This window comes from Aricia agestis, chromosome 11 (genome assembly GCF_905147365.1).
Source record: "Aricia agestis chromosome 11, ilAriAges1.1, whole genome shotgun sequence".
Lineage (NCBI taxonomy): Eukaryota > Metazoa > Arthropoda > Insecta > Lepidoptera > Lycaenidae > Aricia > Aricia agestis.
The window spans coordinates 7,502,361-7,574,449 of record NC_056416.1 but is presented as its reverse complement, the minus strand read 5'-3'; the positions used below and the strand labels follow the sequence as shown (position 1 = coordinate 7,574,449).

The following is a 72,089-nucleotide window of genomic DNA, read 5'->3' as shown; positions in this document are numbered from 1 at the left end:
TATAAATGTAACATTGTAAATCGCTGTTAATCGCAATAAGTTGACCGGTACAGACATAATAACTGGACATTGTAGTCCACTACTTAATTGTGGAACAGTGTTAGTGTAGTGAAAGCAGAGAGGTTGCATAGTGAGGTAACTTCTAGCGTTTACTTAGTTCCGGTCTCATATTGTTTGTTTTTACGAGAGACCAAAATATATCAAAGTCGTTCATAAAATTTATTTAAAGTTTTATACACTCATACGAATCTATCTTATTCTTAAGATTACAATACTGATAAAAGTATTTATAAATATTAAACTTAAATGTGAGCAAAATTAACAACTTTAATTTTGCTCACATTTAAGTTTAATATTTTAATATTTTAGTTTTGTAGATCAAGGTCGAATAAGTTACGGCTATGCCACACGACGCGGTGCGGCACCGCTTCGGTGTCCGTCTCACCGGACTACCGGCCACACGGTGAGTGCGGCACCGCAACCTTTTTGCAGTACCTACTGTAGCAGCGACGAACTCGAGCTCCCCGCGTCCCCGCCTCATCTCGATTTAAGCGGCACCGGATGCGCCGTGTGCCATACCATCCGTTTTTATATGTAGGACACCGGAGCGGCACCGGTCAGGCGCCGTACCGCCGCCGCACCGCATCGTGTGGCATGGTCAGCCGCCAATCTACCGCAGTGCACGGAGAGACTACGCACGTGTGTCAAGCTTCGCTTTATAAGAAAATATATGTAACTGTGTCCACTGCAACCCACGGACACGCTACGCACGAATTGACTCACGTTACACGTAGCTTGCTCGAATATGGTGCACACGTAGCTCAACGCTGGCCACGCTACGCATGTTGTGCACGCACGGGATACACGAAAGCGTATACATAGTATTCAAAACTGTGCTGCGCTACAGTTGTACATAGTCGTGGCCATGTGCATAGCGTGTGCTGCAGTGGAAACGTTGACCCACGTAACGGTAGTCAAACTAATAAATCCGTGCGCCGCGTGGCCGTGCACAGCGTGCGCCGCAGTGGAATGGCGGCTTAAAGCCATCGAATAAGAAGTCGCAAAAGTGTAAACATATTTTGTACTTATTTGACTTGTGTAACATATTGAAACTGGTACACAAAATGAGGTATTAAAATTATATAAGGATAAAAATAAAAATTGTATTTTGTGAATATCAGCTCACAACGTTAAAGTTTTTTAAGAATATGACGGGTACCAACTAGAATAGAGGGATGGTTTTAGAAGTATGTGTTTTTTGGAAAGTTGTAAAATATAATATTTGTTATGTTTCGATGTCAGTAGCTGTAGTTCAATGTACATAATATATAAATATGAGACTTACTAGTGATTTACCGTAGATTGTATATAAAATGTGCTTTTAGTTATACTGTCTACCAAAATACAACTTAAGTTGTGTTATCAGTGTTACTTGTGTAAAAATAAAGGATTAGAAATATTTGGAATTTTTATTTATTCTTATAATAATATGTTACAAGAGTTGGCAGACTTGTGTTAAAACTACAGAAATATAAAATACTAGATGACGCCCGCAACTCCGTTGAGCCAAACTTAATTTATCGCGGCGGGAACCGTACATTTTTCTGGATAAAAAGTATCCTATGAATAGGTAACAGACAAACAGACCGACACACTTTCGCATTTATAATATTAGTATGGATGTAGGTAACAGTATCATGGTATCATCATCGTGAAATTTCTCAAAATACTTTTGACGTCTTATAGCTTGTCAAAAAAGTACACAATTTTGAAATCACATAAAAAATATGAAAACCTTGTAAAATCGAGATAAAAATGTGCAAGCTAATAATATTTAAAGTGTGTAAGCGTTCTCTGTGGAAATACAAAGAGGAAAAACCACCTTTTGAGCGTTATTACGTTTAGAAAATTTTGTACTGTGCATCTACTCTTTCTTGATAGAGTGTTTTAATTAGGTATGTTAATTAATAAGTCTTTAAATAACTATTTTAAACTCCTACCTTAGAATAAGATGCCCATTTTGTTGCTGGTCTTAACCACTTAACTGAGCAGAGTGATGGACTTATCCATCACTCTGCTCAGGATGACAGAAAGTTCGTGTTAACTGTTGTATGTAGATTAATAGCCCTAAAATGCACTGTTGAAATAACAAGCAGCATAATCAAGTGACGCAGAGTTTTATGACAACTCCTATAATATGTTAATTTGTTTTCAAATTCGCATTTTTTTAAAGTCTGTATGACAAAAAAATCCTTGTTTTCCATGCCCATTAAGGCGCTTTGCAGACGAAGGGGCGGGACGCACGGGCCGGTTAGTTTCGCCGCGAACGATAGCACAAAGGGAATCCTATATTACCAACGCACCTTTGGACAAACAGACCGTGCCGCAGGTGCCCGGCGGGCACTGGTGGCGCATGTCCGCGGCTGCCCGCCGTGGATCACACAAACCAGTTTCACATAATATTATAATTACGGTGCACGCGGCGCGGGCAGCCGCAGACACCGACGGGCGTACGCAGTCGTCCGTAAAAACATCTTTATTGCCAGTGCATTAGTGTGATGTCGTCCAGTCTGATGGACTCGTGTGACGCCAGAATGGCCGTCTAACTGTAGTGTTCCAGGCAAATACATCTTAAACAAACGTGGAGGACGTCGCAGTTACGAGCTTATATTTAACGACGTGGAAGATTTGTTTTATGGAAGGAGTCGGGTGATTACGGATTTAACTATTAGATTTGTTCGTTATTGCCGGAGCAATTGCTGCTCGCTATAAAAGTAAGCAGTAAGTAGATTTAACATTGTTAGAAGACTGGGATAGGAGTTGCTATTATTGAACGCGGGACATGGTCGATTCAAACTGCAAAATCGCGAGGCGATGGGATGTATTTTCAAATGAGCCATTCAAATTTGGAACAGGCCGAGCAGTAAGCAGCAAGTTTGTTAATTCTGGGCCTAAGCTCATACAAAATGAAGTAATATTATAGCTACACCAATTCGATTAGTTTCATGAATTACTAATGCACTAATAGTATCACCACTCTATAATTAAGCCCTCACAAAATGCACTCGTATTAACTCTATCCTCATCCAATGAAATTAGCCATTTGAATGGAAATAACGTTAAATTGGCTAAACGGTAACAGAGATGTAACGCGAATTGCCGCTTGATGGGCGATTTGCTCAAGCAAATTCAAAGACAATTATTTATCATCCTAATCCGGAATCCGGATAATTGGCTAGCAAAGTATTAAAATTTTTCATTGTAATACCTTATTTGTTTCATTTTCTGATCATTACTTATTTCTTTAAAATAAAATAGTATACGGAAAATCACTACAAGAACAACCATATTATGTCATGCATACATTTACACTTGGAGTGATTATTTTTTAATAACAGATATTAAGTATCGACAGATTTTCATGATTTCATAATTTTCAATTAATTTTCCCTAGTTTTAATAGGCAAAAAAGCAGGAAATAAAACTTAAGCCGTAACCACAAGCAATGTTGGATCAAGAAAATAAATGTTTACTTACAGTACCTATTGAATGAGAGTTTGAAATATTTTGTAAAAATAAAATTGAAAAACCAACGACGAGATAAACTGGAATCTTTTCAATTTATACGCCGCGGGATTATATTAAGTCGGCGTTTACAAACAGTTTCCAAGACCAAGGTATAAAATAATTTCAGAAATGGGAGATGCAATACTGAAGATACATACAATATTTAAAAGAAAATAGTCCTGATCGATATCCAAGTATTAAAAGAGTTTTTTATATTATGGCAAATCTCTGTAAACTTAACTCGAAGATTAATGATTAGTGAAAGATATTTTATACACAACTGATCTTTAAACTTTTTTCATTACAATTAATCAGTTAATTTCGTTCGAATAATTTAAACTCAAAACTCTTTTCAATGCGAATTTAAGATGAATAACCTTTTCAGTGATTATTTTAATTATAAAGAACTCCGCTGGAAGCCCAGCGAAGTTTCTGACAGTTTCTTAAAGTTAACTCATTCAAATGCACTAGAATTTTGAATCGAACTTGAAAAAGAGGATCCAAGAAAATTGATAAAAGTATTACGTAGTTTTATTGAGTTGTGACGAGGAGTGCAAATACTTATGAAATGCTGCGTCACAACTCACAAAGCTCAGAGACGGAGATTGAGCACTGAAAGGATTAGTAGATCACGAGTCACTGTTACTATCAAAGAGCTATATAACTATCAAGCCAGCTCTGCAGTTTGAGATTTTAAAGTAAATTATAATAGAGCAGTAGTAGTAAAAGTGATTTTTTAAAGACAAGCAGGCCGCGGGGTTAGCGAAAACCGAAAGTAAAATCAAATAGCGGAAGTAAACGATAAAAGTGACGACCTGTATTTTATAAAAACTAAAAATGCTTCGTTAACAGGGATAATATACCTTTATAAATTTTTATTTCTTTATATATTCAAACATGGAAGGAAAAACAAGGACTCAGAGAAGCTGTAGTTATAGTAATGTAGGTAAATGGGTAATTTTTGTCCCTTTAAATGTGCTCTTATCTTTGTAGAGAAATGAAAACACAAATCTTCATAGACGTTATCGCGATGCATTTAAAGCGTTTTGCCTCTCAGCTGGATTTTGTATTGTAATCTTATGTATCTTTGTTACGAATGTTTGTGTAATAAGACCGGTACGTTACCATACTGTGATCGTACGAGAAGAAGGATAATAGCTATTAGTCACTGTTATTATATATTCATTGTATGCTAAGCCACATAGGGATTTTTGTCAAAGTTCCAAATACCTCTAGCGATATCCTATTTATCCCAATTGCTTGTTGTTTGTACTAAAACAAAACAAAGTAGTACATTAAAATTGTGTGATGTTGAAGTAACATTCTAAAACCAATACAGAATAACATAATATGATCCACGAAAATAATATACTTACTTAGTTGGAGTAGATTTGAGTCAAATACATATTATTAATAATTTCTTTAAACTTAAACTAAATACCACATTCTAATGTGAAGGCAGCCTTATTCTCGCTCACATAAAGTAGAAATAAAGATTTTTTACCAAAAAGGATACCACACAAGTATAGTATAAAGTTCCTTGTAAGTTGTAAACCTTAGTTGACTTTACAATATATTTTACTATATTTCTCGAGAACCCCTAGTCTGGAGTTCCCAACCTTATCTCAACAATAATATTATTTAATAATGCGGGCTGAAACTCGCCTTTTCACAAAATATTTTTTATGTTAAAATTATGCAAGGTCATAATTGACCGTCAATTCGTCCCTCCGGATTTGTGACCGAGCCCATTTGGAATTTAATGTTTACATTTTATCCAGTCATTTATGATATTCAACATCCCTGTTTGATACAGTGACCTGTCAAGGTAAATAATAATATGAACTCTAATATTATACGTCAAAATTAATCAATTAGTATTTCTCTTTATGTGCGACATTTAGATACTAATAAAATGCTTAATATACAGTATACTATTAATTATACAGTAGGTATTAAAGGCTAGGCTAGTATTAAATGAATATTGAAAATTGTGTCTGAAATTGTTACAGAAGTAAATATAAGTACTTTAATAAACATCTGTGCCATATTTTATGAAATAAAAATTGTACCAAAGTATTATAATACTTTGGCACAGAACTACACAATAATATCTGCTGCAATAAACATTTATAACGAAAATGTATTTTTATTTAAAATATAAAAGACTCGGATTTTGTCTCTCTCGAATATTATATTAAAGAAAGTTTGCATGTTACACTGATGTAGAGTAAAAAATAATATATTCTGAGATCTGAAAACCATCAACTGTATCATGAGTCAAGACGATCACACGATTCGACACATTCGCAGGCTGCGTAATTGCGTATGCTGCGCAACCCGCGAATCAGCAGTAAACGAAGCGTTACCAAAACATCCGAAACCATGATCGGTTTGGCCGACTAGTCGGCCGATTAGTCGGCTTCTTTGCAACCGACTAATCGGCTAGTCGGCCAAAGTCATGATCAGCACATCTCTTTTTTTTTAATTTTTTATCTCACTTTTTTTGGTAAAAAGGGGGGCCCCGTGAGAGTTTCTTACGCCGGTTCTTCTCGCCAGGATAGTTCCTGAACCGGTGGTAGGCACCGTAGCTTATATCAACGTTCTGAAAGTATTTTCTTAAAATCTACTCAGAAATAAAACTTTTTTTTTATTTACTTAATTATTTATTCTAGTTAGTATCTTTAATCTTATGTGACGTTTCTAATATGCTAGATCAAGACAACTTGACTCCGTAAAATTAAAAATATGGTATAGGTATAGGTTTAAGGCCTTTCGTACAATTTCTCTCGCCATCCGAGGATAAATGTAAAGCTGGGAAGATATCGGTATGAGATGAAATATAAGTAGTATCTATAAGTCATGCAGCCTACGGATAATAAAAACTAAGGAATCGTAACTCCTATACTATTACCGTTTTAAATTTGGTTCCTTTTGATCTGTCATGTAACGTCAGCCTAGTACCGCTCAAGGTCACCTAAATATTGCAAATGTATTGAAATGTGTACCTGAGGTACACTTTTTTGACAAATATTGTGGAGCATGTTTTTTGACGGAGTTACTTTTCCTTAGTTTTTATTATTCGTAGCATGCAGCACTGTTTGATCTAGAGGGTCAAACAGTGCTGCATGACTTATAGATATATACGATACGACTGATACGAGGGCCCGACGATTGTCGCAGTACGCTGGCTTCATAAAACCTTTTCCGGGTAACATAATATTATATTATAATTTACTGTTACCGACTTCCAAAAAGGAGGAGGTTATATGTTCGGCTGTATGTATCTTTTTTTTTTGTATGTTCAACGATAACTCAGCCGTTTGTGATCCGATTTTCAAAATTCTTTTTGTGTTCTATAGGGTTTAACTCGAATTTGGTACCATGTTCATAAAAGTGGTAATCTGATTATGGGATCCTGGAGGAATCGAGGGGACTCCTTGAAATTTGTATGGAAACATATAGTGATTTTAATCTTTTCTGAAGCATTCCGGGTAACATAATATTATATTATAATTTACTGTCATGAAGCATTCAGGAACAATTAATTTTCATGGCTACTTTAAACATATTTTTTTATAAATAATCGGCCAAGTGCGAGTCGGACTCACGCACGAAGGGTTCCGTACCGTTATAGAGGAAAAATAGGCAGAAATCTGTATTTGTTGTTATAGTGGCAACAGAAATACGTCTGTCTGTCAAAATTTTAGAAGTCTAGCTATAGCGGTTTTTGAGTCTGTCTCTAGGCTGTAGCCTGGAGACAGACGGACGGACGGACGGACAGACGGACAGACATCGAAGTCTTAGTAATAGGGTCCCGTTTTCACCCTTTGGGTACGGAACCCTAAAAAAGAACATAAATAATGGCCGTTTTATTTTTACTACTAATGGTTAATATTACATGGAGCTTGATGTTGCCTGCCAACTAATTTAAAGTGTAGTTTAAAGCGTAGCACGCGACAATATGTGTTGGGAAATGTCCCGGAAAAAAAGAACTAATTTTCTACGAAATGTACTCAATTTCATCTAAAATAACATATAATTTAATACAAGCGTACATACCAATTATTTTATAGCTACAATTAAAAAAAACTATTTATATCATTTACCGTAGCGTCCAAATTCTCTAGCAAATAAGAGCTTTCAATGTTAACCAAATCCCAATGTCGTGTAAATAAATCTTCACATTTTTGGAATTCACTTCACTCTTTTATGAATTTTCGTATAAAATCAGAAAGGATTTACTATTTCGGCTTGCGAGAGCTCCCACAAGCAAACGCCTAGGTATTCAGATTTATCCGAGCTCAAATATGGAGGTGCAAATAAAATATTCGTAGTAAATATGAGAGTATTAAACTCGTTGTGTATTTACGTGAACCGAAACAAAATTTACTCGCAAATATTACATTAGGTACTGTATAAGTATGTAAAATGCAGATTCCTGTGTCTATAGTGTATAAAAGGTACTAAAGGTATTCATAAACGATCTTGAAAATTAATTTAGTCGCACAATTTACGTACAAGTCAGAAAAAATTACCTACTGGTATGATTATTACAAAATACAAATAGTACAAGAAATTGTGTTGTAAGTGTAACGTTTTGTCTAATTTCATTACACACCTATTATTATTCCGACATACTCGTAGGTACCTGTTTTAATTTAGCCAAATTGATAAAATACATAATTATTTGAACGACTTCAAAACATATAATACAAAAATAACATAACTTTGGGTACAAAAATGTGGACCCAAGTATTTCTTTTAAGCCGATTTCATTATTCCAGCCCATTAGTCCTTATAGCTACGAACAAAAAATTCAAACGAACTTCGTGTGAGTTTCTACCTGAATACAAATCAAATGTTTTGCACAGCATCCTCAAACTGATCAGAAACTTCCTTTCATTCCGAAATTCTTTCAATTCTTCAAAATATAATATTATGACACATTAAACTTTGGTACTCGAATGGGTTTTTTGAATGACGGGAGAAAATACGATAGGTAATATTTTAATTTTCACTAGCAGCCCGCCCCGGCTTCGCACGTGGACATTGATTTTTAAATAATTTTTTACCGACTTCCAAAAAGGAGGAGGTTATACGTTCGGCTGTATGTATCTTTTTTTTTGTATGTTCAACGATAACTCAGCCGTTTGTGATCCGATTTTCAAAATTCTTTTTGTGTTCTATAGGGTTCAACTCGAATTTGGTACCATGTTCATAAAAGTGGTGATCTGATGATGGGATCCTGGAGGAATCGAGGGGACTCCTTGAAATTTGTATGGAAACATATAGTGATTTCAATCTTTTCTGAAGCATTCGAGGTAAATGCTACCAAAAAGTAAGATTTCGCATCAGGTTATACCCTGGATCCGAAGGTACACAACAGAACTTTTGAATCCTTATAGATACGGGTTCGGGGATTTCGGTGTTGTTTAAAGAACTGAAAGCATAAGCCAACACATCAATTTATTTTATCATCATCATCAAATCATAATTATGCCATGGGTACCATCACATTATGACCCAATTATTGATGCTTTTCGTGATATTTTGCATCGAAGCAGATGTTTTTGATGATTATTTCGCTGTTTGTGGACCGATTTTCAAAATTCTTATGTTGTTGTATAGGATATAATCTTGATTTTGTATAATAATTACGAAAGTGGTGAGCTGATGATGGGATCTATGAGCAATCGAGGGAAATCCTTGAAATTTGTCAAAAGACTTATAGTGGTTAAAATGTTGTTTCTAGTAACTTAAACATATGTTACGAATAAGAGAAAGTTCATACAAAGGTGTCTCTTAGTCCAAAGGCATTGAACAGAACTCCTGAACCTTTAAAGATAAAAGTTTTTAAATTGCAGCATCGCTTAGATAACTGCAAGCATTTACCACAATTTCGCTTACAGTAACACAATGTGAATAGTTAACATTCGTAGTGGTTATTTACGCATAAAGCCTTATCTTGTAGATAACTAAAAAGAGTGAAATTATTACCAGTCCCAAAAGCTTCAGATATTCTGACATTGACTGAACTCACGATAAAATTAGCTGGTACCGACTTCAAAGCAATGAAGACTGTAGTATGTACAGAAATAGTTGAGATTTAGACGAATTCTGAAAAAGGCACTATTAAAGAAGTTATTTAATACTTTTTATTTCATATTATTATTGTTTTTACCTTGGAAGTCGGTTTTAATTTTTTGTTAAAAATAATAATTTTCAATCTTTTTTCTCTCATTAAATAATAATAGGTTATTTAATGAGAGAAAAAAGATATATATAGTTCCCTTTTTTCTCTCATTAAATAATTATAGGCTATAGCCTATGTTCAGTAGAAATAGTGTAGATTTAAAAATATGCATTAATTATACTTCCATCGGCATCGTGGGTATCGCAGACATCGTGGGTATCGCAGACACAATAGATCTTCAATAATTGTTATGCTGGCAGCCGGCTGCCGCTATTGGATAGAAATTAATTATAATAGCAATCAAAAATAATAGTCATTCAAAACGTAATGAATTAATGAAGCACTATAATATTATCCCATCAATGAAGCGGCACCCGGCTGTCGCATAACTATTATATTATAAATCTATTGTGTCTGCGATTCCCATGATCGAGGTAATAATAATTAATATTTACGTGGACTCTCCGGGCGAGCACACCCGCGCGGCGCGCAGTGCAGCAGAAATCGTAATATTTTAATTTCGCCATAACATTAAAACCAAACGTCCAATTTTAATCATTCAAAGACCAAATATTATCTACATTAACTGTACTTAGTAATGAAATAATTTATTTTGATAAGAATTAATGCCATGAGTAAAGGCATTTAAATGTAGTCCAAAAACATTTCAAGATTTTTTAATAAAAAAATGGTTATTGTGCCTCACTCAACAAAGATAGGTATAGTGTGTCGCGGACTTTTTTGTAGATATTTAAAAGATCTACAATTACTTAGAAAATTTTATGGTTCTATATTTTATAGTTTAGGCAGCGTACGCGAAAAAAGTAACATTTCTGGTTGATTTTTTACACCTTGCATCCGAAAATCCCAAATATCTTACGGAACCCTATTTTTTTCCATAATAAAATTTAGCCTATGTTCAGCAGAATTAATGTAGGATTCTAATGGTAAAAGAATCTTTCAAATCGGTCCAGTAGTTTCGGAGCCTATTCAAGACAAACAAACAATCAAATCTTTCCTCTTTATAATAGTAGTGTAGATAAAGATTTAAACTATAAACAACAATCGACATTTGTATGAATATTTTGAAACTATAGTCTCGTGGGTTTGAAAATGCTACTTCCCTTTGATCCAGAAAAAAAATATTCTGAAGTTTCTGTACCAAATTTCTTCCAAGTTAGCTCAGCGGTTGAGCATGAGCAATGGAGTACACCATGGGTAACAAACAGAAATACATACTTACACTTGATTGTACGCTTTTATAATTTTGGACGTGGCGGTAATATCGTGGACGTCCGCGGTAAAACGAAATATATGAAGACGCTTTTAAATTTCCGTCGACGATAACTTTTTAACGGGCACGTTAGAGCCTAGAGGACAATATCACGACGCACAAAGCGTCCGCGGTGCGTAAAATCAAAAGGGCATACGCATACGTTTTATTGTGGAAGTCGGCGTCCATAATAACGTGACGTCCGGAATTATAAAAGTAAGCGCATATAATATTTACGCAAAGTGCATTGAGTAAATATTATATTGGGCGTGTAACGTGTTGATATGCAATAAATACAACTCTACATTCTATAAAATATTCCAATCGAATAAAATAAACGATCAGCGTAACTGTGTTTATCTGAAAATAATTAAGAGGATTCCACACCGCCGTTTTTCCATACAAACGCTGTCCCCTGTTTCCTCCCTGGATAATGCCGGTAGAGTTATGATTTTTTTCCTGAATATCTATGGCCACTATAAGCATGTCCCTATGTTTTCTTTTTTTTTCATAATTTAATTATTAAAAAAGATAAGAACGTCCAAAAACCCAAAAAAATGGCCAGATTTTCCTCTGTGTTCAAACACCCAGAAAACAAAACTGGCTGAAATATATAAAAAAATAAAACATAGGAACACAGCTCAAGCCTTGCTTTAATTCTTAATGAAAAAATTACTTAAATCGGTTAAGTTTTGGAGAAGGAATCAGCGGACAACGAATCGAAGATTTTCTGTTATTTTATTAGAACTTTTGTCGTGTTGTCTTTATCGCGCTCTGCGGTGGGAGACTTGAGATTGGTGAGACAGCAATACATTTTTAAATACCTATTTTCAATTTCTCTCGCCCCTGGTGTATCCTCTTAACTCAACAGTCATTGAAAACGTTTATCTTCGTAACTTGATATAATGTGTGCTTATATTTGAGAGAAATAATTGTTTGCGTGAAAGATTAGCCTTACTTTCATTTAGGCTAGTCTGGGCTACATACGAAGAGATATTAATGTAGTTATAGTCATTATGGATTTAAAAATCGTGCTAAATTGGAAATTTGAATTATTTAACACTAGATGATGCCCGCAACTCCGTTGCGCCAATATTCGTTTATTGCGTGGGAACCGTACATTTTTTCGGGATAAAAAGTGTCCTATGTGCTTTCCCAGGACTTAAACTAGCTCCATACAAAATTTCAGCAAAATTGGTTCAGCGGTTTAATCGTGGAGAGGTAACAGACAGACAGACAGACAGACGGACTGACAGACAGACACACTTTCGCATTTATAATATTAGTATGGATTAGTATGGATGTAGTTTAATAAAAATACTAGCTATTTGACCGAGATTTGCTCGGTATTCGATAAAACACGAATAAAATGACATTTTCTAAATATGATTCCTAGCTAGATCGATTTATCGCCCCCGAAACCCCCTAAATTTCATGAAAATCGTTGGAGCCAATTCCGATGTATGTAGAAATACAAGAATCGCTCGTTTAAAGATATAAGCATATACATATACTGAAAAAATTGACCAAGTGCGAGTCAGACTCGCGCATGAAGGGTTCCGTAGTCTGTACTGTTATAGAGCGAAAGCAGGGAAAAAATAGTTATTTTTATATGGGAGCCCCCCTTAATTATTTATTTTATTCTAATTTTATTATTAAATATTAAAGAACACATATAATTGAGGATTTTGTGAAAATTTCAAGTGTCTACATGTTGTCATTATGGATTACGAGCCAAAAAGGCTAAAAAAATCACGTTTGTTGTATGGGAGCCTCCCTTAAATATTAACTTTATTTTGTTTTTAGTATTTTTTATTAAGCGGCACCAGAAATACATAACCTGTGAAAATTTCAAAAGTCCAGCTATAGCGGTTCTTGAGATACAGCCTGGAGACAGGCAGACAGACAAACAGACGGACAGACAGACGGACAGACAGATGGACAGACAGACGGACAGACAGACGGACAGACAGACGGACAGACAGACGGACAGACATTGAAGTCTCAGTAATAAGGTCCCGCTTTACCCTTTGGGTACGGAACCCTAAAAATCAAATTCGCAAAAAGCTAGGTAAGGGGCAATGGAAATGACGAGTTTGAGTAGAAAGCAATAAAGACGAAGCAAATATGAAAATCACATTGCGAGTTATTGTATTTACCTTTCCGGGTCAAAGCGGACTGCAGAGACATGTTTCAATGTGATTGTCAAACTAATTGCCAATCTCTGCGACCTTGTTAGCTGGATGAGGCTGTATCAGCGAGGCACATCCAGAGTTATGACAAAATGAAAATCGCTTAGGAATTTTTAGGTAATACGACAACGGCTTTATTGGGCTCGATTAATATGCGACACACCGCGAGATCACAAGCGATACGTAAATATGACAGCGTGACCGCGCCGCTACTTAAAAAATCATTACATAGTGTTACGGACCCACGACATATAGTGCCATCTAGCGCCAAACCAGCGAAACTTGTCGAGTGAACACAGACAACATGAATCCCCTACTCGATAATAGATGGCGTTACGTGCGCGAGAACATGCTCGAACTTTGTAGAAACATTCCACACTTGTTTACTTGTTTACGCAAATCGGGTAAGGAACTTTCTGGAACTCGTCTCGCCCATATAAATAGCCGCAGGTAGACGGGCAAGTAATTCAGTTCGATACGAGCTATCATCAAGGCGACTTCGAAGTGAGAAAAAGTGATGAAAAAGTGATTCTAGTGGAACCTACGACTTGGCTACGACCTAGGACAGTGATAGTGATTAGTATTTAGACCTAGTGCTTAGTGTTTGGACTTAGTGCTTAATGTTGGACTTAGTACTAGTGAATAAAGTCTTTAAGAGAGTCAGCAGGTCTTTCTCTTCAAATCCTTCGAACCCTTGCACGTAACAATACTATTTCTTGTGATCTTGTGGTGTAGCGGCTAAGCCGCTTGTTGGCACGGACGCATAATATTATAATTCCAGCAGAGCTTGAGGGTATATTGCGTCTGTTTCGTACTATTACTAGAGCTTACAGCTTAGTAGTTAGAGCTTAATTTAACTTTGCAGATGGCATCCTTTTGACAAATGTACATTGGTAATACGTAATAGGAGCGTAATATGAGTGTGGTACCACTTAAAGCTTGTTTGATTTCATCTATTTTTGGAGGATCAATCTTTCGGTGTTTTCACTATGTTGGTCGAAGTGAGCTATTGGACAATTACATACTTTTTCAACAATGCATTACTTACGTGAAATCCAAAACATTTTGATTTCGTATTTCGGTAGTGAAACTATCGAAGATATAGGCCGGCTCGTCTTAAGCCTATAATATGTGGCAGGCAGCTGACTGATATAGCTTAAGTCCTTTTTACTTTTTATTTTCTATTCTGTTTAAGTTGTGTGTTGGAAAAAATAAACGTATTCTATTCTATTCTATTCTATTCTATTCCTTCTCTCTTCACGCCCGTCTTTCATATGCCAGGTGAAAAAGGACGACGCGGATTCATCGCCAAATTAGTTTTTTTCTGAATAACTCGATAAGTATACAACATTTTAAAAATCCGCTAGGTCGATCTCTCAATGATAGAATTTTATGACAGTGTGTTAAAATATTAACTTAGTTCAACGCACGGTCATGGCAATAAATGAAAAATTCGTGAAAATTAGATGCAACTTTATGATCTTTTTCTATCGAGAAAATTTTAAGATATCATGTTTTTGTTCTCAGATCGAATTCTCGGAAATATAATGTATCTAATTTTAGAAAATGAAACAATCCGGAGCTAATTTTCAAGTATAAAAATGAATTATAAAATCGACACTTCAGGGTTAGTTGCCCCCTTAATAATTCAACAGTACGCATTTATCATCTTATACATGCCTGGTTAGGGCGAAAATTTTATCGATACCATAATAATAATATCCTAATTCCTAATGCACACCACAAATATATAGGTACAGTTAAAACATACACATCAGTTAAAAGTAAAACTATGTCAGCATATTACATTTAAAATCGGTAACATTTCATATTAAACTTTTAAGTACGGAGAGCGAATCACGATAGTTTCCAATCTCAAGTTGATCAAGTTATTGTTTATGTTGCCGAAGCGAATATTGATCGGTTTATGGTCTGTAAAACTACTATGTACCAACTTTTCTACCACATATCTCAAATTATACGTCATCTTATATTGGGTGGATGGTGATTTTTGTATTTGTGTGGTAGTATAGATTTCTCAATTTCAAACCTTAGATATCTTAATAATCAATTCTTTGTGGAGAGTTCACAGTGAAAGTAGCAGCGCTGAAAGACCAAATTTTTTTTCACTCTTGTAAGGGGAAACTCTTGACGCTGGCGTGCTTGCCCATACAAAAGTTAACGGCTAAAGGTATGTTACTCATAATATTATGCTTTCAGTAATTACTATAAACTGTTGATTTAATATCATCATTATAGGAGTATAAGCATGAGACACGATTTTTATGGTTCACTTTTGAATTGCTACGAAATTCATAACAAAAAATTTTGTAGCAAGAATGTCAATTCAATTCAAATATTCTTTATTGTGCACACAATACATAGAGAATACAAACAATTTAAACAAGATTTTACATAGGTGTCACAATGGCGGCTTTATTACTAGGTAGCAATCTCTTCCAGGCAACCACGAGCGAAGGTGATATTGTGGAAGAGATAAGTGTGCATGCGCAGAAAAAAGAATACAAATATTATATTTTTATAAATATATGAATAAATATGCATATATACAAAAATACTATACATAAATACCAAATATATACAGGGTGTAACAAAAACAAGTGATAATACTTTAGGGTGTGTATGTGTTCCTTATAGTGAGTTCACTGTGAAAGTAGCAGCGCTGAAAGACCAAAAATTTTTTTCACTTTTGTATGGGCAAGCGCCCGAACGTCACGAGTTTCCCCATACAAAAGTGAAAAAGAAATTTGGTCTTTCAGCGCTGCTACTTTCACAGTGAACTCTCTATAAGGAACACATACACACCCTAAAGTATTATCACTTGTTTTTGTTACACCTTGTATATCACAAAATAATACTATACAATATACATTATTTATAGAATTATATTAATAGGAATAATGACTTATGGCATAGTACAATACGGACATACCATGAACTTGAAACATAAACATAAATTATTTACAAATATTTAAATAGTGTAGCTTGACCAGATTTTTAAATGAATTTAACGTTTTTGCAACTTTGACATGCTTAGGCAACGAATTCCAGAGCTTTACATCAGTAACGACAAACGAGGAACCGTAATATTTGGTTTGATGCACGGGCATCTCAATGTCGATAATATAAAGAAAAATCTACCACCAATTAAAAATTACAAGCAGAATTATTAATAAATGTTTAGAGAGTTCAATAAAATGGAAGCTATTATTATAATAGTGAACTGGTTTCCGAATGAAATAACATCATACGAGCTTCAGCTGAAATATACGCTTAATTATGTTGGAACTGAACTACGACTTATTTCAATATAATTACAAATTGGTATATATTGTAGCGTCTCGTAAAATCCATACTAATATTATAACTGCGAAAGTGTGTCTGTCTGTCTGTTACGCTTAAACCGCTGAACCGATTTTGCTGAAATTTGGTACGGAGATACTTTGAGTCCCGGGAAAGTACATATAGGATACTTTTCAGCCCAGAGAAATTTACAGTTCCTGCGCGATAAACTAATTTTGGCGTATGATATTGAATGTACTGTCACTTCTTGGTGGAAATTCATCTTCAATTAAATAATTATACACTTTCCTTGCACTTATTCCACTTAATTTTAATATATTTATTACAAAATTGTTAAATACACGACCGGTTTCGAAAACATCATCATCAGGTGTACTGCAGGTAATTTTAAATTTTTTAAAAATTTGTAAACAAAAAATGGGTTGTCAGCATCACAAAATTTTTCTACCATTCTATAAAGATTGACGTATTTTTATGAATTGTTATTATTATTATTATTATATTATTAATTATTAATAAGTTACGTTACACGCGAATGCTCGGCAGTCAGGGAGGTAGTATTATAATGTAATGCTCAAAGTCGAATCTTTAATGTTACATTAAGTAGTAATAATTAAAATACAATAATAATTAAGGTATTGAATAGCTAAAAATAAACGTAATATTGTAGGTATATGTAATTTGTGTTTATTGTAACATACAGTTTCGTCGGATGTAGGCCGTTGGGATTTTAAAATTATTTCTCATTTCATGTCGTACTCGTATCGGTGACCGTCCCACGGACTGAGATAAATTAAAATGTTTTATTTAATTTCTTATTTCGAGGAAAAAGTTTTTAAATGTTTTGCGTTTGTTCATGTTCCACCAAACTTTGGGATCTGTTCTGTTGTTTTTCGAATTTTGTATAACGAGTTCTCGTGTTATCTTAGGAGGATCTATTTTATAAGCAACATGGTTTCGTACGTGAAATTGGAATCACGATGAACGTTATAATTTTTATAATAACAGGTAAGCAGATATAACAAATTTGTTCGTGGGAAATATTCATGAAATTAAGATATTAGTTATGTAGGTAAATTATATTTGGATACATTTGGGTAAAATATTTTGTGGCACATCATAACATTTATTTGAAAAACTATCCAAATTATTCTTTTTTTTTTTTAAATAAGGGGGCAAACGAGCAAACGGGTCACCTGATGGAAAGCAACTTCCATCGCCCATGGACACTCGCAGCATCAGAAGAGCTGCAGGTGCGTTGCCGGCCTTTTAAGATGGAATAGGGCAATAGGGTAGGGAAGGGAAGGGAATAGGGGATTGGGCCTCCGGTAAACTCACTCATTCGGCGAAACACAGCGCAAGCGCTGTTTCACGCCGGTTTTCTGTGAGCCTGTGGTATTTCACCGGTCGAGCCGGCCCATTCGTATGGAAGCATGGCTCTCCCACGTCAATACAATTCAACGTCACGTCTTCACTTACAATTTTACCAAAACCGTTAAAATGATCCCTATAGTCGGTTAATCTAGTAATACTTAAAGGTCTTGACGGTTTATAATATAGTATATTATACCGACTTGAGTAGGAATTAGTTGAATTGCAAGGATTGCCTGCGCTAAGAGGGATAAGGTATTAACGATGTCTTTGTCTGAGCAAGACACAAAGCTTGTGAATGCAGCCGTGTAATGATCAGTGGTACTTCCAATAGACTAAGGTTGAGTTGCACCAGAGGCGTGGTTAAAGTTATGCTCAAATTTATGGTTATAGTTAAGGCTAACTTAAACTTTAACCTTAACTTTGACCAAAGAATTTGACAGATGACAGCTGGTCCGACAAGGCTCGAAATGAACGTAGCTGCTGGTAAAGGAAAACTGCCAAAAATTGCGTTTTTGTATGATGACAGCGTTAATTCCTTTTTTCGCCACGTTAATTCAAAGCCTTGTCGAGCTCAAGGCTATGGTTAAATATGGCGTCCATTTTTGACTTTAACCAAAGATTTGACATTTTGCATTGTAGTTAAAGTTATAGTTAAAGTTATAGTTATAGTTAAAGTAAGTTGGTGCAACCCACACTAAGGGGAACATTCTGTATTGTTCCTCTTAGTCTAGTTGAAGTACCGCTGATAAAAAAATGTTCTAGGGACAAACAAAGACAAACAACAATTTCTTCTGCAAAATTCTCAAAAGTGGTAGCTAACAGAGATAGAAAGGATTTAATATTTCTATTTGATGATCCTAAAATATACTTAGTTACTATAGTTACTCTAAAAAAAAGTAAATTTTATAACTATTAACCTATGTTCAAAAAATCTGCTGGTAAGGGTTCCGTAGTCAACCAAGTTTTCTTGATTACAGAACTCTAAAACGGAACCTTAACGAGCTGGTTTTTTGTATCTTGATAGGTATTATAGAACAATCCATATTTTAAGTCAATCAAATCAAAATATCCTTTCTATCGCTGTTAGCTGCCACTTTCGAGAATTTTCGTAGATTGTTGTTCGTCTTATCAAAATGAAGCTACTCACGAAAAATTAGCTTGATAGTAATCAAAATAAATTTGTTTCAGGCAACTGGACTAGAACATATCCCATTACTTTTATTACTTTACTAGATGACGCCTGCGACTGCATTGCGCCTAAATTCGTAAACATTTTGGATTTTGGGGTAAAAAGTATCCTATGTCCTTTTCCCGGAACTCAATTTCCATTTAAGAAAAATCGGTTCAGCGGTTTGGGCGATTTGGGATATTTACCCCAGAATTTGCCCACTAACTTTTGTATCAATTGTATGGACAAATGACGCTGTGGCAAAAACAAATCACCAAAAATATCTCTTTCAGCGCTGCTAGTTTTACAGTGACCTCTAATATATTATAAGGGACAAATATACACCCTAAAGTATTATCACTTAGTTTTGTTACACCCTGTATATGTAAATGTTGTGTTATGTAAATGTAATATAGACTGTTGTTTACGCAATATCAAAACTTTCCACGTAAATATTCGGTTTGTTTATTGAAAACCTGTATTAGCATTTTCCTTATATAGGTAATCCACTAATACTATGCACTCCGTGTTCGGAGCGGACAAACCAGAGATCTCATTTTATCGGCTCCATTATGTACCGAGAGTAGGGTGACCATCTTACCACACTTAAACGGACAAATCAGTGCCCCTAGCCAACACGTTTGCCTTATCGCTTCTTGATCAAAATGTATGAAATTGACATAAAGCGATCTGTAATATGAAATTGATATTCGACTCTTGTCGTGTCAATTTCATACATTTTGATAGGCGATTCTATGAAGAAGGGGCTCAGCTTAACCTCATATTTGTATAGGCCGGAGGTGCCGGACATTACGCTTGACTTAGCATATCAACTCTTAGGGCTGGTTTACACGTATTAAGTAGATAAGTAGTAACTAAATTTTAACTTAATTTGAAGTGCCTGCCCGAAGTGTGTCAAGTGACAAGCCCGGCCTGCCAACCTTAGAGAAAATAGTCAAAATTCTAATTTCCTTGTATAGTACTTAACTAAATTTTAACTTACTACTTGCTACTAAATTTTGTGTTTACATGCAATAAATAACTTAAAATTTAGTTAAATACTTATCTACTTAATACGTGTAAACCAGCCATTACTTGTTAAAGATAAATTTTATTCTTGGCTTCATATTATGTACTGTAAAAAAACAAACCTGTCACTTGTCATTTGTCAATGTCTAATGTCATTTGTTTCCCGCTAATTTCTCTTGCTCTCCCGCCGTGCGAAAAGTTGTAAGCTGTGTGTCTGTGTTTTCAATAAATACTTTTGGTTGTATGAGAATTCTTGTTAATCGTGTCCATCAATCTCCAATTGGTTATGGGCTCAGTTACTCGTAAAAGATTAACAAAGAGCAGAATACAAGACAAAACGTGTTACAACTTACAAGGCAATTAGTCAAGACGGCGCGGCGTTGTCGTGATCTTCATACGGAAGAATGGAGTTTGGAAAAACTATGAATCTTGATAAGTTCGAGGGTTTCAATTTCAAACAATGGAAATTTCAGATAAAATGTGCCCTACGTGCAAAAGGTTTGGACATAAATAAGCCCAAACCTGAGACGAACCCTCATCAGTGGAATAAGGATGACGGAATGGCGATGTTCATAATTACATCGGCCATGGATTTAAAACAGGTTGCGCTCATTGAGAATTGCGAGACAGCACTAGAGGTCATGACCAAACTTGAGTCCATTTATGAACAAAAATCAGAAATGAATAAAATGTTATTACATGAACGTTTTTATCAATACAGAATGGTTCCGGGTGACAGTATGGCTCAGCATATAGCCAAAATCGAGAGCTTAGCTAAGCAATTAAAAGAGAATGGAGAGGATATCAGTGATACTGCTGTCATAACCAAAATATTAAGCACACTGCCTCTCAAGTATAGATCGCTCCGTCAGGCTTGGATGTCACTTGATTCAAGTAAACAAACCGTGATTAATTTGACAGCACGGCTATTAGATGAGGAGGCTAGTTTTAGTGTGGAAGAAGAAAATGAGACAGCTTTAGTTGTAGCCAAACAAAGTACAAAGGAAAAAAACTTTGCATCTTCAGAAACAAAGAAAGAATCAAAAGAAAAAGTAAATCATCGTTTTGTTTGCTATAATTGTGAGAAAAGAGGCCATTATGCAAAAGACTGTCGTGCACCTAAACAAAATAAAAAAGGTAATAAAAATAATAATATGTTGGCCTTTAACATAGATAGCACTGAATGGCAAGATGATGATGACGGAAGCAGTTGGATTTTAGACAGCGGTGCCTCAGCGCACATGTCTTATAAACGAGAAAATTTTGCTGAAATGTATCAATATACAGGACCCACACTGAAATTAGGAAACCAAGAAGACATAGATGTTGTTGGACAAGGAAATGTTTTGATTAATAAGTGTGTAAATGGACAGTGGGAGACAAGTATCCTAAAAAATGTCCTCTATGTACCTAAACTAAGAAGAAATCTATTTTCTGAAGGAGCAGTTTCTCGACAAGGTTATAGTATTGTGAAGAAAAACACTCAAGCCTTGATTTACAAGGGCAGTGATGTAGTAATGTGTGCTTATTTACAAAGTAACAATTTATATAAGTTAAATGTGAAAACAATTCAAAATCCAGTCTGCAATGTTGTGCAAAAATTGGATCTTAAAACATGGCATGAACGTTTGGGACACTTAAATGTCAAAGAAATTCAGAAAATGTGCAAAAACAATGTTATAACTGGTGTGGACTTATCAGACAGTGAAAAATTTGTGTGTGAGGGTTGTGCTTATGGAAAGCATGCCCGTCGGCCATTTCAAAAGTCATCGCGGCAACCACTACAGCCAGGTGATATTGTTTATAGCGATGTCTGTGGACCTATCAATGTATCGTCAGTACAAGGTATGAAATATTTTGTTATTTTCAAAGACGCTGCAACAAGTTTTAGGCATGTGTATTTTTTGAAGAACAAATGTGATGTGTTAGACTATTTTAAAAAATATAATACAAAGATTAAAAATCTTTTCTCACATGGTGTGCGTGCATTACATACTGACAATGGTGGAGAATACACGAGTAAAGTTTTCAAAGAATACCTAGATCGTGAGGGTATTTCTCATGAACTCACGGCTCCATACACTCCCGAACAAAATGGCCGTGCAGAGAGGGAAATCAGGACAATAATGGAAAGTGCTCGCTCCATGCTTTATTCCCGTGATGTACCACTCAACCTATGGGCAGAAGCTGTCAACTGTGCTGTTTATTTATTAAACCGCACATCTTCTAGTCAGACACCTAATATTACACCTATGGAGTTATGGTGTGGCATGAAACCAAGTTTGGACCATGTTCGAGTCTTTGGTTGCGAGGGGTTTGTTCATGTTCCTAATCAATTAAGAAGTAAACTGGATTCTAAAAGTCGCAAAATGATGCTTGTAGGCTATGATAATACTAACTATAAAATGTATGATCCAAACACAAAAAGAATAACAGTATCCAGAAATGTTATATTCAATGAACAGAAAAGTATTGAAGTAAGAGGAAATAAAACTGAAATTTTGGTTTATGATGATGATGATGAAGAGGAGACAGATAACGCAGAGAGGGATGTGAGTAATGAGCATATTACTTCAGATTGCAGTGATGAGAGTACACATACTCCTGTTGATGAACAAGATGAGACATATCAACCATCAACGGATAATTATTATTCTGATTCATTTGATTCTAATGTGAATACTCGACCACGGAGACAAAGAACATTTGAGGCAAATTTAATGGAGTTTGATGTGCCAGTGACTTATGATGAAGCCCTTAATAGCAAGGAAAGTAAATTATGGCTTGATGCTATAAAAGAAGAGTTGGATGCTCATAGCTGTAACAATACATGGAGTTATGTTGAAAAACAAAATCAGAGAACCATTACCTCAAAATGGGTTTTTAACATTAAAAGAAAGCAGAATGGTGATGTTGATAGATATAAAGCCAGACTATGTGCCCGTGGTTTTACACAAATAGAAGGAATAGACTATAGTGAGATTTTTTCTCCTACTACAAGATATGAGTCTATAAGAATATTGTTATCAGTATCTGCAGAATATAACTGGGAGATAATACAGCTAGACGTCAAAACGGCCTTCTTATATGGAGAGCTGGAAGAGGATATATTCATGGAAATCCCAGATGGAGTTAATGCACCTAAAAATACTGTATGTAAACTTAATAAATCCCTTTACGGCTTAAAACAAGCATCCCGCTGCTGGAATAGAAAATTTACAGATTTTTTAGTTAAGTTTGGTTTTAGTCAGGCACAAGCTGACAACTGTGTGTTTGTAGGTAACTTTCATGGTAATAAGGCTTTGTTGATTTTATATGTAGATGATGCCTTAATTATGTCTCAGTCTAGAAAAGTGTTGGACTATATTATTAGTTACTTAAAACATGAATTTAATATAAAAGAGCTAGAACTAAGCCGGTTTGTTGGTTTAGAAATTATTAAAACTAAAAATTCAATATGTATTAGTCAAAGGCAGTATATAGACCAAATTATAAATAAATTCAATCTGAGTACAGCTCACCCATGTAGTACACCTATTGATGTAAATGTCCAAATTACCAAAAATGTAGATAGCATGCAGTGTAATTTTCCTTATAGAGAAGCCATTGGGTCATTATTGTTTTTATCTATGGCATCAAGGCCAGATATTGCATTTGCTGTCAATCTTTTAAGTAGATATGTCAATAATCCAGGTCTACAACATATAACTCAGCTTAAGAGGATTATTAGGTACCTTATTAAAACAAAAGATATATGTATAAAATACCAAGGTCATGTAGATTTAATTGGATATTCAGACTCAGATTTTGCCGGGGATTTAGATACAAGGAAATCAACTACAGGTTATATTTTTATGTTAAATGGTGGCCCTATATCTTGGGCAAGTCAAAAACAATCTTGTATTGCCCTATCAACAACTGAGGCTGAATTTATGGCAGGATGTGAAGCTGCCAAAAATTTATTGTGGTTAAAACAATTTTTCAAAGATATTGATATAAAACAGAACTGTACTTGTTTATGTATTGATAACCAGAGTACTATTAAATTAATCAAGAATCCTGTGTATCATAAAAAAACTAAACATATCGATGTGAAATTTAATTTTATTAGAGAGAAGGTACAGCAAAAGTTAATTGATATTCAATATGTACAAAGTTCTGAACAAATAGCTGATATTTTAACAAAAGCTCTGCCTACTGTTAAATTTGAGCATTTGAGAGATGAAATATTGTTTAATAGTAGTTAAAGTTTGTATAAGTCTTTATTATAAATTATAATGCAGGCGGAATTTGTTAGTATAAAATTTAGTGGGAGTGTTAAAGATAAATTTTATTCTTGGCTTCATATTATGTACTGTAAAAAAACAAACCTGTCACTTGTCATTTGTCAATGTCTAATGTCATTTGTTTCCCGCTAATTTCTCTTGCTCTCCCGCCGTGCGAAAAGTTGTAAGCTGTGTGTCTGTGTTTTCAATAAATACTTTTGGTTGTATGAGAATTCTTGTTAATCGTGTCCATCAATCTCCAATTTTACTGTCGCACTCTAAGACGAATATTGATTACTTAACTGTAATTAAATGAAGAATTTAAAGACCCCATACATCTGTCAAACTCGACTTCTTTAAATTGAAGTTAAATTATCATCAACTGTTTCTGAGTCCGGCCGTTAGTATATTATATTTTGAAAATTCGACATCGGGCATACTTATCTGTGTTTTAAAATGTGAAGTCCTCTAATATCACGCGGCTTTTCATGACACGTTAACGATGCAAAGCTCTATAAAAGCCAGACTCCCTGTATTTTTGGCCGAAAGCGAATATCCACAGCTGAACATATAACCTCCTCCTTTCGTCGGTTAAAAAGCTAGACTTTGTCCGGTTTTATCCTCGACGCCTGGCTACCTTAACTGCACATGTATGAGAATTGAGATGCTACGATACTATCGCTTCATTCAATCAATGAGCAATATTTCTTAGAATTGGTTTCTGTTTTGCTGGTCTCCTATCGTCATATCTCTGTTATATAAACGATAGTACCGCATTTATAAACATACGAGTAGGTAACTACTCAAAAGTCAAAATCAAACAAACTTCGTAGTGATTTTGTGTGTAATGTATAAATAGAACAAGGGTCTGTTTCACCACTGTCTGATAAAGTGCCGAATAGGCTATTTACAACTTTTTTGACAGATTCTCCATACTTTATATGTCAAGCTAAGTGGTGGATAGCCTATTCGGCACTTATCAGGAAGTGGTGAAGCAGGCCCTAAGTAAACTATTAATTAAACTAAGTATAATATTTTTATCAGATAAAACAATATACATTTTATTTCGTTCGAAATATCCCAGGCTATTTGTAAAATTCTTTGTTTGAAAACTCAGCAATTTCCTATTAGGAAAATGAAAAAAATGATCGATACCAACCGTTGTAGGGGCGCAACCCGTTTTCAGTTCAAAGGTTCTTTGTTACAAACCAATTACTTTGTAATAGAGCAAATAATTCAATACAATTCTCTAGTCGATTTATTAAGAAAATTACTTCGTACAGCTCCGAAACTCATACAAATTGGAAAATTACATTTCAGGCATGTTATACGAGTAGGTATATTGTCTAGTAATATTATAAGGCGGAAGAGTTTGTTTGTTTGTTTGTTGGACGCGCTAATCTCTCAGGCTCAGGAACCAGGTCCGATTTGAAAAATTATTTCTGTGTTAGATAGCTCATATATCGAGGAAGGCTATAGGCTATATATTATCACGCTAAGACTAATAAGAGCGAAGAAATAGATGAAAATGTGGAAAAAATGGGGGAAATTATTTGAAAGTATTATAATACAAATGTTGTGAGTTCCAGACCTGAGTCGAATGAGTTTATATTTTACTATTTAAGGGGGCGACTAACCCTAAATTGTCGATTTTATAATTCATTTGTATACTTGAAAATAAGCCCCGAATTGTTTCATTTTCTAAAATTAGATACAACATTATATTTCCGAGAATCCGATCTGAGCAAAAACACGATATCTTAAAATTTTCTCGATAGAAAAAAATCACAAAGATGCATCTAATTTTCACGAATTTTTCATTTATTGCCATAACCGTGCATTGAACTAAGTTAATATTTAACACATTGTATAAAATTTTATCATTGAGAGATCGACCTGGCGGATTTTTAAAATGTTGTATATTTATCGAGTTATTGAGAAAAAACTAATTTGGCGATGAATCCGCGTCGTTCTTTTTCACCTGGCATATGAAAGACGAGCGTGAGTGTGAAGAGAGAAGGACGATGTTTAATTTTTGGGGCTAGTCGCCCTCTTAAATTAAACTGAGATTTTATCATAATATTATAAACAGAAAAGACGATAACTATCAAATAATTTTCCTAGGTCTAAAAAAAGGTCTATTAAATAAAACTGTATCAATAATATATTAAAACACTTGTAAAAATTTTGCAATGATTTGCTGATGGTAATGACTAAGAAGTGTCATCTACCAATTGTTTCCTATAGTATTACTGACATGTATATTTAACGACCCCGGATTAGCAAGATCGCAACTTGAATAGGGTCCTTTAGATATAATAGAGGCACGCCTCTAGCTTGTTCATGAATAAGGACAATGCAGAGTTTAGATTCAGACAGATCATTCACAAAGTGTATTTAGGAAATATCACGAGAACTAGTGTAAAGCCTTTTAACCGCTTTAGTTAAAATTGTTTTGATTGTTCATTTATGCTCTTAGAAATTGTTATAAACGTGAAAGTCAACTAATGAAACTATTTACTCAAATTGTAATTAACAATCACAAATAATGTCAGAAGTGCGAAATTTTTAAGATAGTATCACCCGCATAGAGGCGATGTAAACTTTAGCTTAGATTACACCCTCTTTTCCACTATAAAAAGGAATCCGTACAAGTTTTACCGAGTTGAACAGAATAAAGTACTCACACGATATGAAACTAATGTTCGAAACTACTTAAACTCAAGGAAAACTGATCTGCGGTAGGAGGGCTTCTAGCTTTGTTTGAGCCTGACAGATTTAACTAATAAGGAGTTTATCTTATATTTCTCTATCTTATATTTAGTTACATAGTAGGCGGTTGTTATCATTAAAATAATTATGCTTAAAATATTTCTTGATATATAAGTTCTATCTTGCGATAAGTTGCAAATGGCAATCAAAATATATAAATGGATACGTAGTTATTATTTATTAATTCAGTTAAAAAGAATATATATTATTATGATAATCGTCGCTCATTAATCATTTTAACTAACAATGAACAAGTTAAAAAGCCGTTTCATAAAATTGGAGTCCTGAACGGAATTCACAAATTAGTTTATGAAGCTTTTAGTGAAATTTCCGATCTATTACTAGCAGTAATGCGTAAATGAAATTAGAACGATGTAGCGACCACTGAAATGTATCTCGCTCGCTAACTGAATTTTAATGTTTCCAACTTATTTAAAAAACCAATCACATTCGAGGCGTGGGAGTAATAACAACGACCGACATTATGAAAGTGATTCTTGAGTTAGACGGGGTGTTGCCCTCACCTTTCAACGCCCACAATAATATTATGTATGTACTTAACAATATTATGTATAATAATTATTATTGAGTAACAATATTAGGTTCAAAGTGGCTTAAATTTTCCGTCGTCTCTTATTATAGTAACTAACAAATACATAATTATTATGTATGAGATCCATCCACGTAAGAGATCTTATTCTAAAAACGGAAGTTAATTTAATTATTTTTCGATCGCTATAATTCTGAAACCATTACTTTAACGTTCCCTACTTACTTAACTTTTAACTACGTTATTACACAACAACGTAGACATCTATTTTCCTCGTTGTTCTGCAAAAATGAAAATTGTTGTTATTAAATTTCCTGTCGATGGGGGAAAGCTAATAAAGTTACGACGAGTATTTGACTGATTTCCGTTGAAAATTGTACACGTAACGGCTCTACGAAAACTTTTTCCGAACTCAATCGTTCGTTGCAAAAGATAAATTGTTTAATACCTAAAGATAATTTCGTCAGGACAAGTTTAATACAGCCATAAATTATGAACGATTTGTTCTGTAATCTCAAAGGGTTTCAAGATTAGTGTTATTGATGACTACGTGCTCTATTTATAGAGAACATTAAATCATTACTATGATAATCATTACATATTATTGACTGGCTGTAATTAAACTTTAATGGTGCATGTAGAAACTCTACATGCAATATTCTGTAAATAGTTCTAAGTTGTAACAATGAATTTGAATTATGAGTAGTCTGAACTATATTGTAAAGTGTTAGCAATGAATACATAAATAACATTTACCTATAATAATTTAGAGAAGCTTTTAATTAACTTCAATTAAAAAATATGATGCGAAATAAAGAGTAAATTAGAGTATAAAAATATTAAAACGAATATTTCATCGTTGCTAGCAGATATTTAAAAAGCTTACAAAGATGATTCGTTATGAACTTAATTAGTTTTGAATCTAAATAATGCTGGTTTAATTATTTTCGTCGTTTGGGACGTTTTTAAGAAATACTGTATAAAATATAATGATCAGTTATGTATTAAACAGGTACAAGTATTAATAGAATAATTTTTTATTTATTTTAGAATAGAATAATTATTTATTTGCAGCTATAACTAACTATTACAGATACAATAAAAATAACTTAAATTATGATAATATTACAACAAAATAATGACAATAAAATTCCTAAATAAATCAGCCGCAAATTGGACCAAGTTCGGCAGTGTTGGCACACCTAGCAGGTATCCAACGCCGGTCTTCCGCTTGACCCATTCCGTGACCTCACAGCCGTCCCAACTTCCCAAGTCTCCATTATTTCAATAGAAATTAACAAAGAATCAGGTAAACATGCAATTATCAACATTTACTATAAAATTAAATATTTACTATTGAATATAATATAATTGAGAATAACTTGGTAACATTAAATCTTTACAACTACACTTCTGTTACAAAAAAAAATCAATTATATTTAATATATACAGTGTGTTAGTGTAAACACCGTTATCCTTGAAACCATCAAATAAGCCCGTCATAATGAACAACTTTTTCTTTGAGAACAGTGCTATGAACTCAAAAAATCAATCTTCATATCCATACAAATTGCCGATCCGGGCATCCGTATGGGTATGAAGACGGCATTTTTTTTGAGTTCCCAGCATTGTTCTCATAGAAAAAGTTGTTCATTTTGACGGGCTCATATTTTGATGGTTTCAAAGATAACGGTGTTGACACTAACACACTGTATATGTAAAGCTGGTAAAGATTTTATTCATCTGTCGTAGTTTGTATCAGAAAAGATAGCGCGCACTACCTAGATGTATCAGCTCAATCACAGACGTAGATCAAGATAGATACCGCATGTCGCTCCATTTGTTTGAAAACGAGCGTGCCACTTTTTTACTACCTACTGTGACGTACCGATGATAAGAAACGTGTCCATTATCAAGGCCGGTGTTTCTATTTGAATTTCTACGGCTCAATACGGCACTTTTAGGTATTTTTGAAATTCCGATTGATGTCCGATTCCGATAGCAGACTAAAGAAAAGACTTTCGAAAGACGAGCATTGCTCGTCGTTTGGGAATGCGATATGGCATGCGAAGTACATATACACATGCGGTATCTATCTAGATTTATGTCTGTGAGCTTAATCTATTTGATATTTCAATTAATTTTGTATTTTTAGCGAACTGTACCAGCTGAAAATTGGTCTGGTCGAGACTTTACTTTAAATTATTATTTTTGGAAGAAATTTAAAGTCTCAGATCCGTGGGAAGAGCAGCAAATGGCTCGTATTTCTTTCGCCAATTCACACCGTATTTACTCGAACAAAAATATTTTAAAAGCAAAGCTTTTCGATGTCGATATTCAGATTTGAAACAGGCATTGTTTGTTTAATTGCCATGAATGGCCTTCCAAATTACTGCCTCAATTTTGATAGTAAATCGTTGATAATATAGAATAAACCCAGGTAGCACAAATGCTACATAAGATTTGGCTTATATCGTTATTGGTCATATTTCAGTGATGTAGCGGTGATTTACATTAGAAAGAGCCAAATAGCGCCATATTACATAGCCAACTATATTTTTTCATTAAAAGCTGTGAAAAATTATAGCGTTTTTACACAGCTTTCATATGGAAGCTCCCAATACAGTAATTTCTAGCCAAGTAAGTTCCATCTATACAGCTTTTCGCCAATTAGAAGTTATTAATATAGCCTAGTAGCTATTAATATTTGCTGACCGCCATATAATTCACCTTTCATGGCTGTTTTTCTTATGAATGCTGAGTAATTTGCTTCAAAGCAAATTACTCAGCATTCATAAGAAAAACAGTCATGAAAGGTGAATTATATAGCATTCATAAGAAAAACAGTCATGAAAGGTGAATTATATGCTAGTATACCTTTAATTGATTTTGATGGAGTGCAATCTGTCAATTTTTTTTCTAATTTTATGAATTATCGATTTTAACGTTTAATTTCGGTTACGCCTAATAATAAGTTGTTTTTAACAGTGGTTTTTGTTAACCGAATAGGTATTTAGACTTTTAGGAAACTTGATTTCAGCTTTTAGTGACAAATAAAAAATAAAATATTTAAAAAATATGTTTTAATTATTAATACAATTTATGAAACCTAAATTCATAGATACATTAACAGTAAAACTTAATTTGCATATAAAATTAGGCTCATATTATGGCGAGTAACAATTTTCATAAAATATATGTAATACGTCAATGTTTTAAAAATCATTTAATTCTTAGCAAAGCTACTTACATCGTTTCTATATAGTAATAATTTGCTATATAAAGTGTGCCCAATTTGGTCATATAGAGCTTGAGTAGAAGCTTATATATCAATTTTTCATAGCAAATGGCAATGTAAAAAACGTGCCCACAAACGCTACTCAGCAATTTTGTGCTACCTGGGAATGATAGCTACTTTTCACGTATGTGATTATAAAATATGATCCATACTAATATTATAAATGCGAAATTATGTCTGTCTATCTGTTTGTTACCTCTTCACGCCCAAACCGCTGAACCGATTTAGCTGAAATTTGGTATGGAGATGCTTTGAGTTCCGAGAAACGACATAGGATACTTTTTATCCCGGAAAAATGTACGGTTCCCGCGAGATAAACGAATTTTGGTGCAACGTTCCAGCCGTCATCTAGTTTTGATAATAAATTCGAGCTAATAATAAATAAAGAACGATAGCTATTTTTAAATAGACCTTGGCCGTAGTCTTTAATATAGGATGCATATAGGTTATAAACTACATATATAGTAAGTTTGATAAACCATGAAAAAATTGTTGAGGAAATGTCTATGAAAATTATTTATGGCAACAACGTACTTTTACTGCGAATATCCCGTAATAAAAAAGGCTCTTACTATCCTCCTGAGATCTCATACAAGTGTAAAGTGTCCATATCGTCGTGTATGTAAATTGTAAACCACAGTACAACCCGTTAAAGCGGTTTTATTACACAAACAACGCATAAATAGATAGTAATGCAACTTACATTTCTCGTACGGTCGGCTAGTACCACTACAATGTAGGTACTTTCTACATGACGTATTAATACTACATACTTTGTAATAAGGCTTCGGCCAAACCTACGCGACCAAAGCGAAGGTTCGCATGAAAAATAAGTTTTTTTAAAGTGAACTAAGTATAAGTAACACTCTACGAATAATATAACCAGCCGAATGCGAGTCGGACTCGGGCATGAAGGGTTCCGTTACACTTGTATGAGGTCTTAAGAGTAGTAAGAGCCTTTTTTATTACGGGATATTCGCTTATAGATTAGGCCAAAAACAGTGTTTTTTTATGGAGTTCCCCTTATTTAATTTTTTTTATCTTAATTTTATAGTTAATTATTAAAGTACACATTTAATAATTAATTATATTATGACGACCTCTGTGGCTCAGTTGGTGGGCTGTTGGTAGCTCTAGCCGGGGTCGCGGGTTCGATCCCGCTGACGGAACAAAAAGTATTCAAAGTTCCTGGGTCATGGACGTGTATTAAATACGTGCATAATATAATTAAAATCTCAGATATATGTATAGTATAAAAGTATTAAATATATTTCCGTTGTCTGGTACCCGTAACACAAGTCCTTCAGGTACTTAGCACGGGGCCAGACTGACGTGGTGTGAAGCATCCATAGATAGATAGATAGATATAGATAGAATTAAAGACATTGTGAAAATTTTAAGTACCTATCCTATTGGCATTATTATTATCGAATAAAAAAAAGCCAAAAAATACGTTTGTTGTAATATGGGAGCCCCCATTAAATATTAATTTTATTTTGGTTTTAGTATATTTTGTTGTTATAGCGGCAACAGAAATACATAATCTGTGAAAATTTCAGACGTCTAGCTATAGCGCTTTTTGAGATAAAGCCTGGAGACAGACAGACGGACAGACAACGAAGTATTAGTAATAAGGTCCCGTTTTTACCATTGGGGTACGGAACACTAATAAAGAGTAAAGCTAGATCTTTCTTAGTATTTCTTTGATTTAGTGTACTTACTTACTAAATTCTAAGAAATACTTTTAAATTCAACACAACAATGACTTAAAAATGTTTTTGTAAAATATGATCGCACAAATAAAGTGCCTCTAAAAATCGTTAAAATATGTATTTGCGTATAGATATTTACGAGGGCTGCTATTTATGTATCCGGAACTGGCCACTTACAAGAACAATATTTAAAAAGTAATTATAACATTTGAAAATAGAACTCTTTGGTTGAAGAATACATTTTGTTTCATGTGACTGTCAATTATTTTTCCATTGTGGCGTCATTTTGAAAATTGCGTGTCTTCATTTGCCATGGATTTAACGCGTGAACATTTTCGTGCAATGATTTACTACGATTTTCGGCGTGGGCTAAATCAACAACAGTGCTTTATTCAACTCACCGCAACTTTTGGAGATGAAGCACCATCAAAAACCACTGTTTATCACTGGTACAGTGAGTTTAATCGTGGGCGGTCTATGCTCACGGATGAAAATAAAGAAGGTCGCCCAAAAACAACTGTTGTCCCACAAAATATAGATGCTGTGCGGGAACTAATAATGCGTGATCGTCATGTTACATATCGCGAGATAGAGGCGTCCTTAGGCATAAGTATGACGAGCATACATAAGATATTACACGAACATTTGGCTGTAAAAAACATATGTTCGCGTTGGATTCCGCACAACTTGACAATCGATCAAAAGCGGGATCGTGTCGATTGGTGCAAAAAAATGATAAAAAAATACAACCGTGGTACGTCAAAAGCCGTTTATAATATCTACACAGGTGATGAATCTTGGATCTATGCATATGACCCCGAAACTAAACAACAGTCAACGGTGTGGGTGTTCCAAGATGAGCCGAAACCAACAAAAGTTACTCGTGCAAAAAGTACTTTGAAGCAAATGGTCGCCTGTTTTTTTGGAATTAATGAACATATGGCTACAGTGCCATTAGAGAATCGTAAAACGGTTAATTCTGAATGGTATACGACCATTTGTTTACCAGAAGTCTTTGAAGAAATAAGAAAGGACAACCGACAACGCAGAATCATATTACATCACGACAATGCTAGCTGTCACACCTCAGCTGAAACAACTCAGTTTTTGGAGGGTCAAAAGATCGAATTGACTGGTCATCCGCCGTACAGCCCTGATTTGGCACCTAACGATTTCTTTTTATTTCCATACGCGAAGAACAAATTACGTGGTCAACGTTTTTCGAGCCGCGAAAAGGCTGTTGATGCGTTCAAAATGCACGTTTTGGAGATACCTCAATCAGAATGGAAAAAGTGCTATGAAAATTGGTTCCAGCGTATGCAAAAGTGTGTCGATCATCGCGGCGAATATTTTGAAAAGCAATAAAACCATATTAAATGATATATGTTTGTTTCTTTTTTTAATTCCGGATACATAAATAGCATAATGTCTGTCATTTTCCGGCTATAAATTAGGGTCATGGTACTTGGACTAGTCAAACTAAAAATAGCAACGAAATAGCGACTCGGAGCAGCTAGGTTATACGCGTTATTGGTCGGTCGGTGATAAATTTGTTCCTGTCTGCCCCCACGTCACCGCATGCTACGCTTTAATTAAAACTTCTCTTGAAAAATCTATGTATACTTAAACTAGCTTTTGCATGTGTCTTATTATGGGAATAATGATTTTTTTGGGGTTGAAAAAAAAACTAGGCCTTTACATGCGTTGTGAATGATTTCTACAATATTTTCGAAGCGAAGTAAACACTCCTTAAATTTAATACTGTAGTGCTTGGGACAATATTTTTAAATGTCCGTATGGTTGCCCAAGCACACACGGCATTTTTGCAACATAGTCGGCCTAGTCCAGAGGAAAGAACTAGTCAATACGTCTGGGACCAACCATGTGCGGGTTTCCTCACGATGTTTTCCTTCACCGTATGAGTGTCCGTATTATGTACTTGAGATCAGAAAATGTCTAATTGGTACACGTCTCCACCCGGGATCGAACCTGCACCCTCTACGAGTGCGAACCAAAGGTCTACCCAATGGGCCTGTGGAGCAAGGGCTGTATTATTTACAGACATACTACTATATCAATCTGTAGATAATGATTACATCCAAATCTTTATTGCAAACTGCACTATTTCCGGAAAGAGTAACAAACTTTTTCCTCGTTCGACCAAGATAAACCATGATTGCGATTGCAATCGCTCATCTTAGGCCAACGTGAAAGGCCACAAGATTTATAAATAGGCTTTTTCACACCATACTTTAAGTATTGAGTAACTTTAAAGCTGCTAATGCAGAATGCTCTAATTTGACCCCTTGGAATTACGCCGAGATGTAGCTTCACTCTGCATCCTCTATGGGTTGTATCACGGGAAGTGCATTGAGGAATTGTTCGGAATCATACCGCCTGCAACTTTTCGCCATAGCCCCACGCGAAAAATATACCATCCTCATCACCTTGATGAGTGGCAGTCTTCCACCGTGCGTTTTTCGTGTAAATTTCTGCCGCGCACTGTAAAACTCTAGAAGAGTTTAATTACGGCGGATACGATGGGGTTGACATGTCTTATTGATAAAAACCCAAAAAAAAAGAGATAAAAAAATCTCTAGAACGAACTATCACCAGCAGTATTTCCGGACCTATGCGACCTGCAAACCTTCAAGAAGAGAGTGTATTCCTTCTTAAAAGGCCGGCAACGCACCTGCAGCTCGTCTCATGTTGCGACTGTCATTGGTCGACGGTAGTTGCTTTTCATTAGGTGACCCGTTTGCTAATTGGCCTTTTTATTTTATTTATAAAATAAGGATTTTATAAAAAAAATAAAAATTAATTTTATATTTCACATCAAATAAATCATGATATTAGTTATGAGCCATAAGTCGATACGTAGAGTGTAATCAGTAATTACGGTATTCATAGCTATCTGTCAATATAAAATTGGAACATTTCAATTACTTTAAACGATTCTAGTCGTAAACCCTTTCGTTTACGGTACAATTAATGTACACAACACATTGTATGTGTCACCTCGAATCAGACCCAAATGAATTAGAATATACATATTATGTAGGTAAATGTTATATGAAAACATTTAACTCTACATGTATTTGTACCTCCAGAGGTACAAATACATGTTTTTAAACTTTTATTAATGTTTTAAATATTGTATATGTCGTAGGATGATTTGATAAATCAGTGTTTTCGCGAAATCCCTAGAATTTTCGCGAAAATTCGATTTATCAAATCATCCTACGACATCGTAGGATGATTTGATAAATCGAATTTTCGCGAAAATTCTAGGGATTTTGCGAAAACACGGATTTATCAAATCATCCTACGACATATATTTGCTGATAAGGGCAATACGAGTATTAGTTTAAAACGATAAACTGTTTTATCTATTTAATGCTTGTTTGTAAACGACCAAAACCTTAATTGGTATAATTCTGAAACTTTATTTAGATAAGTTTAAATAAATATGAAATTATGTTAGACTTCGTTAGTTAAAGTTGTAATGAATCTTATAATACAATCACTTACTATATAAGTAGTAGATTTATTATTATTTTATGCTCATAAGGACGATCTAATAAAAGTACATCTTCACACTCAGAGTGAAGTTATTCAGTATAGTATAGGTGATACATATATTCTAAAGAACATGAATGAATGGAAATTCTTTATTGCACCCATAAAGTAAATATACCTAGCGGAATAGAGAAACAAAGGCCTGAGCAAGAGAGATGTCACTATTAGTAACACTGCGAGGTAAAAAGAGACGTGTGATGCATGACAGCAGCTCTTTTTTTGACGTCCAGTCGGCACGTACCGCACGTTGACAATTTAATCTCAATTCAATCATGCTTGTGTAAGTGTATACTAGGGTTGTTGAGGAAGTGATTATGAGGAAGAGGAGGAGGAAGAGGAATTGTCACTCGCAAATTTAGAGGATGCGGATGAGGAAGAGGATGAGGAATAGGATGATAGGAAATTATAAATACTAGCGGACCCAAACCAAAAGCCTTTGTGCAGTCTGTACATAACTAGGTACATACATTACACAAAAAATAATTAAAAGGGTATTTTCCAGTGGACCAAACTATAAATCTATACCGTTCTCAAAACACAGAATAAAGAATCATCAAAATCGGTCCAGCAGTTAAGAGGAGCTCAGTAACATACACAACACACGCACACAAAAATAATCGGCTAAGTGCGAGTCGGACTCGCGCACGAAGGGTTCCGTACCGATATAGAGAAAAAATAGGCCAAAAATTGTGTTTTTTTGTATGGGAGCCCTCCTTAATTTTTTATTTTATTTTATTATAAATCATTAAAGTACACATACAATTAAGGACTTTGTGAAAATTTCAAGTGAGTACTCGTACCTATTGCCATTATTGATTACGAGCAAAAAAGGCCAAAAAATCAAGTTTGTTGTGTGGGAGCCCCCCTTAAGTATTAATTTAATTTCGTTTTTAGTATTTGTTGTTATAGCGGCCACAAAAATACACAATCTGTGAAAATTTCAGAAGGCTAGCTATAGCCGTTCTTGAGATAAAGCTTGAATACAGACAGACAGACATCGAAGTCTCAGTAATAGGGTCCCGTTTTTATTAAGATGAGTGAATGATACAATTCTCGCGCTCTGGCGTGTGCGTTGCCATGATTGGATACGCGACGCGCATGCGCAGTGAAATTCTTCACAAATTCCTCTTAAATTTTGAGGAAGCGATAGCGGAAGAGGATTTTTTTATTTTTATTTATGAGGATGCGGTAACGGATGAGGAACCTAAAATATTGCGGAACTTCTTCATTATGAGGAAGCGGAAGAGGAATCCTCAGCAACCCTAGTGTATACGTACACATAATATTTTTCCACACAGATAAAACCAATTTCGGTTACGTTTGACAACTCGAGATTGTTGCTCTATTCCGCTATGTATATTAACTTTATGATTGCACCAAAACAACCATGACATACAGAACTTAGTAACTATTGAGTAAAGACTAAAGAGTACAAAAAACATGACGTACCTATACTATACTGAACCGAACTGAACTGAGAAGAACTGTATAGTTTTATATAATACTAGCTATTTGACCGAGCTTTGCTCGGTATTCGATAAAACACGAATAAAATGACATTTTCTAAAAATGATTTCTAGCTAGATCGATTTCTCGCCACCGAAACCCCCTATATACTAAATTTCATGAAAATCGTTGGAGCCGATTTCGGGATTCCAATTATATATGCACAAGAATTGCTCGTTTAAAGATATAAGTACCTGGATAACCGAGCTTTCCTCAGTATAGCAAACACTCATTGACTTCGTGTTACTTAACAACGCCATCTGCTGGAATAGCTTTAGCTGTTGTTGTGTCGTTAAAGCAATTAGTTGCTCACAAAATAGTATTATTATTCGCCAATAGATGTCAGGAAGGGTCAAACTCAAACTCAAACTCAAAATTTTTTATTCAGAATAAATTTTTTCAAATATTCTCTGAACGTCGGGGCTACACAGATGCCTACCACCGGTTCGGGAACTAACCCGGCGAGAAGAACCGGCGTAAGAAACTCGCACGGGGCCATCTTTTTCTAAAAAGATGGAAAATTACAAAAAATATATTATAAAATAACAGTGTGACTAAATAAAATACAACGAGTGTACAATTATTATACATAATATTATATAGAAACAGCTCTGTAGGGGGCGACCCTATTCCCATGGTGTACTATCATTCATGAAATCAGTAACTTTATAGTACGCTTTGGTACACAAACGTTCTTTAACAACTTTTTTAAATCTATTAATTGAGAGATTTTGAACGATTTCTGGGATCTTATTATAAAGGCGTATACATTGACCTTTAAAAGAATTTTTGACTTTAGTAAGTCTAGTCACCGGAATTTCAAGCTTATGTTTATTACGAGTATTTCTCCCATGGGTATCACATTTTTTCGTGAATTGATATATATTCTTTTTAACATATAATACATTTGATAGGACATATTGAGAATCAACAGTTCAGATTCCAGTTTCCTTAAATTTTTCTCTAAGTTAAGTATTACGGGCCAACTTGTAGATTGCCCGCACAGCTCGCTTCTGCAGCACAAAAATTGTATTTATATCTGCAGCATTGCCCCACAGCAAAATACCGTAGGACATAATACTATGAAAGTAACTAAAATACACTAGACGTGCTGTTGTTTCATCTGAAAATTGTCTAATCTTACTTACTGCATATGCTGCTGAGCTGAGTCTGTCGGCCAACCCAGCAATATGAGGAAAATAAAAAGACATTAATTTCTAAAAATGATTCCTAGCCATATATACATATACAAGAATTATCTCATTTAAAGATATAAGATATATACTTAGCAGGCAGAAGCTGGGATTATCTGCAATAAAACTAGAATTTTATATTTTCATCCACGTTGTCCTTTTCTGTACTTAATAAGGCTTCCCGCAATTTATGTATGTCGCTCTTGTCAGTCTGTCTGTAGCTAAGCTTATGGCTAGAAAGCTGCATTTTGATATGGGTGTGACGTGGCTTTATAAATTCTTTTAAGGGTTCATTTACCTTTTGTATCATTGTGAACCACCGGTCTCGGCTTCGGAAAATTTTGCAACCATTGGAACTACAAAATGTATGTACTTGTAATAATATTTTAAATGCATAAATAATACTCGTATGTCCTGTTTTCACGCTTACGAGTAAAGTGATAAGCCGAATTTGATGGGTACGGTTGAGTCTCGGGTACGGATAGGATAGTTTTAGTCATGGCAAAATGAGCAACTTCCGCACGACGTTGACTACAACTAGAAGTAGCTGTTCTAAATAGTATTATTTTTTTATGAAATAAGGGGGCAAACGGGCAAGCGGGTCACCTGATGGAAAGCAACCTCCGTCGCCCATGGACACTCGCAGCATCAGAAGAGCTGCTTGCCGGCCTTTTAAGAGGGAATAGGGGAGGATAGGGAAGGGAAGGGAATAGGGGAAGGTAGGGAAGAGAAGGGAATAGGGTAGGGGATTGGGCCTCCGGATAACTCACTCACTCGGCGAAACACAGCGCAAGCGCTGTTTCTCGCCGGTTTTCTGTGAGAACGTGGTATTTCTCCGGTCGAGCCGGGCAATTCGTACCGAAGCGTGGCTCTCCCACGTATAAATAGTATGTTTATGTGCTTCAAAGCAACTGAAGGGGCATAAAATGATTGAAAGTGGCTACTTTATTGTAACAGAATCCCCTTTTACTAGTTCCACTCTTATCGGACTAAAGCCCCGGTGCCGCAGGGGCGAATTTGTTCATTATTGGAAAATAGAATGTTACGGGATCCCCGCATCAGCGAATAGCAATTATTTCTCCAATAAGTATTGAGTTCGCCCCTCAACACAATTAGAACTTCTTTATAAGTGAGAATTAGTTAAATATCAATAGTACTAAGTGGTAATTGAAAATAATTTGATAGCCTTAAAGGCGAGTATTGTTAGGGTCAGATCACATCGTAGAGAAACGAAATGGGGCGCGATAATGACGATGCATACAAAATTTAAATATCAAGTATCATTATGCATCGTCGTGACTCGTTTCGTTTCGCTGTGCATAAGTATTTTTTTATGTATTTCAGTAAATTAATTTTAAATAAATTTTAATGAAACGCAGTTGTTAAATAAATTATAAAACCGAAAACATAAAATTATGAAATCTAAGACATCGCTACAGTAGATATACTTACCGAATTTTTTTATAAGAAACTAGCTGTCTCGGCAAACGTACTCTTCTTCTTTGCCATATAAAGTACTAGCTGTTGCGCGCGAGTTCGTCCGCGTGGACTTCAGTTTATAGCGCGCGGTGTCAATAAAATTGGTGTCAAAAGCTTTTTAAAACCCTGGTACCCCTTAAATCAAAATACCCAAACAGCCGTGTAGTGTGTACATAATATGTTTTTTTTTTAATTAAACTTTTTTATACCTTTTGAAGCTTATTTAGCGTTACACAACTTAGCTGCATAATGCATTACACAACTTTAGGTTTGCCCAATACCCTTAAACTATTTAGTATTTATTATTGGTAGACTGTTGTTTCTGATATCTATGTTGGTACGTGAGTTAATTAATAACATGTATAACAATCGAAATATCAATTCAACATGGTACCACCTCTTATAGAAATCTATATCTATACTAATATTATAAATGCGAAAGTATCTCTGTCTGTCTGTCTCGCTTTCACGCCAAAACTACTGAACCGATTGTAATGAAATTTTGTTCACAGATAGTCTAAAGCCTGAGAAAGGACATAGGCTACTTTTAAACTGGAAAAAGGGGTTGTAAGGGGGTGAAAATGCGTAAATTTGGTCAAATTAAGATAGTTCCAAAAACTCAAAACAGATGGCGCCAAGAGTCCCCTAGATCGCGATATCGCTAGCTCATGCGTATTTCTATAAGATGTGGTACCATGTTGATCCGGGTTTTCGATTCTTTCAATTGTTATACATGTTATTATCTAATAAGTAATAACTCACGTACCAACTTAGATATCAAATTCAAAAAGAACAGCGCCAAAACTACTGAACCGATTGTATTGAAATTTTGTACACAGATAGTCTAAGGCCTGAGAAAGGACATATGCTACTTCTTACTGGAAAAAGGGGTTATAAGGGGGTGTTTATGCATAAATTTGTTCAAATTAAGTTAGTTCCAAAAACTGGATTAGATGGCGCCAAGAGTCGCCTAGATCGCGCTATCGCTTGCTTATATGTATTTCTATAAGAGGTGGTACCATGTTGAGTTAATATTTGCGATTCTTTCGATTGTTATACATGTTATTAAATAACTCACCTACCAACATAGATATCAGAAACAGTCTACCAATAATAAATACTAAATAGTTTATGGGCATTGGGCAAAGCTAAGGTTGTGTAATGCATTATGCAGCTAAGTTGAGTAACGCTAAATTAGCTTTAAAATTTGGTACTTATAAAAAAGTTTAATAAAAAAAATCATATTATGTGCACACTACACGGCTGTTTTGGGTATTTTGATTTAAGGGGTACCAGGGTTTTAAGGATGTATATAAGGTCAAATTCCGTACTACATCCAATTAAATTATGAAAGTTCTAAATATGTAAAAAATTGGACACCCAGACACTTATTATTAATAATAATGATTTTTTATAATAGATTGTTAAAAAACTATTCGATATTTAATTATTATTGAAAAAAAGTTGTTATATGAGCAAGCGATAGCGCGATCTAGGCGACTCTTGGCGCCATCTGTTCCAGTTTTTGGAACTAACTTAATTTGAACAAATTTACGCATAAACACCTCCTTACAACCCCTTTTTCCAGTAAGAAGTAGCCTATGTCCTTTCTCAGGCTTAAGACTATCTGTGTACAAAATTTCATTACAATCGGTTCAGTAGTTTTGGCGCTGTTGTTTTTGAATTTGATATCTAAGTTGGTAGGTGAGTTATTAGTTAGTAACGTGTATGACAATTGAAAGAATCGTAAAACTTTCTTCAACATGGTATCACCTCTTATAGAAATACGCATGAGCAAGCAATAGCGTGATCTAGGGGACTCTTGGCGCCATCTGTTTTGAGTTTTTGGAAATAAGTTAATTTAACCTTTACGCATTTTCACCCCCTTACAACCCCTTTTTCCAGTTAAAAAGTAGCCTATGTCCTTTCTCAGGCTTTAGACTATCTGTGTACAAAATCTCATTACAATCAGCTCAGTAGTTTTGGCGTGAAAGCGAGACAGACAGACAGACAGAGATACTTTCGCATTTATAATATTATATATATATTTTCACCCCCTTACAACCCCTTTTTCCAGTTAAAAGTAGCCTATGTCCTTTCTCAGGCTTTAGACTATCTGTGTACAAAATCTCATTACAATCAGTTCAGTAGTTTTGGCGTGAAAGCGAGACAGACAGACAGACAGAGATACTTTCGCATTTATAATATTAAATATATATATTCACCCCCTTACAACCCCTTTTTCCAGTTAAAAAGTAGCCTATGTCCTTTCTCAGGCTTTAGACTATCTGTGTACAAAATTTCATTACTATCGGTTCAGTAGTTTTGGCGTGAAAGCGAGACAGACAGACAGACAGAGATACTTTCGCATTTATAATATTATATTAGTATAGATAGTATAGATTTCGCCCGTTTTATTTTATTGAAGTGACTAAATAAGTATGTCTCCATGGCAACGTCCATCGCTATCCCGTCGCACAATGGTCGCCGTCAGTCTCGAATTGTAATAATTTATTATTATTTATTCAACAAAGGCACTTATCAATATAAAAAGTACCCAGTAACCGATTCTCAGACCCACTGAATATGCATATAAAATTTGGTTAAAATCAGTAAAGCCGTTTCGGAGGAATACGCGGCCTAACATTGTGAGACGAGAATTTTATATATAAGATTATTAAAGAAAGGTCATAATAATATATGAATATCAAAATTCACAAGTATCGTAGCGATTTGTTTTACAACAACTAAGATGAGATCAAACGTTCTCAGATTGTTAAGTATATTAACAATTTACGAAGCCCACAGAATCTAACATTAACAATGTCCAACAAAGTTGTTTGATCGTTTCCAAGTTGCGAGGGATTAGGCATTCGAGTTATTAGCGAGTTGCCGAAATAATTAATGGACGTAAACATAAAGGTCGCTTAGCCTCCGAATATGAAGAAAGTACAATAATAAAATTTGGAGCCCGAGAAAGGATCTTACTTTTATGTTTTTAGGTTTTTATCCTATTCTACTTTTATGTTTTAGGTTTTCAATGGTCAAAGTTACATCGTAATGTTGGGATATAAAACGAATATTTCTGACTAACACGTGTAGTACAACATAAGCCTTTGACTTCTTAGCACTTTTAGGCACTAAGTTTTGCTATTATAAATGTCAAACATTTAAACCATTTTATTTAATCATACACTAATCTATACTTACTAATATTATAAATGCGAAAGTATCTCTGTCTGTCTGTCTGTCTCGCTTTCACGCCAAAACTACCGAACCGATTGTAATGAAATTTGTAGACAGATAGTCTAAAGCCTGAGAAAGGACATAGGCTACTTTTTTACTGGAAAAAAGCGTTGTAAGGGTGTGAAAATGCGTAAATTTGTTTAAATTAAGTTAGTTTCAAAAATTCATAATAGATGGCGCCGTGCGTCTCTTACATCGCGCTAACGCTTGCCCAAAAGTATTTCTATAACAGGTGGTATTATCATAACTTCGTGTTATTCGATTGTTATTCCTTTTTTACGTTATTTAAGAAATCAGTATTTTATCTGTGCAGTGACGTAACCTTAAACCTATCAATGATAAATAGTTTATGGGTAAAGTTGTGTAATTGAGGGGCTAAATAAGCTTGAAAATTTGGCATAAAATATAAAGTTTAATTAAAAAATTGAAATATTATGTGCACACTGCACAGCTGTTTTGATTTAAGGGTTACCAGGGTTTTTTTATAAAAGCTTTTGATACCAATTTTGTTGACATCGCGCGCTATAAACTGAAGTCCACGCGGACGAAGTCGCGGGCAACAGCTAGTAACTAAATATAATGGAAAAAATTATTGTTTTAATAATTTATTGTTTTACTGTATTTTACTTCCGGTCAGTGATAATTCTCAATTTTCATACCTGAGTATCACCATCTGAATCATCATTTCAAGTACAAAGAAAATTATGTGATTACAAACCGAATGTAAATAATTTGTAACTGGGATTTCCGACCTTAATTACGTACTTTGTACACCCTTGTAAACCTCTTTTGGTTTCGATTTCATCTTTGATGAATAACCGTTAATGTGATTTAAATAGAGTCTCGTTTTAGATTGATTGGTAGGCTGAAGTGTGGGTTGATGTAATTAAAATCAGTCTATGGATGCCTTGGCAAATTTTCGTAATTTTGCTTAAAGTAATATAATCCAAAATTACTTGACTCTGTCTCAAGAAATTTGATTCTGACAGAGCCCGTCTCAGTCTATCATCAGACACAGCCCGGTAATACGCTGCCTGGTGCATACATATCATGAAAGAATAGTATATAGGTAAGTGATGGCTCAGCTCACCCTTTAGGTACGGAAGAAGGACACATCAAATTACTTGGAAACGACGAGAAAACGGTTGAACCATTTGTCAAATGACCTGAATTATGTAAATGTCGTTTTATTTACATATTTATTGTAATAGTACGTGTTTCACGAGGGCCCACGCCGCCACGTTCGCTGTCATTAATGTGAAACAAACTAGGGGGACAGGTAAGGGTAAGGTCACCGACAAACGTGTACACCAAAATTAGTAAACATTAATTGGTTAGTTGGTAGTTAGTGGTAGTTTGGTTCTTGACGTAATATCACTATTGATAAGGGTAAGCTTGACATCGGCTTAACACACACACAGTTTTTTTTAATTATACAAAATATTTTTTTAAGCATTTTTAGAAGTCATTCAATAGAAGAGACAGCTTCTATTTGATCATCAGTGACATGAATAGGCTCGCAGGTATTTGAGGCGGAAATGTCTTCAACGGAAAGGCTTACCTTAAATTCAGCTTCTAAAAAATCTTGTAATCCAAACTTAAATCAAGTATAAGGTCAAGTATAAGGTAAGGGGTCAGCTTTATTTATGAAAGGTAGGGAAGTGAGATATAATCAGAATAAAATATAACACGGATAAAGCTATCAGTGCAGTGATTAGATCAATATCTTGTACACGTAAGAATAAAATATCAGCCAATAAGATAAAACAATATCACAGCTAGGCTTCCGTCGTGAATCTCAATGTAATGGAAAAAGGTTCTTCTAGCAAACACTGTATGATAATGATATTGAACTTTACAGAATGCGTGCTTAAAACACATTCAGACGAGAGGTCCCGAATTGTGAAATGTAATCGTTTCGCCGAGGATCCTCGAGAAACTAGGGACACTGGACATTGGCCAATGGAAATAAAATTCCTCAAAATAAACAATGTCTCGTTGTATACTTTCCTACTTATTTTAAATTATTAAATTGTAGGTCCCAAGACGTTGTCCCTAGCTCCTTTAGAGGTTCAAAGGGTTTTCGTCGTTGCTTGCTTATCTCAAAATAGTTTCGAAGATCTTATTATACTCTGACCACTTAAAGTGTGACTCTCGTTGCATACTCGTAGCATACATTTAGTATGCTACGAAGGTCGCGCTTAAGCTGGTTGTACTATAGTAGTTCGCCTCTCAAACTAATGTTGCCTACATCTACACTATGTACATTTATGGTCCCATTATTGTAATATTGTACGTGTATTGGTGTAATGATATTATGCATTAGATGACTTTCACCTGAAATGTGCAGTTTCATTAGACGTGCTTATCTTTTCCTAATAATATTGTGTAAGTATGTAAAAAATATTAAACCTAAGTACTAATATTATAATTATTTTGGCAAAAGTTGGATTATGTACATGAATGTTTGTTATTCTATCACGCAAACACTACTTTACGGATTTTAATGAAACTTTACAATAATATAGCTTATACATCAGAATAATACATCAGAATATTAAAATGGAGGAAGTGTTATGTTCGTTTTTTATGTTCGTTATTTCATCATCATCACTACCATAAAGCATTATAGAACCATTATAAGAGCCCTTTGAAAAAGTTTACTTGTGTTTGTGTACTTGAATAATACAAACAATTCTATGCAACCGACGCATATTTGTCGCTTTTTCACTAATTTACGATTCTACAAACAAAAATTCTGATAACCTAATACTTAATTATTGGACACGTTTTATTTTTAAAACTGCTTGCTAACAATTGCCTGAAAGTGTATTTTTATCTGGAAGCCAATAGTTGCTAATTAATATATTATTTGATATCCCACTATTAATATTAGCTGCCAAGTCACAATTTTTAATACCTCACCTATTATTTCATTTTCCCCGCTTATTATTATTTGCTATCTAAAAGCAGCAGCCGCTATTGAGTTTTTATAGATCTTACGTTTTGTACTCGTAGCTCATCATAATATAATTGTTGCTAAAATATTTAAACGCTACCAAAGTATATTTAAGTCGCCTAATAAGTTTTTAGTCGCCGCAAAAATAAATGATGTCTTGAATGCTTTTATTACCTTGCATAAAAAATGTATGGTTGCCTGTTGATACACAACCTACAATATTCCCAACCATATTTTTATTACGTGAGTTTTCATGATAAAAGATTTAGCTAGGATTTAGCATTTCTTACTTTGTTATAGTAAGAAGTGCTAAATCCTAGCTAAATCTTTTATCATGAATTTTAACACAAACAATTTGGGGAAGGATATTATATTATATATATTTTTGTACATAATTATATATATGGAAGCTAATACAGTGTGGGTCAGGGGGAAAGTCAAAAAAACTCTTTTACAGCTGAAAATTTATTGAAATTAAGATCTAAGCACAAAAATTGTGTTGTTGAACCGAGGTTCAAAGCTACTCTGACTTATTTATTACGAAATGAAATAAAGAAAACCGTAAATTTTCACGTTGAATAGGATAACTGTGGAAATGATGTCATAACAAAGCCTTTATAATTAGCCATGTTCTTGTTTAGGTTATAGGAAGTAAATGGTTATATGAAGTATAAAGTATAATGTTTTGTATTAGTTTAAATTTTTAACACATGTACTTTTTTATTTTAATTTGAGTAATGTTAATTATTGTGATGTGTCGGCTGGGTTTGACGTAACGCGACCAAACTACGCAGGTCTGCCTAGGAATCAACTTCTCTGATAGTAAATTTTATCTATCTTAGATCTTATCTATTAAAAACACATAAATAGCGACGCATAGTGAAATAGAATACTCGTATAAAAATTGCGTATAAATCAACAGTCATGAACAATCCAGAGTCGTATGTGAAGTATCATAGACTACAGTACCGAGACAACGTGCGGTGTCTAGCGGAGAACATTGGGCGCTTCAAGTGGAAGACCACAGGTAGTCAAGATGTAGAGAAAAAAGTATTTCACCCATTGGATGTAAAAACTGAAGAGAAATCGACAGGTAGTAAACTGGACACGCCACAAAATGGCAACAACCAGTTGGATTTAGGCAGGCCAATACGCGTTCTGGATGTAGGCAGCGCCGACGGGCGATTCACATCCGTTGAACTAAGAAAAGTTCTACCACCAAACTGTGAAATAACAGGTTGTGACAAGAGCAAAGTTATGGTGGACCACGCGAACACCCACCACGCTGGGAACGGGGTGAAGTTCGAGCTGGTGGAGATCGGGAAACCAAACCTCCCGGATCACTTTATCGGCGTGTTCGATCACATCTTTGCGTTCTTTTCCTACCACTGGATACCGGACCAGAAGTAAGTCTATGTTCCATTTTTATAAATTAGTAAAGTACAATATAATTATAATAGACTTTTGTATCGGCAAAATTTTCATTTTGTAAATACTGACAAATAAGGAGCATACGGTGCAGTGGATACGCTAAACAGATTTCTTTTGATGATATAATATAATAAATATTATTATACTATGTGACATTTAATTGACAGATTATGAATTAAGGCGAGCACTTACCTCTCTTCCAAACTCTCTTCTTCTTCCTTCAAACATCCTTACTCAATTCCAAAACGATAACCTTGCACACAACGGAAGTGTACGCATCGCAATAAGATTCATTTTAGCTTAGCATAAAATTGTAGTTTCGAGGGGCGGATCTTCTCTTGTTATTTTTCATGTGTTTTTTAAATATCTTTGGAAAAATGGAAATAAATATTAAGAAACAAAATTGTTCGGTTCAGACCTTTTCAATATAGATTCACTAACAATTTATTCAAATAAAATGTATGTTATCCTATAAATTAATACTTATTATTTCGATGATAAAGATTTTTGTCGGAGGTGAGTTTGTAAATTAATTACAGCCAAAGTATTACGTTTTATTAAAATGTTTATGATTTAAACCATTTTAAATATTGTGCTTTATATATCTCATATTTTTTACATTTCATTATTATATTGGAACTAGGCCAATAAATAACAAAATGGTGTTTGTCCTCGCCTTAACATTTCTCATGTTTCAGAACAGCATTCTCTCAAACCTACGACATGCTGACTGACGGTGGGGATTGTCTGCTGCTGATGGCGGCCAACTCCCCATGATATATGACGTCTACCGATGGTTTAGCAAATCGAAAAGATGGTCGGACTGGGTTAAGGATGTGGACGACGTGATATCACCGTACCACGATTGCGAGGTGAGATCTATCTACTTCTATAGTTCTTATTCGCTTGCTTCATTCGCACTGACAGCTTGCTGTAAGCTGTCAGTGCGAATGTCAAAACTGAACCGTGATACTTACAATGATAACTTACTGTAAGCCATATGAATGTACTGTAACCCACGATGACTTTTTGAAGCCATGTAGTAGCGGCATCATTGCGCGTTGCAATAGGCTACTTGACCTATATTCAATTTCATTGAACAAATGCATATTTCTAGTAGAACTTGGCCTAGGAAACCGTATTTCACCCTTATCATCAAATAAAAGCTTATGATTGATAAATAAAGTTGATTTAAAAATTTGATTTTATGAAAATATGATTTGTACTGACGAAAACGCTTTTGCGGTATTTCCGATTTGGATGTGACGTCATCAGACGCGTAATTTTGTATCTTTTTTTATCGCGCTCGTTATATGTAAGTTTATTTGTACATAAATAATAAGAATAAGCCAAGAAAGATTTGTAAAATATATTTTGTAGAATAATTAAAATAAAACGTCAGTTTTATATATTATCTCCATTTATTGTAGACGGGAAATGAAATGGCCAAAACTTTTCTCCAAAAGTTTTCAACATTACAAAATATGATTTCTAATTTCTTATTTAATTATTTTATAATTTTTGGGCACTTTTAGACTCGTACATTTAGCACATTAAAAAAATTTCAATAAAGAGAGTTTGAAATACAAAACGTATGACGTCTCACTATGGCGGACAGTGTTGTGGATAGTGTTTTAGGCGCCATTTGAAAGGCATACATTTATTCAAACAAGATTTTTATGGGTTTCTAGTGTTTAAAATATTAAAATATTAGTTTTTTTTGTGAAAATAAATGATTAAGAAGCGATTAGCATGAAGCGAAAAAAATAGGTCAAAGTAGCCTATTGCGACTTATAATAAACTAGCTGTTGCCCGCGACTTCGTCCACGTGGACTTCAGTTTACAGCGCGCGATGTAAACAAAATTGGTGTCAAAAGCTTTTATTAAAAAACCCCATAAATCAAAACAGCAGTGCAGTGTTTTTTTTCATTTTTTAAAATTAAACTTTATGATATTTTATGCCAAATTTTAAAGCTTATTTAGCCCCCCCCCAATTACACAACTTTACCCATTATCTATTTATCATTGATAGGTTTATAGATAAAGTACTGAGTTATTTAATAACGTATTAAAGAAATAACAATCGGAAAAAATCGAAATTCGATTGTAAGATGATACCACCTCTTATAGAAAGACAATTGAGCAAGCGTCAGCGCGATGTAAGAGACGCACGGCGCCATCTGTTATTAATTTTTGGAACTAACTTAATTTGAACAAATTTACGCATTTTCAACCCCTTACAACCCTTTTTTCCACTAAAAAAGTAGCCTATATCCTTTCTCAGGCTAAAGCCTGAGGATTAGACTATCTGTATACAAAATTTCATTACAATCGGTTAGGTAGTTTTGGCGTGAAAGCGAGACAGGCAGATAGACAGACAGAGATACTTTCGCATTTATAATATTAGTATAGATAAGCGTTTGACGCGTCTAGCGAGTAGCGAACATGCAATTGTGCGCGACTGACTTCGACTGACTGCGAAGAATTTTCTCAAATTGAGTTTCAATGGAGACGACAACGGCATTCGGTTTACTCTTGATGCCAACTATAAGTGTAAGTATAAATACACAGAGCAAAAAAGTTCCTTCAGTGTATTTATACAGGGTGTAACAAATGAAAGCGATAGTTCTTTAGGGTGTATAATGTATATTATGTGCCCTAAAAGACACGCACCCTAAAAACTTTTTGTTCACTGTAAAAGTAGCAGCGTTGACAGAGCTTCTTTGAGATATCCTGTAAAATTATATTTACTAGGATAGACGAATTTGGGCGTAACGGAGTTGCGTGCAACCTTGAGTATAATATAAGTTTATGAGTTACGCGTGCAGATATAAGATAACACGACATATCGCTTATCGACTAACATCGCGTGGGTTAAGATTGTGGCGATAACACAGATTAAATATTTGAAACTATTTTGTTTTGCACTTTATAGAGTTATTTACTTATTCATTTTCTAGGATCCGGAAAAAAAAAAGTGAAAGAAATCGTGGAGGAGGCAGGATTCAAGAATATTTACGTGAAATGCACGAATTTAACTCACACATACGCCAGTGAGCAGGACGTTAAAAGTAAAATTATTATTTATTGTAATGATTAATACAGGTATTGTAAAATAAATGAATGAAAAATAATTTTACAGTACGATCCAGGTGCAAAGTAAATACTATGAGAACGTAATATTCGTTAGTACAACAATATTATGTTGTTATTTATTCTTGTTCATTTTATAAGTTTAGGTTATATTATTATTAATAGTAAATATCACGAATTCTGTACTAACTTGACTATTTTAAGTCATGGTGACATCGCTGAATCCCTTCCAAATACCAGAAAAGCTGATGGAGGAATATCTAGAAGAATACGTGAGAGTAGCTAAGGCTGAGGGCTACCTGAGCGATACACTCACCATGGTATACGCCACTATCACGATATACGCTAGAAAGTATTAATATACAGAGTATAACAAAACTAAGTTAAGATACTTTAGGGTGTGTATGAGTCCCATATACATATAGAGTTCACTGTGAAAGTTGTATCGCTGAAAAAGTATTTTTTTTACCTTTGAAGAGAAAAAAAATATAGATCACGCGGGGGGGGGGGGGGGGGGGGCTTGACTATACAAATTACAAAAAAATAAGGGACATATATATACACACCCTAAAGTATAATCACTTAGTTTTGTTACCCCTTGTATCTGTTATATAAATCCGTTGTAAAAAAGAATTTATTATATTTTGTGACTGGTTGTGAGTTCATTTATTGAAATAATCTCCTGGTGGGCCAGATGGAAGTAATCTTAAAACGACAGTATAGTCTACAGTCTATAAAAATAATAATTCTAAAAAAAACTAATAAATTATTAAAATTATTTGATACTAATTTACTAGTGCTATTTTAAACAATAAGGCAAAGATGAGAAGATTAGAAAATAAATGCAGACGTGAGTGTAAGAACCCCATTACTAACATTTTATACCTTAAGGACAATGACTTATTCTTTCCCTTACTTTATAATCTGGCCACACATAAAATTCTCAGTTTATTTCATTTTAACCCATCGATCGTGGAATAAGGAGACACAATAGCTTATCTATTGTTATCGCGGTCGGATGCGGCCGCTTAGGGCTTATGCAAGAATAATAAACGGTAATTTTTTAACCGTTACTTACCTAGTTGTTCCTCTCACGTCTTCGAATATAACATGAAAACCATTTTCACGTGTGCCATATTTCTTTTTACCCAGAAAACAATCATATTACATACAACAAAAGAATTTGTCACACCATATTCTGGCCCTGAAGGACTCAGCTGTCCGCTCGTCATAAAAGCAAATGGAAACGCTTGTCGGCTCTAGAAACTTATTACTTTAAGACCTGTACACACTATTTGATTTAAGATGTTTCTGCCACTGAGACTTAATCAATACTCAACTTAGTAAAATAATGGCGCCACGATCTGATTAATAATTACAAAGATATTTCGGCACGTGACATGTCGTGGGATTGATAGCCTCTGAGCTACGAATAATAAAAACTAAGGAAAAGTAACTCCGTCAAAAACATGCTCCACAATACTTGTCAAAAAAGTGTACCTTAGGTACACACTTCAATACATCTATACTAATATTATAATCTATACTAATATTGGGAAGAGTTTGTTTGTTTGTTTGTTTGTTTGAACGCGCTAATCTCAGGAACTACTGGTCCGATTTGAAAAATTCTTTCAGTGTTAGATAGCCCATTTATCGAGGAAGGCTATAGGCTATATTTTATCACGCTAATATTACTAGGAGTGAAGAAATAGAGGAAAGTGTGGAAAAAACGGGAGGAAATTATTTGAAAGGGCTTATTTGAACGAGCTAATCTCAGGAACTACTGTTGCGATTGGAAAAATTCTTTCATTGTTAGATAGCCTATTTATCGAGAAAGGCTGTAAGCTATATTTTATCACGCTAAGACTTATGAGAGCGAAGAAATACAGGAAAATGTGGAAAATATTGGGGAAATTATTTGAAAGGGCTTATTTGAACGCGTTAATCTCAGGAACTACTGTTCCGATTTAAAAAATTATTTCAGTGTTAGATAGTCCATTTATAGAGAAAGGCTAGAGGCTATATTTTATCATGTTAAAACTAATAGGAGCAAAGAAATAGAGGAAAATGTCGAAAAATTCTGGGAAATTATTTGAAACGGCTTATCTCACGAACTACTGGAGCAATTTTTCTGTTATTTGGCACAGGTAAGAAGTAGACCACGTGAAGGATTATATGCTATTTTTTGTGGACTAATTTGTCTGTGAAATATCTAATTTACGCGGGCGAAGCTGCGCGGAACGTTATATTTTGCGTAGTCACGACATCACGCGTAAACGGCTGGACCCATTTTACTGAAATTTGGTATAAAGATACTTTGAGTCCCTAAAAAGAACATAGAATACATTTTGTCCCGGAAAAATGTACGGTTACTGCACAATATACATTTATGATTTGCGCGTAAACTATTTAATCTATTTTGATGGAATTTGGTATGGAGATACTTTGAAAGGACAAGGAATACTAATTTTGTCCCGGAAAATGGACGGTTCCCTCACAATGAACTTTAAGGGAGATCGCCTAAACCATTCAATCTATTTTGATGAAATTTGGTATGGCAATACTTTCAGTCTCGGGAAATGACAAGGGATACTTTTTATTCCGGAAAATATACAGTTCCCGCACAATAAACTTTTATGATTATGATTCTCGCCTAAACTATTTCATATTTGATGAAATTTGGGAGATTGGAGATACTAATTTGAATCTGGGACGAGGAATGTTTTTTGTCCCGGAAAAATGTGCGGTTCCCACACAATATACTTTTTTGATTTGCGCGTAAACGACTCAATCGATATGTACGGGAACAACTACAAACTAAAGTCTACGCGGACGAAGTCGCGGGCAACAGCTAGTTTGCAATATTTAGGTGATCTTGAGCGGTACTAGGCTGACGTTACATGACAGATCGAAAGGAACCAAATTTAAAACGTTAATAGTATGGGAGTTACGATTCCTTAGTTTTTATTATTCGTAGCCTGTGAGGCATAAATGCGAAAATACTGTCACTCGAAATTATGCTAGTGTTAGGGCCGAAACACATACAACCGAGTTGCAGCGCCGCGCCGCTGAAATCGGCAGTTTGCGTTGCGTAAGGTAAAGTAAAAACAATGATTCCTAGTGTAATAAATATCAATATAATAAATAAAAAATATTGATATTTATTACATTAGCAATCCCAGGAACCAATTGAATCATTGCCAACAAGTGTGATGTCATAACGCTGGAATTTGAGCCGCGTTGAGGCGCCGTGTCGCTAAAATCGGCAGTGGCGCCACTGCCGATTTCAGCGGTGCGATGCCGCAACGCGGTTATGTGTTTCGGCCCTTAGGCTGGCTTCACAGCTATCCGGGACACCCGTACGGGCTGGAATTACGGGCGCCCGGAAAGCTGTGAAGCCAGCCTAAGGCTGCGTTTCTACTGGAGCTGAACTAAGCTGCGTTACGAGGAACGTAAAGAGGAGGTTTTAAGAACCAATAGAAACACTTCATTTGCCTGGCCTCGTTCAACGCAACGATTATATTGGTTTTTGTAAAACACATTCCTCGCAACGCAGCTTAGCTCAGCTTCGGTGGAAATGCAGCCTAACATTGGCATCATTTCGAGTGACACTTGTTTATTACTGTCACATGCAAAATTATATTGACAGTAGATTAAAATGTGTATAACAGGATTAACAGCTAATTTCAAAAGCAGCGTTATTATTTAATGATTGTTCTTAAGTGTGTGATAGAAAGCGTACATCACTTGGAAGTCCACAACTATACAGGCCACCTGCTATACTCTTTTAAATATTTATTATTATTATTTCTGTCACCTAATATGTACGCAGCTTTAGCGTAGATTCACACGGTATAATCCTGCATGTTTTTTGCAGTATAACATTCATACGACGATTGCACTATTTTATTCGTTAAGACGTATACTGCAAAAAAACGTTCAGGAAACGTACAGGATTGTGCCGTGTGAACCTGGCCTTTCACTTCCCGTGCGGATACCACGTAATGGCGGCTCTCGACATAGGCGAACGCGTTGGCCAACGCGTCTGCAGACGCGTTGGCCCAATGTGTAGAACGGGCGTTCGCGCGTTGGCCAACGTCTAAATACCTACGGCCAACGCGCGAACGCCCGTTCTACACATTGGGCCAACGCGTCTGCAGACGCGTTGGCCAACGCGTTCGCCTATGTCGAGAGCCGCCATAAGATGCTTAAAATAATGCTCGTTATTTGTAAACACAACACGATATATTATTATTTCATTTATATTCCGCGTGTGTGTTTATTATACGTCAAAAAAAATATTTATATAATTAATAATTATTTATAGATTAGAATGGCCAATATATTCTATTTGGAAATAAAATAGCGAGCTTGATCAATCTGAATTAGCTCGACTATAAAAAGAAACCAATTATTGAGTAGGGATTAGGGGCCTAATAATTAGGGTCCCGGGCAACTATGTCGAGTCTATTGACATCTTAAATCTGGTCAGTAGTAAAGCCCGTCACAGACTTAGCTATAATATATATTAATATACCGTACTATAATATATATTATAGTAGCTACCAGAAATATATATTATAGCTGAGTGTGCGGTCACACGAAAATTAGTATAGAAAATAATATATAGTAATATGCCTAGCTATAAAATATTAATATATATTATAGCTAAGTCTGTGACGGGCTTAAAGGCGCTTCAGTGCTGCAGTAGAACAAACATACGCAAATATATAACATAATATCCTAAGATCCGACCGTAAAATTCTGCATGAATCGTTTTTTTCGATCAAATATATTTTAAAATAATCTTTAGAACGTATAGAATGGATTAATGTTGGGTTGCCTTGTTAAAAGTAGCCGCAAGTACCTCTAAAACACAAAGCACAAAGATTTTGTTTGAACATTCAGCAATGTTATTTTTTTTATTTCTTTTTGCTTCGGCACTCCTCATGGTTGAAAAAAAAATTTTACACTACTAACAACATCATCTCAGTTACTTTCAAAGGAATTTCAACGAAAAGTTCCTTTATACTTCGCCAAATACGCGCATCCGCTTCCATACAAATTGTATGGAGGCGGATTTTTGCGATGAGCCCCGGCACGCTGAGCCCCGGCACGGCCCGTCTCAGTGTGCTCACTCCTTTAGCACACGTTGTCAAATGTCGAACAAACATTTTTGTTTTCTGTGCAGGTGCTGTCGTCTAGCGTGAATACATTACAGTAACATAGGAAGTATTACTATTGTCCTGAATCTTGATACGTACCAGTAGGTAGTGTGATCCCGAAATACTGGGATCCCGCATGTATTTTGCGGGACTAGTCCCGGTCGAAAAAGCGGGATCTCGAGGGACTGGCGGGATTACAAAAATGCGTCATTCATACGTCCTATAAATTATAATTAACTTTAACCCGTCAATCGTCTATTATATTATTTAAAAAAAATGTCCATGGCGTGATGGATTACAATTAATAATACCTTTTATTTCAATTATCCTTGGTGCGAAAAACAATACAAAGATAGCAAAAAAAGGATATGGGCGTAGAGCCCATAGACGGCCCCAAATTAAATTTAAGAAAAAACCGTCAATCGTAGAAAACCGAGACATAATAGAATTTCTATTGTGTCTCGTTTTTTCACGATCAACGGGTTAAAGTCTGAAGTATTAAAAAACCCTTGTTAAAAAAGTGTCAGACAAAGTTTATCTTATTTGAGTTTCTAAGAATAAAATGGTCATACTCGTATCTATATTTATCAAAAACATCATTGACATCTTTCAATAAAAACTTAGGAACACTTAGGTCTTACATCATAACTGAACAAAAAACGTGCATCACCAATAAGGAAAAATGTTCGCTAATAATTATAAATAATTTATAATGCATCTACTACTATAATAACAATAATATCTTATTTGTTTGTCCGTCAAATGTTTCTATGTGGTTTTATGAAGCTGGTGGTGGTCAGTGGCGGGGCAAAACCTAAATTTGATGTGGGCAAAATATATTTTGCGAGGCCCCCTGATGGATCATGGATGACGGAAGGAGACGGATTTTATTTTATTTATTTAACTCTATATTGTACACAAGAAACACATAAAGAGGTATGTGTAAATGCAATAAAGAATAATATTCATTCGTTCATTCATAGAGATACAATTTACATGGAAAGACGACACAAAGGAACTTCTTATTTCTAAAATAAATCTCTTACAGCCTACAGAGAGATACAATGTAAAAGACAGCAGATAGGACGTGCACAATCAATAGTTATTAGTTATTACTTACTTAACTAATATTTTGTTGAAAGAAAGTTGATACTCAAACTTTTATTTAAGTATAAAAAAATATATTTGAGTATAATTACTCATAAATCTTTGAAAAAAGTCTCCTAAAGGAGTGCGAGGGTCCTTGGACCGCGAGGCCGTGAATTTCATCTCAAATATATTTTTCTGTAATCTTTATCATCGTCACATTATAATCAAAAGGTATTTTTTCAAATTAGTTATCATTTAAACCCATAAAATGTTGTTTAAAAAATGAAAATTAATGGAGGGAAATTCAAACTTAATAAACGCGTCACCATTGGTCGAAACGAAATGTGACGTCAGATGTTACATATCGGCGTCGATATTCATACTGTGGTTATAGTATTTGTAAGGTGATGATTTATAAATCTATATTTATAGTGAATCAATATGAGTACTTATATTAGGTTTTTTAAATGAGTACAATATTAAATTTTATCAAAGCACAATCGGACTATCTACCGAAAATAGATGCAATTTATGATGTTAGAATATTTTGCATCAAATCTTGATTTTACGATTTTATTTAATAATTAGTCTAGCTGACCCGGCAAACGTTGTTTTGCCATATAAATTATTTCTAGTATCAATTTAAAAAGTGGATAAAAACCTATTCTCAGGCCTAACGAATGTAAGTATATAAGTATTAAGTATACAAAATTTCATCAAAATCGATGTAGCCGTTTTGGAGGAGTTCGCGCACAAACAGTGACATGAGAATTTTTGTATATTAGATATTCCAATTAACATGTTACGTTGAGTATCTACGTAAGTAGCTACTTATTTGTTTCAGATCTTCTATTTCAAAATTTACTTTTGACTAAATTGCATAAGGCTGTATATTATAACAGTAACATAAGTATGCTATATACATAATATAGCATAATTACGTTGAAATGATCATCACAATAGTAATAAACATGATATTGGAGATACATTATCGCTCTCCATCATCTTACACCATGGTTCTCGTACATCGTTTGGAATACGAAAAATACTTGGTGTGTTTCTAGTAATGCTTTTGCACTTCAGTATCACACAATACTTGTAAGAAAGTTTTTTAGCCTCTTCCATCTTCTCAATAGCAAATAAACCCAAAAATAAGTACGAAGTAACTGAATCACTATAGGAAACCAACACGGGACATAACATCTGACGTCATCAACATGGCGCGCTAAATGCCGGCATTTGAACGGTACAAATTTAATCAATGTTTTAAATTTGAATTTAAAGAATAATTTGAATATTTTGAAGCCTATTTATGTGTTATTGTCCTATATAAAGGACTAATTAAAGTCATTAAAAATCATGCATATTCCCTATTAGCGAGGACTTAATGCCCAATGGACACTTGCTAATAGCATGAGTGCTAACTGCTACGGTAAGATTTTGCTATGTACCATCATGGGCGCAGCCAGGATTCTATATAGTGGGGGGGGGGGGGGGGGGGGGGCAGTAGAAGAAAATCCTAAACTTCGAATTCGTGATGAATATGAGCGAGCGAACTGGGATTGAATGCCTCCCCTCCCACTCCGCAACTCTCTCCGCTCCACGTTTAGGTGTGAAACTTATGAGCGACCGATCGCTCTTGTAGGGGGGGGGGGGGGCAACTACCATCGAGGAAATTGATTCCTATGCAGTTGACGGACCTACGAGCTACGTGGTCGGCTTACGTCAATTCAGTGTTAGCTGTGATCGGTCTGATGAGTTTGACGTAACGCGACCAAATTACTTAGGTCCACCATCTGCTTAGGAATCAACTTCAGAGAAGTTATTAGTACTTAATATTTTGTATATTATATTTTAATAATAGTACTTACATAATATTAGGAATAGTATTTTTAACTCAATCGCTTATTCTTTTACAATCTTAGAAGTTACTAAGTTACTATCCTCCTTAATAATAAAATATTTATATTTTATATGAGAGTAGGCCACTTAATTTTGTCCGCTGCGCCAGGTGCGTAAAGCTGTAGGGCCTCTAATCTCTATGGATGATGCCGCCCCTTTTTTTTTTAACATGGGGAAATGCTTTAAGCATCCCCGGCAAATTGGGGATATCGGCCGGGGTATATGGCACTCCTGTAGTCTACCCACTAAAACCCCATGGTGCTCCACTCATCGCTTAAGGCGGAGCTGCGGGTACGATAGAACCTACCACAACTCTACCAGAGTAGGCCGTGACGTATAATGACTTTGCTTATAGCTATGCAAATTCAGATTCAACTTTAAATAATCTATTACTAGATATTGTAAGTGATTATTTTTAGTATTGAACACATTATGTTCTATTATTTATCATCCTCAAGTTTTTTGACACTGCATCGCATTATAAATTGCAATATTCGCATATAAATACACGAGCTGCCAAACAGACATCATACAACTATCAGGCGTTCCAAGTTCCTACAGACTTCCAACCGACAACCTCCAAGGTAAATTTATATTATACTTAAATTTATTTAATGTATACTAATAGTTTATAACATATCTACTTAAATATAATTTATTTAGTTAAGAAAAATATTATTTACTTAATATTATAATTTATAAGTGATAGCCAACGACACTTCTTAAATCTTGGGGTGTAGGTAATTACTATGAGTCTTTTTAAGGTTCCGTACCCAAAGGTTAAAAACAGACCCTATTACTGAGACTTCATTGTCTGTCCGTCTGTCCGTCTGTCTGTCCCCAGGCTGTATGTCAAGAACCACAATAGCTAGCCTTCTGAAATTTTCACGGATTATGTATTTGTGTTGCCGCTATAAAAGCAAATACTAAAAATAAAATAAATATTTAAGGGGCAAAAAAGAGGCAAAAAAGATGTTTGTTGTATGGGAGCCCCATACAACAAACATGTTTTTTGCCTCTTTTGCTCGATATCAATAATGGTAAGAGGTAGGTACTTGAAATTTTCACATAATCCTGAATTTTTTGAGTACTTACTTTAATAATAATTATTAATCATAATAAAATTTTAATAAAATGATTATTGAAGGGATACGCCATGCAAAAACACAACTTTAACGTTACGGAACCCTTAATGCGCGAGTCCGACTCGCACTTGGCCGATTTTTATTTCGACAATATTATGGTAGATACCAGACACTCGATTTTCTAGTCCTAAGTCTACCGACCACAATTAGTTCGGTTAATCGAGTTCCTATAGATACCTATTGCACGTAAATAATATTATGTATTCTGTGCTAATACTAATCGTGAACCCCCCTCCCCCTCAATTAGCTAACCTTTTACAATCTTAGAAGTTACAAAGTTACTATCCTCCTTACTAATAAAATATTTATATTTTTTAAGAGAGTAGGCCACTTAATTTTGTCCGCTGCGCCATGTGTGTAAAGCTGTAGGGCCTCTAATCTCTATGGATGATGCCGCCCCTTTTTTTTAACATGGGGAAATGCTTTACGCATCCCAGGCAAATTGGGGATATCGGCCGGGGTATGTGGGGCTCCTGTAGTCTACCCACTAAACCCCATGGTGCTCCACTCATCGCTTAAGGCAGAGTTGCGGGTACGATGGAACCTACTGCAACTCTGCCAGTCAATTAGCTAACCTAACCAAATTCTAATTTTATCTCTTAAATCCTGGACATATAGCTTGTCAAAAATGAGTAGACGCCGAACACAAATTTAAAATTACATGAAATATTCAAAAACTTTATTAAACTAAATAATATAAAATGTAAGTAATTATAATAATATATTACATTTGAAGTGTGCAAACGTTGTCAGGGAAAATGGGAGGAAAAAATCACCATTCGATACTGATCACGATTAGAAATTTTAGTTCAGCGTCTATTATAATTTAGTTAGAGTGGTTTGCACCAGAGGCGTGGTAATAATTAGTAGTTAGGCACAGTAAATTTATGGTCATAGTTATGGTTATTAGTTAAGGCTAGCTTATCTTTAACCTTAACTTTGACCACGGAATTTGTCAGATGTCTGTTGCGTTTATTTTTTTGTTAAAGCTACAGTTACAGTATAAAAAATGAATTATCCGTAAAAATCGACAGGAAAAATCCATAAAAAAGCGGTTATGGTTATTGTTAAATATGGCGTCCTTAAACAAAGATTTGACATTTTGCACTGTTATAGTTATAGTTAAAGTTACAGTTATAGTTAAAGTAAGTTGGTGCAACCCACCCTCAATTGGTTTTAGGTATTCTCGCTCCTGAATACTTCATTAGCTTTAGGGACCGCACTATTTCCTTCGATGAATAGATGTTATTATAGACCATGCTTAAGGCGTATGCCACATCCATAGGGCTCCTGTGTGTGCAAGACAACTCCTGGGTGATGCTGGTTACCAGGTTTGGACGAGTGTAATTAAGTTTAAAGAGGTTTTCACGCTCTATAAACGGGAGTTGGTTAATATCTCCAATGAGGATAACATCGTTGGCGCCTGTTAACTGATTCGCCATGACGATTGAGCCGAAATGGTTCATGAGGGCCTCGTCAACTATCAACCTTTTGTAGGTTTCTTTTGTCCCATTTACCAGCAAAGAGGCCATGGTACGAACTTTATCTTTAACTTTGTTGCCAGTTCGTAGCGATAGCCTTTGCTTTAGATCCTCGGCTGCTTCGATTGTCGTTGTTATTATAACGTCTGTTTCCTCATTGAAGTTATTAATGATCCAAGTTGTCTTCCCACATCCAGGAACCAATCTAAATACCCTGTATCTTGTCCACACACAAGAGGAGAAAGCAGCCCTCACTAATACAGGCTATGGATCGGGAACGGACTCTCGCGTCCTCACAATCCATGAAGCTCAGGGATTAACGAGTCCCTCGGTGATCATCATACAGACCAAGTCCCGAAAGCTGGCAATCCATGACAGCGTTCCTCATGCAGTTGTAGCCATATCCCGGCACACTAACACCTGTGTCTATTACACTGACACTGATGGAGACGCTGTGGCAAGCTTCATAAAAAGAGCCACGGAGGTGTCAACCGAACACATAAGAGATTATAATATAAAAATGGCTATAAAAGACAGGAACGATAAAGTCCTAAGCCACATGGCGGGTAGATTCGACACAGAACGATGTCTTTTTAACAACCTAGAAACTCCACCCAGCTTGAGTGACCCCTCTCCACCAAGCCAATGTCACAACATCTAAAGGCAAAGGGTGGAGCAGCATAAAATCTAAGGAAATCGGAAAATGTCGGATCTACTGGCCGCCACACCGACTGGGACCTCACCGTTCAAAACATTAATATTATTATTATGCAATTTATAAAACAATAAATGTATATATTTATTTATTATATGTATAACATATTATACTCTATTCTATTAAATATACATATACACATATATATAAAAAAAAAAAAAAAAAAAAAAAAAAAAAAAAAAAAAAAAAAAAGTGTCCATGGCGTGATGGACCACAATTAATTAAAATTCATAATATTATTTCAATTATCCTTGGTGCGAAAAATCTAAATAATAAAATAACAAAAAAAGGATATGGACGAACAGTCTATAGACGGCCCCAATTTTATAAAAAAAAAAAAAAAAAAAAAAAAAAAAAACCCACCCTCAATAATTTTCCAGATGAAATTCCTGATCGCGTGCGCTCTAGTGCTGACGGTGGTCGCCGCTGAAGACGTCCTGGTGACTAAGGACGACAATTTCGACTTCACCAAGGTCAGCCACGACGAGCTCACCGCTGTCGCCATGTGCTTCATGAACCAGGGACCCTGCAATGACCTGATGCTGAGCTACAAGCGTGAGTATATCTCCGGGTATGGCAAAGCAAAAGGGAGAGTGATTTAGGAGTGATGATGATGATGTTTAGAAGGAGGCGTGTAACCAATTTCCTTGTCGCCTCATCCTTGGGCGCCTTAAAGGAATATCTTCGGACCGAGCGAGATCACAATAATTCATCTGCTCGGTCAGTTGCATTGATCTCAGAAACTCTGATAGTGCGATCAGGACTGTGCGCTGTATAGTCTGCTACTATATGGCCCATAAGTCGTAACAAAATATAGGGCTTGTCTAACTTAACCCATCAATCCCCAAGCCGCAGCCGGCTGCCGCATAACAATTGAAAATCTATTGTGTCTGCGATACCCACGATAGAGGTGCTACAATGACTCGCCCCTCCCTCGTATCCACAGTACAAATTTTTTCATTTATATCAACTAGTGGGGTGGGGCGCGTCATTTCAAATTAGACTGAAGCTCTAGCAGACACTACAGCGCACAGCCCATAACTTGTGGACTATGGTTAAGATGTTCATCTGTTCCCTCATAATTTCTTAACTAGTTATCATAATAAGACAGAAATAAAGTGTCGTCGGAAGCCTCTTGATAGTCCGTTTATAAGTAATACTGCGCCCTCTAAGGAACATACTTAAAGTAAAAAAATCTTAAGGTGTCGTGTTGGGTATCAAAATATGAAATAGCTTGAAATTGTCTATTTGTAAAGAGCTATCATACAGCACACTGACAGACAGATAGTCAAACACACATTCCTATTTTTACAATATTATAGGATGGATAGCATAGATATGGGTAATTGTTACTTTGATGTTTGATTTATATTTCAGAACACTACCCTGGTGCAATAATCGACGCCTGCAAGCGCTGCAACGACACACAGAAGAAACTCTCCAAGGTCTACTTCGGCCGTCTCCAGAAAGAGCTTCCCGACGTCTACCATCAACTCAGGAAACACATGGACCCCGAGAACAAGTACTTCAGCAAGTTCTTGGTCGCCATCGACCTTTCGGAATAAAAAAAAACAATTAAAAAATCGGAATGAAATTTCAAAAATGTTCTAACGGCCATACATTTGAATAGTTGTAAGCAGGTACCTGTAATAAATCATAACATAATTAAGTTTTTATTTTATTTTAATTATTTACCACCCTAGACTAGGGGTTCCCAAACTGTGCGCCGCGGTGCCCCGGTGCGCCGTGGAAAGGCAAGAGGGACGCCGTGAGCCGATCCTCCATCATTATCCGAAACCACAAATAAAATTTTAGTACCTGCTTAACGTAACTATAATCATTTAAGGTGTTTATGTATATGAGTACTTTAAGAAGTTAAATAGTCTATTCTACCTACACCTCTTTATACCTTGTGATCAATTTATATTTTTGTTTAGAACTTTAGAAAAACCTGTGATTTTCAATCACCGTATAAAGATACTGTGCTTGTATGTTCCACGGGTCTTGTTTTGCAATAGGGAACATGCAAATTATTTATGAAAATTTTGCTATTAAAACGTTAAAAAATATAAAAGAAGGGGCACTGCAAGGTTAATATTAGGTTGGGGTAAAGTTTCTTCGCGTTTTATATAAAAATTCAAAAGTTTTTTTATAAACTTTATTTACAATTAACTAAAGTATATAGGTGCTATTTTGTTCGATAACTTTTTGCCATCTTGTTGGTAGGGACATGATCCCATTGCTATAAAAATTTTGGGGCTTCTGATGAAAACTTGTGATGTCAACCTGACACTGCCTAATGAATTCTGCAGCGACCGAAATAGGTGCAAAACTGAAGGTGCAAGGTCAGGACTATACGGCGGATGCATTAACACCTCCCAGCCAAAGTCCCGTAATTTTTGCTGCTCCACTTTTTAAAAAATGGCATCAGTTCTGTCCGTAACAGGGCGACCAGAGCAACGTGCATCTTTGATATCAAAATTTCCGGATTGAAAACGCTTAAACCGCGCAGTAGTGGATATATGTACGTTCTGGCTCACATACCGACTATTGTAAGAAGATCTCTCTGTTGTGTGTATATGTAATGTGAGTGGTGTTTCATGTTATGTTGGTGGTAGTATAAAATGGGTAGATTTTTAATGATCACTATCACCCCTGACCAGGTGTATGTGTGTTTTGTGTACTGCGGCGGGGCGGTGCTGCGGCGGTGGTCGGTGCAGCGGCGAGGGGCTGTGGTGTTGGTGCTGCGACCTCATGAGCGCTGTGTTGGTGGTTGGTTGTGTGGTAAGGAGGTGTCACGAGGGTGTTGCGTGATGAATAATTCAAGAAAACATCTTGAATTATTTTAATTAGGCAACCGGAGACTGCTTGTGAGGTATTGGACGGCGGCGGCGGGGGGAGGGGGGCGGCGGCGGCGGGGGGAGGGGGCTACGTCAGCGGGGCTCGGTGTGTTCTCGAATTATGTTAATTAGACAACCGGAGACTGGTTGTGTGTGTGTGACCTTGTGAGGTACGGTATTTTTTATTAATGTAGTTTAATGTTTTCTATGACGTATCATAATTAGTTCGCGCTAGCAGTGTAACATTTTATAGTGGTTTTTCTTATCTGGTATGATAAGGTATGACGTGTGTGCTATTAATAGAGTTTTATAATATTATTGTTGCAAGAAAAAAATGTACTCTATTAATAAAACATAATTGTAATACGTATATTATGCTTTCAAGAATTATTGTGTACTAGCTGTTGCCCGCGACTTCGTCCGCGTGGACTTCAGTTTATAGCGCGCGATGTCAACGAAATTGGTGTCAAAAGCTTATAAATAAAAAACCCTGGTACCCCTTAAATCAATACAGCTGTGCAGTGTGCACACAATAAGTACTTCATTTTTTTATATTAAACTTTATATTTTATGCCAAATTTTAAAGCTTATTTAGCCTCCCAATTACACAACTTTACCCATAAACTATTTATCATTGATAGGTTTAGCCCCAATTTCACCAACGTCTGTTAGTGTTAACAGCTTGTTAAATTGTCCTGTCTTCTCTTTCATTCATATGAAAAACGAAACAGCTAACGTGATACTAATTCGAGCATTAACTTTAACAGTCGTTGGTGAAATTTGGTCTTAAGGTTACGTCACTACCTGCACAGATAAAGTACTGAGTTATTTAATACCGTAGAATAGATATAACAATCGAAAAAAATCGAGACTTAAATGTAAGATGATACCACCTCTTATAGAAAGACTTTTGAGCAAGCGTCAGCGCGATGTAGAAGACGCACGGTGCCATCTATTATGAATTTTTTGAATAAATTTACGACCCTTACAAACCTTTTTTCCAGTAAAAAAGTAGCCTATGTCCTTTCTCAGGCTTTAGACTATCTGTATACAAAATTTCATTACAATCGGTTCGGTAGTTTTGGCGTTTGGCGTGAAAGCGAGACTGACAGACAGACAGACAGACAGAGATACTTTCGCATTTATAATATTAGTACCTATAGATTATACGTGGGAGAGCCATGCTTCGGCACGAATGGGCCGGCTCGACCGGATAAATACCACGTTCTCACAGAAAACCGGCGTGAAACAGCGCTTGCGCTGTGTTTCGCCGAGTGAGTGAGTTTACCGGAGGCCCAATCCCCTAACCTATTCCCTTTCCTACCCTCCCCTATTCCCTTCCCTTCCCTACCCTCCCCTATTACCCTATTCCCTCTTAAAAGGCCGGCAACGCACATGCAGCTCTTCTGATGCTACGAGTGTCCATGGGCGACGGAAGTTGCTTTCCATCAGGTGACCCGTTTGCTCGTTTGCCCCCTTATTTCATATTAAAAAGAAAGAATGTGCACACTGCACAGCTGTTTTTGGGTATTTTGATTAATTAAGGGCCGCGCTACACCGGAATGACAGCGGCGAGGCGAGCACTTTCAGCGCTGCCATTCCGGTGTAGCGCGGCCTTAAGAGGGGTACCACTTACCAGGGTTTTAAAAAGTTTTTAAATTTGACACAAATTTTGTTGACACTGCGCGCTATAAACTAAAGTGCACGTGGACGAAGTCGCGGGCAACAGCTAGTTATGAATAAAAACAATAATATATAAGTATGATTAGTTCTGTTACAATAATGAAGTAAAAAATAAAACGCCATCTGTTTTCATATATTAGAATTAAAATGTTGATTGCATTGATATATTTTCTGGATGGAATATAGGCCAACATGGTACACTCGAACTCCTTAGAAATGCAGTAGGAGTTCTATAAGATTGATTATTATTATACCAAGTGATAATATTATTAAACATAATATTCTAACGTATTAAAAACTATAAACAAAAACATAATAACTAATAAGTATGATTAGTTCTATGTTACAATGAAGTAAAAAATAAAACGCCATCTGTTGAATCATATTAGAACTAAAATATTCATTGCATCGATATATTTCTGGATTTTTTATAATATTATACATAAAATATATTTAAGATTTTTGAAATATTATTTTAATACACATCTAAGACCCAGGGACATTGAAAACTTTTTGTTCCGCCTGCGGGACTCGAACCCAGGACCCCCGGGATGAGCGCTGGCCACGCGCAATGCGAATTAATTTTCATCGATATTTTCATGGAAATAAGATATTTTCCCACATCAAAATGTAGCCTATGTCCTTTCTCGGACTCTAGAATAACTGTGTACAAAATTTCATTGCAATCGGTTCAGTAGTTTTGGCGTGAAAGCGAGACAGACAGACAGACAGACAGAGATACTTTCACATTTATAATATTAGTATAGATAGATTGAAAGTAGGTTAAAATTGGGGGTGGGCAACTTTAATAAAATGTACTTATTATTAGGATTCAGAAAAAAATTGTACTCTATTAATAAAACATAATAATTGTAATACTTATATTATGCTTTCAAGAATTATTGTGTATTGAAAGTAGGTTAAAATTGGGGATGGGTAACTTTAATAAAATGTACTAGGATAAAGATTATTGTAATTGTTGTAAAAAAAGAAAATAATAAAAAAAATGTGTAAGCATTGAAAAAAATGATTATTATGTCCTTTTTGTTTTTAATAATTGTATATTGAAAATGATTATTATAATATTGTGTGGGATAGGTTAATGTAGTACGTGTGCTTTTAAAAATATAAAATAATAAAACATTATTAATTTATTTTGTTTTCTTTATTGATCCAACTAGTTGTATTCAAACCGAACCATTTCACGAGTACTTTATCACCTTTTTTCTTCAACACTTTCTCCACTAGATAGACATCGGGATATTTAACTTTTTGTAGTTCTTTTTCATAGAATGAACCCAGTATAGGTTGCTTTTGGTCATCTTGCAACTGATAGGTAACTGGGTTGGTGTTATTCACTTTCACAATTTGAAATATTTCCGAACTCCAATTGCCAGTGTATCCTTTGGAAAAACACGATTTATATTTACTAATTCTTACATAATCGTGACATTTAAATTTAGCTTTACCACGAACCTTGATAAAATTGTAAACATTAGATAATAAGGCATTGGCATTAGTATGATTCACATTCACTGGGGCAAGCCCGATTGTGCGATGTATTTTGTTGTTATATTTTTTCCCGACATCGTATAGTACATGATCAATCCATGTGTAAGAACCATTAAAAGTAAATTGTTGCCAAATCCAATTCTTAATAGTTCTAATAAATCTCTCCACAATAGACGCTTTCATAGGGCTGTATGTAGAGTAGTGATGTATTACCAAACTTTCCCAATAACGCTTGAAATTTCCCATTGAAAAACTCACGTCCATCGTCTGATTGAATATTTTTCGGTTTTCTATTGAGATTGTTGTTGAGTAGAGCTTGCATGGCTCGTGTTACATCCTCAGCCGATTTACTTTTCACCGGTTGAGCCCACGCGTATTTGGAAAAGGTACCAATACACGCTAAGATGTACTTAAAACCCTTGTTATATTTTGAATACTTTTGCATATCTATCAAATCAATCTGCCAGCATAGCTAGCACGGGGTTTCCCAGTCGATTCTTCGGAAGAAAGTAATGGCAGTTTCTTTCCCATGTCTACATATCTTTTTCCCGAGCATGGCACCACCCATCGACTTGAGTTTCAGTGGACAAAGACAAGAAACTCATTCCATAGCAACCATTATAGCAACGGCAATTATTTTTTTTACATTTAGTTTCTTGGTTCTTTTTTTTTTATTATGGCACCTCGGCTATAAAACCATGGCCAGTGTCGAATAAATGGCGGCAAATTCAAAAAATCGACGTGTAGCAACCTTGTCTATAGCCGGAATTATAGTTTTGATCTACGAAATACGAATAATAAAAACTAAGGAACTTTATTATTCGTAGTTTGTAGATCAAAACTATAATTCCGGCTATAGACAGGGTTGCTATACATCAATTTTTTTAATTTGCCGCCATTTACTCGACACTGGCTATGGTTTTATAGCCAAGTGCCATAATAAAAATAAAAACAGAATCAAGAAACTAAATGTCAAAAGCGGATCGTCATGCTTGACTTATAGATTTTCAAAAGCGAAAGATATCGAGATACGAAAGAAACTTTTACTCCAATGTTTTTCCGGTAAAACTGTCAAAATTTAGTTTCTTTCGTTTGTCTACGTGCTTATGCTAACTATGCTGGTGTCATCGAGACCTTTTTGTACGAATCGTCTCCTTGGAAACTTTTTGTTAGCATTCTTATGAATTTCCTTAACGACCTGCCATTTTAAACTCATAATATTTTTATTGTACTACTTTATAACTAGGTTTTAGAGTGTCGTCGTCGGTTAATTGGTTAAATTATGTGATGGATCTTCAGGTTTGGAGACGTCTTTCTTCTTGGGATTTTGAGCTGTTTGAGATTTAGAATTGACTTCCTTAGAGGTCTTGAAGTTTTTACGTGAGGACAACGATGACGACGATGACGACGACGACGATGACGAGGACGCTGATAATGATGATTCTTGAGGATTATTAGATGTCTTTTTGGGATTTTTATTTATTTGAGGTTTAGAATTCACTTCCGGGGGGGTTTTTAAATTTTTTGATAATTCTTCAGGATTATTAGAGGTCTTTTTGGGATTTTTATTTATTTGAGGTTTAGAATTCACTTCCGGTGGGGTTTTTAAATTTTTTGATAATTCTTCAGGATTATTAGAGGTCTTTTTGGGATTTTTATTCATTTGAGGTTTAGAATTCACTTCCGGTGGGGTTTTTAAATTTTTTCGTAATATTTCTTGAAAATGGTTGTTGACCTTCGCTGTGATGTCCTCACACTGTTGATTGAGTTTTTTAATTTTAGACAAACAAAAGACTGTCGCCTCATCCAATTGAGCTTTTATAATCACATCGTTTTTTTGTATACCTTTACTAACATTTCTTAAGAGTCGTTTTTTAAAGTCCACTTGTCTACTATCGAAACGTAAAGTTTTTATTGATCTCTGACTCAACTTGGTATGTAAATGACGTCCAAACTTATTGATAGACATAATTATAATAAAGATGTAATTAATTTTTTTTTATATACACTCAATGGGGAGTATAATTATTAACAACTAGAGGGTTGGTTATTGGTGGGGTGGTTCTATTATATTGGCCTCCACTAGTTCTTCAATTATTGCAATAATCTCATTACCATGAATGGTGTTTCCGGCGTTTTGGGAAGCTATGAGTAAACGTAATCGATCCACAAGTTCATTGGGATCGTCCCAATATTTGAAGTCTGTATTAGGATAGTACTTTTTAAGTGAGAGGTCTGTAATTGATGGTGGTGGTAATGAGGATAATGATGACGAGTTCACTAAGCATCCTCGTCCAATGGGTGCGGACGAGGAGAGGCTTTTTATATATTTAGTATATTTGAAACTCTTATCGCCCTGTATCTGACCATATTTCGAGAAATTACGTCGGTGTGCGTTTGTCATTGTAATTATTTTATAGTAGTTGCGACTATCCTCGGCTTCAATGAGATGGGTGTTGGGTTCTTTCTTGAACAAGAGCTCCATCAACCCCGGTGTATATTGAAATTTTTCGTTTTGTACAGTGAAATGCTCTTTACCCAATTTGAGAAAACTATCACCCACGCGATATCCTTCGGGAGTAAAGTAAACACCAAACGGTACTTTTTTATCTTATTGATAACATTGTTATCTACATAGGTTTTTGCTAAGCGGTGGATGTCTTCTTCTTCTTCTTCTTCTTCTTCATATTTAGATAATTCTTTTGAATCATCCTCAATATTTTTAAGCTTTATCAAACTATCAGCATCTTCAAAATCATCAGTATCATCACTAGCCTCACCATCATCATCATCATCATCCGTGAATTGCTTACTAGTGGATAAATTCACATCATCCTGCACGTCCTGTTGCTGTGTCTTAACTGATTTTCTCTTACTTTTGTTTTCTTTACGGTTGTTGGTGGTGTTATTTATTTGAATTTCATTGAGAAGAGTGTTCAAGGGTTGTGTGATTGGTTGAAATGTTTCTTGCAGGCTCGATGTGAGCTCAGCTCTGCTCTCATTTAATGACTTGATTTTCTTTTTTACCGATTTAACCAAATCAACTAGTTTTCTTTTGAGCTGCTTATCACCAAAGATTTGTGGTGGTTGTGATGACGATGTGATGGTGTCCATTGCGGAATGTAAATGGTTTCATTATGACAAGTGCTTATATTATTATCTGTAATATCGTGAGTATTCTACAGAGTAATATAATCATCAAAACCTCTTCGATATCGACCCTTATTCATCTCATCATCTTTACTAATCACTATAAACCCATATTTATCACTCCAGCATACTTTACACATTTGTAAAAACACATCCCACGACATATCGGTATTGATGTGATCATCGTAAGCATGACGTAGA

At 35.2% G+C, this 72,089-nt stretch overlaps 3 protein-coding genes and 1 long non-coding RNA gene across 4 annotated transcripts; 2 read left to right on the top strand and 2 right to left on the bottom strand.

Annotated features, from left to right (window-relative positions):
* Positions 1-29,663: 29,663 nt before the first annotated feature.
* Positions 29,664-45,972, bottom strand: LOC121731757. Its single transcript, XR_006036284.1, has 3 exons — positions 45,962-45,972; positions 42,833-42,839; positions 29,664-29,825 (listed from the first exon to the last, which is right to left on the bottom strand). It is a non-coding gene; the product is annotated as an uncharacterized LOC121731757 (long non-coding RNA).
* A 1,634-nt stretch (positions 45,973-47,606) lies between these two features.
* LOC121731966 (juvenile hormone acid O-methyltransferase-like) lies at positions 47,607-48,971 on the top strand. The gene is made up of 2 exons (XM_042121676.1): positions 47,607-48,088; positions 48,812-48,971. The coding sequence occupies exons 1-2, from the start codon at positions 47,607-47,609 to the stop codon at positions 48,888-48,890; spliced, it is 561 nt and encodes a 186-aa protein (XP_041977610.1). The 3' UTR covers positions 48,891-48,971.
* Positions 48,972-59,853: 10,882 nt separating this feature from the next.
* LOC121732031 (allergen Tha p 1-like) lies at positions 59,854-64,313 on the top strand. The gene is made up of 3 exons (XM_042121776.1): positions 59,854-59,946; positions 63,084-63,258; positions 64,081-64,313. Exons 2-3 carry the CDS (start codon positions 63,084-63,086, stop codon positions 64,266-64,268), a joined length of 363 nt encoding a protein of 120 aa, XP_041977710.1. The 5' UTR covers positions 59,854-59,946; the 3' UTR covers positions 64,269-64,313.
* Positions 64,314-70,005: 5,692 nt separating this feature from the next.
* LOC121731870 (eisosome protein SEG2-like) lies at positions 70,006-71,852 on the bottom strand. The gene is made up of 2 exons (XM_042121544.1): positions 71,373-71,852; positions 70,006-70,494 (listed from the first exon to the last, which is right to left on the bottom strand). Exons 1-2 carry the CDS (start codon positions 71,850-71,852, stop codon positions 70,006-70,008), a joined length of 969 nt encoding a protein of 322 aa, XP_041977478.1.
* Positions 71,853-72,089: the final 237 nt, after the last annotated feature.

Bases quoted from the DNA above. Each gene is read 5' to 3' on its own strand.
- LOC121731966 (XM_042121676.1), top strand. From the start codon at position 47,607: ATGAACAATCCAGAGTCGTATGTGAAGTATCATAGACTACAGTACCGA. The intron at 48,089-48,811 runs GTAAGTCTATGT...CTCATGTTTCAG, and splicing joins CACTGGATACCGGACCAGAA to AACAGCATTCTCTCAAACCT.
- LOC121732031 (XM_042121776.1), top strand. From the start codon at position 63,084: ATGAAATTCCTGATCGCGTGCGCTCTAGTGCTGACGGTGGTCGCCGCT. The intron at 63,259-64,080 runs GTGAGTATATCT...TTTATATTTCAG, and splicing joins CCTGATGCTGAGCTACAAGC to AACACTACCCTGGTGCAATA.
- LOC121731870 (XM_042121544.1), bottom strand. From the start codon at position 71,852: ATGGACACCATCACATCGTCATCACAACCACCACAAATCTTTGGTGAT. The intron at 70,495-71,372 runs GTAGATAACAAT...CTCAATCAACAG, and splicing joins ACCGCTTAGCAAAAACCTAT to TGTGAGGACATCACAGCGAA.